Here is a 72089-nt window from a genome sequence, read left to right on the forward strand (position 1 = left end):
TTCCCCCCCTCCTTTATCCTAATTTGGTTCCCTCAGTCGGGGTGCCGAGACTGAATGAAGCCTGTTTAAAGGCGCTGAATGTTAGTGAACCATAGCTATGCAGAGGGAACAGAGGTGTTGGGCCAGAGCTCTGCTTCCTCTTGGGGTTACTACTTCCCAAGCACAAGCCAACTTGTACGCCTGGCTGCCTTACAGCTCGAGCACTACTGTAGTGAATGGTCCACAGATTGCTCCATTATTTCAGGACAGCAGCAATGCAAGATGGACTAAAGAGCCATTATCTGAGTGAGTGAGACCATCGGAACTTATTACATGTGTGACCTTTAAAAGCCTTTCCCCATTACAGATCTCAGGTGAGATTTTACTGGAATCAATTTTTTATACTCAGCCAGATGGAGGCCCCCGCACAAAAAAAAGGAAATGAAGGAACAAATGAGTGAGTGAGAGAGTGAATGAATGTGAAAGAATAGCCCGGTTCTTTGTGAAAAATGCTCTCATAAAAGGAATCCACCAGAGCCGATGGAGATGGGCAGGATTTTAAAGCACCTCTAATGCCTCTGCGCCCTTTCTTCGCAAATTAAAGAGACTTTGAACTGGCTGAGGAAGATGCTGAAGTATTGTGCTTAATCAAGGTAGAAACACAAAGCCGGCACAGGTCCCCCAAAGGATCACATCAAAAGGTGCATCCCACTTTGTGCACTATTTAATCAGTTAAAAAACAGATGGCAGCCTGCCTCGATTAATTAATCATATATGAAGCATCCAGTACCTGTGAGCGGAAAGTATGTCAATGCTACCGAGATCTAATTTGGATCCTGACGTACCTCGGTATTTGTCTACAGAAAAAAGACCCACAGTTAAAAAAGCTTCTTTCATTTGTGCAAAAAGTGCCAAGCGTAGTTAGTGCTTGGTAAACTGTATTGTAAAAGTTGCAGTAGCGTGCAGCCTTTGAACCTCCTTATCCCCCTCTGACTGACAGCTTCTCATTTGTCTTGGCTCTCATTGAAGAACACTGCTGCTGCTTACCCTAGATGTATGGTTTGAATTTCATTTAAGGCCCGTTAGTCGTGTACCTGAGGGATATAAAAACAGAAGATATGCACATTATGTGTGCGTCTCTCTGTAAGAAAAAAAATGAAAGGCATATCTGCTTCAAAGCAAAAATTATTTTATAATTAGCCTGTAAAATTCACTGACGGCGAGAATATCAATGCAAAAACGCCTGTCAACAGACTTTTCCGTCTCTGGTTTGTTGAGCTTTTTTGATAAACCACATTTTTGAGGGAAAATAGGAAAATGTCAACTCCTTTAAAGATCTCACAAACCCTCCATATTAACCTTTTTTTAAATCTGGAGACTTCTGAGTAATAAGACGGAGAGGTGAATCAACACTTTTCTTCAGAAAATGCTTCACATTTTTTGAAACGCAATCCATCTCTGTGAGTCTGTATAATGCAAGTGGACATATCTGTAAAAGCTGACGCTTCAAAAACCATGCAAAACAAACGGCTGCGTTCATTGTCTTCTGAAGCAAAGTGATAGGTTTGTGTGTGAGGAAAAATACTAATATTTTAAACTTTTTAAACTATAAGCCATTGCTTTCAACCAACTGTTAAGGTCATTGCACACTGAGTCCGAAATTTTACGGTAAAAAATCAATAAGACCTCACGTTGTGTCAATTACGTTTACACACTGCCTCCGAAACTTTAGTCCGTCATAAAAAAAATTTGGATCAGGTTCGATTTTCTGCGTTTTCGCATCTGTAGCAAACATTTTGATAGGAAAGGATGACAAAAAAAAAAAAAAATATTAAAAATAAACGCATATGAAAATTTCGGACTCAGTGTGCAAGGACCATTGAACCTGCATCTATATGAGCATTATATAGACTCACAGAGTTTGATTATTTTTCTAAAAAACTATTCCACAGAAGAAAGCCAAATACATCTGGGATAGGGTGAGTAAATGGTACAATTTGTATTTTTGTGTGGAGTATCCCTTTTAAGAGTACATGTCTTATTGTTTTGTATGTTTGGTTCATGGTTGACTGACCTGATTGGGAGCTGATGTGGAGGTATATGTGGACAATGTTTCTACCATATTTTTGTCATCCTGCAACTCCAGTATATTGCTGTCCAGGTAATTAAACTACTTTGGAAAGTCTTGTCACCTTGTAAAAGTAATTAAATTTCCACGAAAGCACCATGAAGTATGTTTAAAGGATTATAAAAGTGAGGGTAATGAATGTGGACATGAGGCCTGGAGCAGGGAGAGAGATGGATATGTTGTAAAACAGCAGCTGTGTGGGCCTTTGAGTCTGGACCCGTTGCCCTATGCTAACATCAGGGTGGCCCTGTCATTCTGAGCGAGGACTCCCCTGTTGACGAAAACATCTTAAACCAGCCTAAGCTGGTCTTCTGGTTTTAGTTGATTGCCCAGCCTGGTCAAGTTGGCTTATTGGCTGGTTTTGGAGGGGTTTTGTGTACTTTTCAGCTGGGAGACCAGCTAGCCGCCTAGCTAACACCAGTTTGGCCAAGGCTGAAAGACCAGATTAAATTATATTTATATTAAATTATATTTCCAACCAATTAAAGGCCCATTCACACTAAAATGATTACAATAACGTTTTAAAAATCATTCTAAATGTAAAAGAATAACATCAATGCCACATCTACAACAGCGCAGAGGAATGATGTAGCTGGTTGAAAATTTTGAAAAAAAACATTAAAACATTAATAGCCAATCAGAATCAAAAGCGGGAGCATTTAAAGTGGCAGTGTGCTGTACACCTTACAATAAACAATGTTATTGCGCACTGAATAGACACTAATATAGTTATTGTAATAAAGTTGCTGTGACTGGCCCGTTAGTCTGGTTTGAGTTTTTTTTTTTTTTTTTAATTATTCAAGCGTCAATTGTCAAAAACTGTACATGTTGTTATGCGTGACATGCTGATATACACACAAATGCTTGCAGTCTCGTATTTCTCTTGTTTATTTTTAATTTTTTCTCACTCACGCACAGATGTAGCCTAACCACAATTTCTCTTTATTCAGAATGCCGATGAACGCCTCATACCCACAATTCCAGCAAAGCTCAATAAAGTAGATTTATAGTTCAGGGCTGCCTGAGCTCAACTATATGGAAATGACACATATACAACAGTAATGTATCTGATCCCTCGTCATCTCCTGTGATCTATAGAGCCTTATACCTCGGTCTCCCCTCCTGGAGGCAGCGTGTACCCTGCAGATGGTGCTGTTTTAAAAAGGATGGCGCTGAGAAATGCAGTTCCTGTGCTCACTTCTGCACTCTCTTACTGTTAGCACTTCTTAATAAGCTCTGTCTACTGTATGTCTGGCTGATACGGTTAGTCAGACGGCTACTCCATTAGTTTGTGCTGCACCAACAGGAGTGGTTTACAGCTTTGCAGTCATTTTCTACTTTACATCTTGAATGTGTCCTCTTAAAGGTGCAGCTGTAACGTGTTCACAAAGTCTGAACATCAAAGGGAGCTTTCAGAATGCATCGTGGCTATTCTTTTTCATAGAAACAGATATTGACGAAAACATCAACAAACTAAAGACCCCAGAGGGTGGGAGAGAGCAGAAGTGCTTGTGTTATTAAGGAGCTGCAGGACTGCAGTGATTGAGTACGCTGTTTGTGCATTAGCAAAGTACAGCTGTGGTTAAATGAATGTTGCATCAAAGCTCACTCAATCAGCAGCAACACATGCAATTATAGCCGGCTCAGGAGCGAGGCACGCCATGACCCCAGTGCTGAGAACTAATTTACAAACAATTTACAGTAAAAAACACTTGGCTGAAAATACCACACCTGGGATCAGTTTCACGAATGACGGTTTATTGATAAACTAAGTTGAACTGGCCACACAACAGAAAGTTCATTCAGAATGACAGGCATCTAATTGTCTGTCTGTCTGTCTGTCTGTCTGTCTGTCTCTGATTCAGTCTATCTATCATTCTATTTCCATTGTTCTATCTATATCTCGTTTCATTTTATATTTATCGCTCAGTCTATATCAATAATTCTATGTAGCATTCATTTTATCTACATCTATCATTCTATCAATATACAGTATATCGTTCAATCTATATCTGTCATTCTACCTATTGTTCTGTCATTCTATCTATAATTCTCTGTCTGTATGGCCTATAGTAAACCTTTAAGATCAAGTAAAACATTTTTTACACATTATTTCAAACAAAGCTTTGTCAAGCCAACATTCAAGTTTGTCTTGAAAAACAATAAAGTTATATGTACAGTTATTTGAAATTCACTTCATTTTAATTTGAATTGCAATTGCCATCTTGTTTGCCACACTAGTGGCAAATTCAAGATTTGAATTGAAATGCCAGTTCAGTTCGGTTCTGACACACAATCCTGGCACGGACGTTAGGTGAAGAGTCTTTCGCTGGATTAACGGATGAAATATCTGACTGTAACTGCCCGAGCTCACATTGCACTCTGGCTCGTATCAGTACTTAGAGCAATAGAGGACCACGTCAGCCCGGAGAGAAACTTTATCAACAGTAATATATACAGTGCGCCCCGAATCCATTCTCTATATCCAACAAGGTGATTTTCTCTCTCTCTCTTCCTTTCTTTACGAGAAAGAGAAAATTGCACATCTAATGAAATCCAATTTTATATTTCGTTCTGAGGAGCACAATAAACAGAGAACAAGCAGTAAATAAGCTTTTCAAAAAGCTGATTACCAAAGCAATTTATTGCCAAGTCCAAAACCATAGCAGAGCAGGGATGTGTTGGGGGTGAACAGGGGGGGCTTTTTTTCTCTCTTTTACCTTTTTGCCTGCTGCGTTGTTATTGGCCAGGTGTGCGTGCGTGTGCGTAGGTCCCCGTGTGTGAGTATATTTATTTATCCGTATGCGCTCAACTTTTCAGCGAATCCGTTGTCTACTGATGAAAATAAAAGAGGAGTTTGTGATTGGGGTCAGCCCTGCATCCATTAGAGCAGCAAATGAAGTGGAATTCAAGGCTCCTCCATTACCGAGGCCTTCTCTCATTGTTCCCGACTGCTTTCCATACAGCAGAGTCCCTCTCTAACCCAAGGCTGATTACAATAATGACATTTTCCCGCCACAACAGTCCCGACGTTTCCCTGATTGGAATACATAGCCAGCGTGCTCCAATAAATAGGCCTCACCTGTCCCCTGCCCCCTCTGAACAAAGGGTCCTAGCCTGTGCTTTGAGACAAATTGTCTCCCAGTTACAGCTGTATCATATTATTCTGTTGAGCTCATTTACTGGAATAGAAAAATTATAATTTCATTGTATTGTTTGTGTAGTGGGTCCACTGATACGGCCCTGCTATTCATGAGCTTTTCATTATTGGATTTGGATTGGAGACGTCTGGTTGAGCAGATCTTTGTCCTACAGGATTAAAAATGTATTGTCTCTGTATAGCCTCATCAAAGCGACTACGTGCCGTCTACGACTTGACTTTAGATGCGCGTTCGCTTTTCGCCATGCGTTTTGCCCAAATGTGTCATCAGCATTCAAAATAGCACCCATCTAGCTCAAATAGGAGATGGACTGAGGACGGCTAAAAGGAGGAGGGTGGCTAATGTTAGAAGAAATAAATTGAGCCGGCATACGGTGCGGGAAAAGTGCACAGCGCAGATTCAGTTATATAATGTACTGGGAGAGAAACAGGCACTTCTCATTTTGGTCACTTATCCCTCATTGTAGAGGGGCTGTATATTTCATTGCTGCTGCAGCAGCTTAGAGGATACATTTCAAAGCAGCAAATAAAAATTGGCTAAACTTCCAAAATTAGCACTTCAAAGTCAAACATGATTTGCAGCGAGGCAGAGGGGGGAGAGAGAGGAGGGAATGTGACTGAAATTTCTTCTGCGTGCGTGTGTGTGTGTGTGTGCAGGGGCTAGAGTACAAAACACTCTGTGTAGACCCTAAAACCAATTTGGTTTAATTTAAGAATGAGATCATAGAATAAACAAAATGCTGTGGGGGCAAGTTTATGTATTTCTGCATTTATTTTGCCTCTCCTGCAGTGTCCATTTGGAAGGGTGTAACAGGAATAATTTCACCCAGGGGTGCACAAGCAGGTCAGCTTCATATACAGCGTATGTTATACATATTGGAGTGCACAGTCTCAGTCCGACCACTTTTAATAACTTGTGTCTTTGATGTTGAACGCCTTCCTCTGTTTTGATCACTTTGCTTAAAACTTGTCATAACTGGGCATATCGGGAACTAATGTGTAGTTGAGGGAGAAAAAAATTATTTTATATATATAATGTTGATGAAGAGACAACATAGTGTGAATAGCAAATCATCTGCTATCATGTCAGTCCAAACAAGGCCATAATCGTAACAGAATCTGTTCTCTGCTGTGTTTATTTTAATGGCAAATTCATGCCAGAAATCCACACAAAAAAATTATAAATACAAATATAAATAATGTATTTATTTATATAGGAATTGTATTTATTTATTCTGGCAAACACAGTTGACTGTTTTTATTTTTTTTACTTGGTATACTTAGAAAAAATTAACAATAAATGGTAATGTGTACAAATAAATGCTTTCTGCCAGCATTCATTACTGTGTGGAAATATATTTGCTTTAAGGACCCAGTTGGACCAGCATGATTTCTCCTCCTGGTTTGTACTAGTTAATGCTGGTTTGGGCCACCATTCAAAATACAACATATTGCTGCTTTTATCTGCCCAGGGAAATGCACTGTAGCACAGACAAGGCACCTGTAGTTTTAATTACACACATTTCACCTTTAAATCACCAGTAAGTACATGTGCTCACATTGGTGTGTGTGTGTGCCTGTGCGTGTGAGGTAATGCTGCAGCTGGGGATGATACGTGTGTGTGTATGTGGTCTTTTCCCTCATTATTTTTCTAGAAAATGAGCAATCAGGCATCTTGCACAGAGCCCGATTGTCTCCCTCTGTAAATCAATCCAGGAGCTGCAATTAAAAGGTACTCTTATGTGGTGTAATTGCTGTCTCGCTAATCCTTTATTTGCACACCTGCCGGTGAGTCTGAATTTTTAATGAATTTCTAATTAATGCACATTGTACACTTGATTTATTTGTTAGTAAATGATGTCGCTGGTCTGCTTCCCTGCTGGAGCAGTGTTTCCAGAAAGCCTTCCGTCATCCACAATATACATGCGCCACAGTTTGGGTGCAAATGTGCTCATGTATGTCTGGCCTAAAGGTCAAAACCCATATGCTGTCCATGTGTGGTTGTAAACGTCTCACTGATGCAGGTGGGGAGAAACATTAAAAGTTTATGGTGATTTGGCAATTGTTTGGGTGCCTTTATTCCTTGACTTGATGGCCTGTTATATTCACATTTGCTCAGTTTTAGTGCACACCTGTGAAAATGAGCACTTGCTCTGATTACAGAAATTGGGCTCTTTTCGTTTAGTTTTATGTTAGTGTGGGTTTGTATGTTTTTTTTATTTATTTTATATATATATATATATATATATATATATATATATATATATATATATATATATATATATATATATATATATATATATATATATATATATATATATATATATATATATATATATATATATATATATATATATATATATATATATATATATATATATATATAGCAGCATGAAATAAATGAGAATTTATATTATAAAGTCTTGAGGTATTAAGTTCATGTTTGTTATTTTTTAATTACCTTGTGTTCTTTTAAGTCCGAAGTTTTCAAAGCACTCTGGGAAACAAGAAGTTTTCCGCATGAATAGAATTAAAGGCTCCATTTAGCAAAACTATACCGGAGAGTCTGCTTTAAGTATTGGACATCTGTAAATGAAATTTCAATATGCTGTACGACCCCAACTGATACCCTTCCCATTTCTTACCCACAATGAATGAAACTAATTGCTTTAAATGGCAGATCCTCCGTGAAGCAGCTCTCCTGTGGCTCAGAGCTCAAAGAAACAAGAATTACCACCAACAGATGAAAATCAAAAGTAATGGGACAGAAGATTGTCTCACCTCAGTCGCAATCGTTTAATTGCACTTCTTTTGTTCATGAAAGCCATTCGGAAAATGCAGCACTTTTGAGAGAGCAGTTTAACTCTCACAATGCCTCTATGCCACAAAAAGACTGAAAACCCCAAGGTGGTACGACAAATTGCTCTGTATGTTTTTCGTACAAATACCATGCTGTTATTTTTCTCCAGACAACATGAACTCAGGAATTGAATCATCAAAAGTAAGGATAAGAAGTCATTAAGTGAGTGTTTGAATAAACAGGAAAACTGTTGAAGACAAAACTCAGAAGCAGACACTCAGCATGAGCAGACCTCACAGATCTGTTGTGGTACTCAAGTGTTATGACAACAACAACAACTTTGAGTTTTTGAATTCATTTGCTTTATTCGAAATAAGACCGTATTTAATTAATCTGAAAACAACTCGTCTTAGTCCATCAGTAATTAAAATATGCTGTTTCATTATGTCATTCTGTATATAAAATTGTCATTTATTATTTCTTTGTAGTTGTCTGATAAATGTTTTTGAAGCTTTAGCCATTTTAAGAGAGTTCAGTTGCATTTGTTGATACATGGGCCAGCCTCTTCAAACTTTGGCTTTGGGATCAGAAAACAAACTCAACTATGAACATTTAAGAATCTTTTTAATTCACACTGGTAATAAAATTGCATTACAGTTTCATAAAATAAATGTTCCAGTTTATATACAGAAAACAGACTGTACATACCCTCAGAGAAGCATTAGAAGAACAAGAGAAAGAGAAATAGAGCAAGTGTGTGTGAGAGAGAGAAAGAAAGAGTTAGAGACCAAAACAGAAAAACATCACAAAAACCATACAGGCAATACAGTGCTCAGCTAAGCAGGCACAACTGTACATCAAAACGTGTAACTGCTCAGTGTTGGGGACAGGAAGGGCCAAAAAGTTGTACATTTACAATAGAGTCCTCAGGGACCAATAGGGCTTTTACTGTAAAAAGTATTGCAGGCAAGCAGACAGATGCTTTTCTCTCTGAGTGCAGCAGAACATCCATCGCACATAAGCGTGTGTTTGTGTGTGTGGACCGAGAGCTGCCGCTGCTGTCGTTTGATTGGCTATTGAACTTGTGTCTCAAAGCTCCCGTTGAGCTGCCCCTCCTCATAGTCCATCTGACACAGAATCATGTTGTTTTTTAGGAAAAACTTGTCGCCCACACAAAACCTGCAGAAAAAAAAACAAAAAACAAACAGATTAACATACACATTGTATTTAGCCTATTCCCACCAAGTCCACAACAGAGGCAACAACAGCTTCTAAAACAAACTCCTTCACACAGTCTGCATTATTGTACTTCGAGTTATTTTATTTTTTTAATTCTGTATTCTGTGGCTAGGTTGTCTTTTCATTTATAATCTGTATAACAAATTATCATTCCGGTATTTCAGGAAATATTGACAACTTGGCATCAGATTCAATAGTTTTGGTGAATATTTGCTTTTTGTCAGGCTTGAACAGACCTTTACGCTGAAACAGTATGGATAGTTAGACGAAATTCAGAATTGATTTTGATTTAATTGATTTTGAATTGGCTGAACTTCACAAAAAAAGCTAAAGTACAGGAAGAGGAATTTACTGACTTGTCATTCAGATTTTATAATAATAATTTAAGGCGTTTTATTTTAAATATGCTGTTTTTTGCTTTAAAATACAGAAATTCAAAATTGCATGATGGCCTACAGCCCTGATATACACTACACTTTCACATTATGAAAGTGTAAGATATTTTAACAATGCCAAAAGACATAAAAATACATAATAGTAATAATAATGGTGTTTTATATTATATATAATGAAATGCACACAAATCAATTGAAGTTTTTTGCTTTAGGAAATATCATCGTATCAGTGTAAATGAACATGCAGTGTACAGTCTTCATCATCACAGGCATCAGGAATGCTACTGTTTCTATGACGTCTCAAAGTCTCTTGTGATGTGGCAACAAGGTACAGCTTTAACTAAATGTTTTCAAAACCAACAGCATTTTTCAAAGCAGGACAGGATTGGCACCTAATGAAAGCATGCCACCATTTCTTTTCATTGGTAAAAAAACAAAACAAAAAAACTCTGCACCAGTTTCCAAGGAAACCCCACCACTGAGCTTTTTTCCCCCTATGTTGGGGCTCCTTGCCAAAGTATAAATTGTTAGCCTCTAAAAACTTCCCATGAAATTTCACGGCAATTAACATTCCATGTGTGCACTGCATTTGTACATTGACAAGTTTGCATATGAAAGCCTTGACTGTCATATGGACAATAGTGCGCCCATGATGAAAGCATTGCCAATGATGTTTTCTCTTATCAATCATTGCCACGCCAATGTGCTGTGTTGGCAAAGGAATAGAGCGGAGCACTGGAGAACCAGGCTTGTGTACCATCCGTCAGCAGCGAAGTTTCACTCACCAAACTTTATTACACACCTGGTGCTCACCAAATATGCCACTTGACTATTTATTCCTGTTTCTTACCAGATGCTTTATTTTGTTTGATTGCTGCATTTAGACTCTTTAGAGGAGGCCGTAGTCAGTTCTGAAAAACACTTTTTTTTTCCGGCATCAGTTCTAAATTGGAGTTTGAGCTTGTTTGTATTTACTGTAGTATTCAATGGGTTCAGCGTGTGCATGTGGTGGCTTTCGAGAATGACACAAAAGTCTTTTTTAGAAGTGGGTCACACACTAGGGCATTTAAGACACTGTCACACTCCTTTGCTCCCCAGGAATGTTTGGAAGGATGATCCTTGAAATGTTCATTCGTCCGGCTGCTTAATTCCCTCGGCGAGACACATAGCGGTGACATGCTTGGCTTGGTTGTGTTTTGAGTAGGAGCTTTCTGGCTGACTGTGTTCAATAATGCGTTCACATTTTGATCAGGCTTGGTATTGGTCTGCCAACGGTATTGCCACTGAATGCGCTGGCTAATTTCGCTCAACTCAAGCTTATAATCCCACTTCTGGTCACAAATACAAACCAGGACAAAACTCGTAGGTTTGAGATGAAAACGCTGAGTAGAATGGAGGGATGTACTGAATGTTCGACAACTGAAATTATTCGGCCGAAAATAGCAAAAAAAGCTCTTTCGGGTGTTCGGGAATAAGCAAAAAGACAGAATAAATTGTATAGAATAATAAGCGTATTCTGACAGCGCTGCATGAGCTTGTGGCTGCTTGTTAGCCAGGGTTCAAAGTCCAAAGCGGATCTGTAATATTTTCTAAAGTTTCACATAACGTCTGTTCTGCTCAGCAAGGTTGCATTTATTTGTACAGTAAAATACAAACACAGTAATATTGTGACATATTACAATTTTAAGTAACTGTTTTGTAAGTGAATGTATAGTAAAATGTAATTTGTTCCTGTGATCAAAGCTGAATTTTCAGCAGCATTACTCCAGACTTTCACAAATCATTCTAATATGTTGATTTGCTGCTCAAAGTGTTCAGTTTTCTTTTTGTCTTTAGCCAATCACATGCCTGATTCAAGAAGGGGGTCTCAACTTTTATGATGACCCATACTCGGAATTTGTGCTCTGCATTTAACACATCCAAGTGCACACACACAGCAGTGAACACACAGCAGTGAACACACACACACACACCCGGAGCCAAGGAATAAGGAGAGAAATGGCCAAAATATTGTTATTTTACTAACTTTTTAATTTCAAGTTAAATTGTGCTCTGTTGGTATAATGTCTGCTAGAATGTTAAAAAATGTTCAGTGTTAAATATTTATAAATTGTTGTTTTGTAATTGATTTTTTTCTTTGAAAAGCGAAACAGTAAAAAAAAACAACACATTTTACCCATTTAATTTATGCAATGGTGAAACTAATTAGCAAAATACATGGGGGAAAATAAAAACGGTACTCGGCCTTTGGCACAGTGTTTCATTTTGTTTTGGCCAATAATTTGTTTCGTTGCATCCCTAGCAGAAAAGGCTATGGGCCAATTGGAGTGTGTAAAGTCACAATGCTAGAAGTCACTGAGTGATTTTTGTGTGTGCTAATAGGTTCTTCTGCATTTCTATATAGAAAGAAGGACAATCTTGCAGGCTTGTTGCAATCTCTTTCTCTCCTTACCTCTGGTTACAAAGCTGACAGGCAAAACAGTCCAAATGGTAAACATTATCTCTGGCCCTCATCACCATTTCAAAGGCTGGGATCAGTTTACTGCAGGCTGCACAGTTCCCCGTTGTACCAAAGAGCCTGTGAGAGAAAACACAAAAAGCAGATTTACGCACTTATACCTTTCTTAGCCTTTATGAAATCACACAACCAACTGAAAAAAGGAAAGAAAACAATCGAAGAAGTGGGAGGGGGAAAAAAACACATTGGACATCTAATACGATACGTGAATCCAGCTTGGCACACATTAGGTATTTTTTGTTAATGAGGGTACAAACCTAGATGTTAATTCTTAGCTAATGATCTAATTAAAATGATCACATGGTTCTAATCCCCTTCTTCAAAGAGTTTTTGCCTAGCACACTGCAAAAGCAATGAAAACAGGTCTGAGGCGAGCAATTGAACTGCTCAAAGTTTTTTTTTCCCCCTTTCTCTTTTAAATCCGGAGTAACTAATGAGACTTTGCTCAAACCAAAGCCAGTTGGATTTTACACAAGAGGCTAAATACTATAATGTAGTCAAAAGTTCAAAAGATTCCCCTTGCAAAGAATACTGCCTCTATCCTCCGTACCTCTCCTCTCATTCTCCTTATTTCTCTGTGACCTGCTAAAAGCAGAGTGAGATGTAGAGGGAGTGTTGTGAGGTACATAACCTTGGAGAGGTAAGTAGATGCTCGTTGGAGCACGGAAAGGGACACACAACTCACATTTCTGTGCTGTTTGTTTAAGCTTATTAGATGGGACGCAAACCACCAAGGTCACAAACAGAACAAGGCATCGAGGCAGATCGCTTTCCTCCACTACATCCACCGTTGGATTTACATTTTCATTTTCAAAGCCCTTGTTTGTCCTAATTTGGAGATTCAGAGTCGGAGATATAGATATACGTTTGGCAGAACAGGGATGCTATGCACACAGGAAGAGCAAAATGGAGAACAGGAGGACGAAAAGGGGAAAAATAAAGGCAGGATCAGGATGCGGTGGTATGCTAAACACCCCTCTAATGTTGAGGACTCGGTTGGAGAGAAAGGGAAACTGAAAGTTGCGGCGAGTCCATATTAGTCTCTCGACTGCTCACCCTGCGTCACCGCCAGCATCTATCCAGCAGACCCTGCTGTTAATTAGAGCAACAGACCCAAGCGGAGAGGAGTCTTATGGTGGGAGAGGGCATGTTGTTATATCAGATAGGCGAGGTGTTAAAAAGAGCCATTGTTAGATCAGGTTACTGCTCCAGTAAAATGTGTTTATGTGGAACTCTGACACTCTGAGGAGGCCGTGCAACCCCAGCGAGGTGTTGCCTCACAAAAGAGTTCAGCTTATTAAAATAATGGTTCAAGTGTAGCTTTGTTCCAAGGTCAGCGCAGAATCTGTGTGAAACTAACTCATAATTGCACATTCGATTTATACTTTACATTTTGCAGTTAAACTTTAAATTAATGTCTGTTACACATCACACATAGAATTGGATTGGTAATCATAGTAAGTGCATTTACAAACTGCTCAGCTGTCCAGTATGTTGTCAGTATTTATAGTGTATTATATAAAGAACACTATTGTTTTCCTTTTTTTTTTTAAATGTAAGGCTGGGTATTAATGCACATTTCTTCAGTTTTGATTCACAAGCGCTTGAATTTTAATTTGATTCATTTTGGTATATTTTAGTTATACATACAGCAGAAATTCTCACTTGGCTAATGTTATTCAGAGCATTATTTAAACCGCTAACTTGCATTTTTGAACTGTTCGTTTAAAGAACCAGCTTATAAGAATCAAGTTGTTGAATTGGACTACACGAGTCAAGCTGTATGCTTTTGATTCAGTAAAAAGAACTGACTCAGAGTCATGAATTGGACTACACTGATTGAATAGAATTCAATAGACTTTCTTTGCCATTATTTTGCTGTATTTATTGCATCACATTAAATTCAGACTGTGAACAAGATATTTATTTTGCTGTGGTGCTGAATATGACTCATTAAATGATTTGGTTAATTAAAAAATCTATATTTTTACACAGCCCTATCTATTGGTATTTCAGGCTTAGTAAAAATAAATAAATAAATAAATAAAAATCAGCATTTTAACAAAGATCGATCCGTCCAAGAATTATTATTATTTTTTTTCACGAGGGCCTTTGGCAGCATATTAAAGAGACGATGCCAAATCATTTGCCACAGCATTTGACAGGACAACCATTAACAGTAAGAATGCCGGTTTACAGTAGTTGGCTGAGATGCAGCTACCAGTCATTCTTCGATCTGGGAAAGTTCTCAGATGGCGGGCCACATAATCCTAACGTTCGCACACACACGGTCAGAGGCAGAAGGAAGGATTAAAGTGTCTGTCTGAAGGAGCATGTTCTCTAAAAAGGAATCGCGCACAGATTGTGGTTGAACACATTTCAAATGTCATGCCTTAATGCTGGAGCAAGCAACTGGAGTTGGGAGTTCAATGTTGTGTTATCCTGGCTCGCTTCTCAAAAGGTGGTCGGAGTCCCTGGGGATCCTGAACAATTTCTTATGGCTCACGTCCATCATGTTGCACAGAAGAGGGTGTTACAGATCACACCACAAGACCCATTTTCCCTTCTTTTCTAAATCAGGTCACAGAAAGCACAGTGATGGCAGTTTGAGAGGGTTGTTACTGACTTCAGGGACCTCTTGATGGTTTAACAGCAGAGGAGTCTTCTTAAAAGAGAAGGTACTCCTCATACACACACACGCACGCACACACACACACACAGAGAGTGACAGATAACTGGGATTCTGCAAAGAAATCTGCGGTGGTTTAATTGTAGGTTTTTGCGGCACTATGATGGCCCGGCTCAAAATGGAGACTTTACTGGAGGTTAATTTAAGTGGATTAGGAGGTTACAGAAACTCATTTGGAAGGTCACCAGCCAACTTTGAAATACAATGGCTTGGATTTTCAGGCAATATAATTCAAGATAAAGTGAAACCAACCATTTTATCAGCAAGGCAATTTAATGTGTTATTCCAAGAAAAAATGTGCTCAAGAACATCCAGGCATAAAATGTCTATTGTGCAACATTTTTGCTATACCCGTTGTCATTACAAGCTTAACTTTTTAATTGTTTTCTTGATAACAAAGCAGTCTATTCAATAACAGATAATGTGATAAGATTAATGAGCTCTCAACTCAATGTAGCATTCCTTTAATGTTATCATAGCCTCAGCAAACTAAAAGTCCCCTGCGTGCTGATTCCACCGAACAGGAGGGAAAAAATTTACAAGACATTAAAGGAAAAGAGAACAGAGCTTTTCCCTTCATAATCTTGTTTGTGTTTAACTAAACTTTAGTATTAAAGCTGAAAGCCTTTGCTCATTGTTTTCTATGATTCCCTATGGCTCTGTGTAGACAGGTGTTTCTCTTCTGGTGTTTCTTCATAACTCCTCTGAAGGCGACATCAGCTTCCTTCCCTTCAATATCTCTCTGTGATTAGACTTCAGCTGTTCTAGTCCTTTACTTGCGTTCAAAGGGAATTTGGTTCAATACTGTATGTGTCCGTTTGCAAAGTTCTAAATACAGTGGGGTTCAAAAGTGTGAGACTACAATGAAGATCTGGGATGCCACATACACATACATCCACACATATACACACACACACATATATATATTATTATTTATTCTTTTACTATTATTATTTTATTTACTATATATCTAATGTTCTGTCTGTTCTATAAATTATTATAATAATTATGATCATTATTATTATTATTTTGTATTATATTACAAATTGAATATAAACATGAGCCGCGTCAGACTGGTCGTGGCAGCGGTGTTGCAACAATATATAGTGATATTCTCAATGTTACTCAGAAAACAGGATATAGGAGGTTTAACGATTTCAAAATACTTCTGCTTAATGTTACACTGTTAGATATGCAAAAGAAATCTCTCCTATCTCTTGCTCTGGCTACTGTGTATAGACCGCCAGGGCCATATACAGATTTCCTAAAAGAATTTGCAGATTTCCTCTCAGATCTATTGGTTAATGTTGATAAAGTGCTAATTGTCGGAGATTTTAACATTCACGTTGATAATACAAATGATGCATTAGGACTTGCGTTTACTGACCTAATAAACTCTTTTGGAGTCAAGCAAAACGTCACCGGGCCCACTCATCGTTTTAGTCATACGCTAGATTTAATTATATCGTATGGAATTGATCTTGACGATATAGATATCGTACCTCAAAGTGATGATGTTACTGATCATTTCCTTGTATCGTGCATGCTGCGTATTACTGATATTAATTATATGGCTCCGCGTTATCGTCCGGGCAGAACTATTGTTCCAGCCACCAAAGACAGATTCACGAATAACCTGCCTGATTTATCTCAACTGCTCTGTGTACCCATAAATACGCATGAACTAGATGAAATGACTAGCAACATGGGCACCATCTTCTCTAATACATTAGAAGCTGTTGCTCCCCTCAAATTGAAAAAGGTTAGAGAAAAACTTACTTCGCCATGGTACAACAGTTATACCCATTCTCTCAAGAAATAAACTCGTAATCTTGAGCGCAAATGGAGAAAAACTAACTTGTAAGTTTTTAGAATTGCGTGGAAAAACAGTATGTCCATCTATAGACAGGCTCTAAAAGCTGCCAGGGCAGAGCATATCCGCAAACTCATAGATAACCAAAACAATCCAAGGTTCTTATTTAGCACAGTGGCTAGATTAACAAATAAACAGACGCCACCCGATCTAAATATTCCCTCACAGTTTAATAGTAATGACTTTAAAGTAACTTCTTTACTGATAAAATAGATAACATCAGAAATACAATAACAAATGTATATTCTACTGTTTAGTATTTCAGCTTCATTCATCGCTGTCAGACCTCTGTTGTGTGTCTTGTTTCCACGTGCTCCCTGTGTTTTCATGCCCATATTTGGTTTGTTTCCTGTCCTCGTTTCTGTCATTAGTAGTTTATCCTTGTCCAGCCGTGTTCGTTAATTTACCTGTGTATTTATAGTCCTGTCTGTGCAGTGTTATTTCGTCTGGTCTACTCGTTACTCCCCGGTGTTTGATGGCTGCCTTGCCTTGTCCTGCCCTGTCTTCATCAGTAATGTTATTTGAGTTTACCTCCTCGTATGCGTGTTCCTTGTTCCTCCCTCGTGTGTACACCGTGACAGAAGACCAGACCAATACAGTAAACGTCGTCCCTTCACTTCATTTTGTCCAGTTTTCTAGTGTTTTTTTTGTTCCTGTGTTTTGCCCGCCGTTCGCGGGACTCACGCTGCAGTCTGTGGGGAAAGCACACCCACCGTCCGCGGCTCACCCTAGCCCGCTGGAGCGCCGCTGACTCAATGCCCGCCGGAGCGCCGCTGACTCAATGCCCGCCGTTCGCGGGAGATCACGCCGCCGTTCGCGGCTCTCCGAACCCCCGCCGTTCACAGGAGATCACGCCGCTGTCCGCGGCCCCTCTAGTTCGCTGTTTCGCGGGGAAGGCCAACCCGCCGTCTGCGGTCACTCGGCCCGTCAGTCCGGCTGCTGCCGTTATTTTCATGCCAGCCGGCTGCAGCTGTAATTGACCAGACAGTGACCGAGGTCTTTTTAACTTTTTTTCCCAGTATATTTGGTCCCGGACACCCTGATACCCCCGAGCTGCCCCAGGGGATTTTTTTTTGGGGGGGGGTAGAAGGGTTCCGGCTGGAGTGGCCGGGCCGAGGAACGAGGCCACGGCCATGAAGACCACCTGCCATGGCCTCCTGAGCTCCCTGCTCCACCTCGGCCTTTGGCTGTCTGTCAGAGCGCCCACCCCCCCTCCCTGATGGAACTGTTTAGGCTCGGGACGAGCCTTTCGGGAGGGGGGAGTTATGTCAGACCTCTGTTGTGTGGGTCTTGTGTTTCCACGTGCTCCCTGTGTTTTCATGCCCATATTTGGTTTGTTTCCTGTCCTCGTTTCATGTCATTAGTAGTTTATCCTTGTCCAGCGGTGTTCGTTAATTTACCTGTGTATTTATAGTCCTGTCTGTGCAGTGTTATTTCGTCTGGTCTACTCGTTACTCCCCGGTGTCTGTTGTCTGACCAATAATTTCCTCCTATTAAATTCAGATAAGACAGAGATATTACTTATTGGACCAAAAAACAGTACACAATCTCTTGGATTACAATTTGCAACTAGACGGATGCACTGTTACGTCCTCTAAAGTCAAAAATCTGGGTGTTATATTAGACAGCAACTTGTCCTTTGAAAATCATATTTCCCATGTTACAAAAACAGCATTCTTCCATCTTAGAAACATTGCCAAGCTTCAAAACATGCTACCTGTTTCTGATGCAGAAAAGCTAGTTCATGCATTCATGACCTCTAGACTGGACAATTGTAATGCACTTGCTAGGTGGTTGTCCTGCATCTTCAATAAACAAGCTACAGATAGTCCAAAATGCAGCGGCTAGAGTTCTTACCAGGTCAAGAAAATATGATCATATTACCCCAATTTTACAGTCTCTGCACTATTAAGTTCTGTGTCATTTACAAAATATTATTACTTGCCTATAAAGGCCCTAAATTGTTTAGCTCCTGCGTACCTAATTTGTCTTCTACCACGCTACAATCCAACCCGCTCCCTAAGGTCGCAAAACTCTGGACTTTTGGTAGTACCTAGGATAGCAAAGTCCACTAAAGGAGGTAGAGCTTTTTCACATTTGGCTCCCAAAATCTGGAATAGCCTTCCTGATAACGTTCGGTCTTCAGATACACTTTCTCTGTTTAAATCTAGATTAAAGACATCTCTTTAGCAAAGCATTCACATAGTGCATTTTATAATCTTGTACTGCAGTTATATCCGATCAAATGTACATTATTATTATTCTTTAGCTTGGGTTGAACAAATCATTTTTGCTTAGTTGGAACAGCAGCTACGCTAATTATGTCTCTATTTGTTTCTCTGTTTCTGCCACGGGATTAACATCCCATGGGTAACTAGGAATTACAGAAGCATCAGTCTGTATCCAACCCTTAAATGATCTGAGATGACCGAACACCTGAGAAAAGATGATGCCAACCCCTCAGAGGACCTCCGAGGATGCCTGTCAAGTTCTGCGTGTTTTCTGACTGACCACAGCTCTGCCTAAACTTGAAAACGGCTTAATCTCTGATGGACGCAAAGGACAACTCAAATCTGTTCACTTTTCTATGTTTTATTTTCTTAAAGATGGTTTGATAGATTGGGATGGAACAGAATAGGTTGATAACCTTTAAGATACACAAACAAAAGACATGAATTAGTTACAAATAAATCTCAATAACACTTTCTCAAAGTAATAAATAAATGTTACTGAATCCTCAAAACAAACAAAGTCATGTAGATTAACGTAGGATCTCTAATAGTTCATTAAAATACCAATCCCACAATCCTTATATAATAATTAACAATACACATGCTTAGAGTAACGTTACTTCCAAGTTTGACGTTTACGTAATAAAGTCTTAAACTATTTAACTTAAATTAAACATTACAGCCAAGCAAAAGTCATATAGAAGCATGACCTCAACACATTCAATCACATTCTGTCCTACCAGTTGCGTCTTTGGATGATCAGGAGCTGTGGTCATAGTATTTCTTCAGGAACGGGTGAGAGGGCCAACTGAGCTCTTACCAAACATTTCAATGCCATGCACTCCCTGTGGGTGTGCAGGTAAATATGGTCCCAAGAGCACTTCCTGAGAAGTTGGTTCCACCAACTCCGTTGGTTGCCCCCTGCAGGTTGGGAGTGCTCTGAGTGTTCTGGGTGAATCTAGGCTGGAGTGCTCAGTACAACTTATAACCATGAATTGACACAACAATGTCAAAGCTCAGACAACATACAGAATTACCAAATTTTGCCATAAATTAAATATATTAAAAGGTCCCATGGCATGAAAATTTCACTGAGTTTTTTTAACATTAATATGAGTTCCCTTAGCCTGACTATGGTCCCCCAGTGGCTAGAAATGGCGATGGGTGTAAACCGAGCCCTGGGTATCCTGCTTCGCCTTTGAGAAAATGAAAGCTCAGATGGCCCAATCTGGAATCTTCCCTTTATGTCGTCATACGGGGAAAGGTTACCTCCCCTTTCTCTGCTTTGCCCGCCCATGAGAAAATGAGCTACAACCGTGCGAGGAGAGCGCAATACAAACGAGCGAAGCATTGTTTTTTGGTACTTCAGATCGGTTCTACTCTATGAACGGTCACATACTGTAATACAACTGAATGCCCAATAAAGCGGTTCACATTTACATATTTTCTGTTGTCATACAAGTATAATTAGTAAACACGACCAATTAATAATACATGTTAACCCTGAATCACTCACACTTTACTCCTTAAATCCTGATTTATAAATCGCAACATCGTCTGATAAAATCAATATACATCTAACTTACACTAAAAAGCGACTATATGCAGTGGTTTTGGCTACATTACTGTTTTGCGTCTGAGTAATAAACTATGCGCATATTAACAGACAAATTATGTTGATATTTAAAAGTCCAAACAGTCAGTAAGCGACAAGTGCTTGTAAATGTTGTTTTGTAAATGATTTATTGATGAGTCTGCTGCTTTAAGGCAAACTGAAAGCGCTGCTTCTCTGCCGCTCGCTGCTCAGAACAGACGCCGAGAGAGGCGACTGCGCTGGGAGAGTCAGACCTCGCGCTCGTGGGGCAGTACTGGAGACATCTTCCAACTGAATCATAGCTAAGGTTTTTTATTGGTTTTTTTTAAAGTCGCTAGGTTTGTTAGTATGTACCCGTTATGGGAAAAAAGCCACCAAAAGGGTCTGAAGGGAACAAGACTTCAGATACAGTACTAGGGACCACTTAGGCCTATATAAAAGCATCCAAAAATCAGCATGTCATGGTACCTTTAAGGTTCTGCAATATATAAATATATTGTGGAAACTTAATTTCGTGAAGAGCTGCTTTGCAACGATTTGTATCGTAAAAAGCGCTATACAAATAAACTTTAACTTGATCTTGAAATAAACTTGAACTTGAATATGTATAAAATGTAATAATAACAATTATAATTGCCGTTTACTATGCATCTGTTTTTTTCCATTTATCTGTTTTATATAATAATAATAATAATTTTACTTTATTATTAAACATCTAGGGGGGAAAGGGGGAAGTGGTGTGTGACCAAGTATGGTGACCCATACTCGGAATTTGTGCTCTGCATTTATCCCATCCAAGTGTACACACAGTAGTGAACATACACCCGGAGCAGTGGGCAGCCAATGTTGCGGTGCCCGGGGAGCAGTTGGGGTGATCAAGGGTCTTGATCAAGGGTCTGCCCCATGACCAGAGAGTGAATCTAATATCAGAATCAGAATGAGATTTATTGGCCAAGTATGTTTACACATACAAGGAATTTGTTGTAGTGACAGAAGCTCCACAGTGCAACAGAAAGACAGTAACAGGACAGGACACAGGTAATAAAACAAAATAACAAGAAATAACCAATAACCAATGTACAAAGCAGCAAAAAAAAAAAAAAATATATATATATATATATAATATATAATATAGGCGACTATGTATGTACAGGTCAAGTATGTGCAAATTAGAAATGAGAAAAATAAAAATAAAATAAGTGAGTGTGGTGAATGGATAATGAATTAGTTGTGTTCTCCACGTTTATTTATTGAGTGTTCATGAGATGTATTGACTGAGGGAAGAAACTGTTCCTGTGTCTGGTCGTTCTGGTGCTCAGAGCTCTGTAGCGTCGACCAGACGGTAACAGTTCAAAGAGGTTGTGTGCTGGATGTGAGGGGTCCAGAGTGATTTTGCCAGCCCTTTTGCTCACTCTGGATAAGTACAGTTCTTGGAGAGTGGGGAGGGTTGTACCAATGATTCGCTCAGCAGTTCGGACTACCCTCCGTAGTCTTCTGAGGTCAGATTTGGTAGCTGAGCTGAACCAGACAGTTATTGAGGTGCAGAGGATGGATTCAATGATGGCAGAGTAGAACTGTTTCAGTAAGTCCTGTGGCAGGTTGAACTTCCTCAGCTGGCGAAGAAAGTACAACCTCTGCTGGGCCTTCCTGACAATGGAGTCAATGCGACTATCCCACTTCAGGTCCTGAGAGATGGTGGTGCCCAGGAATCTGAATGACTCCACTGCAGTCACAGTGCTGTTCAAGATGGTGAGTGGGGGGAGAGCAGGGGGGTTTCTCCTGAAGTCCACGATCATCTCCACAGTTTTGAGCGTGTTAAGCTCCAGGTTGTTGAGACTGCACCAGACAGCCAGCTCCTTAACCTCCTGTCTGTAAGCAGACTCGTCACCGTCCTGGATGAGGCCGATCAGTGTGGTGTTGTCTGCGAACTTCAGGAGCTTGACAGAGGGGTCTTTAGATGTGCAGTCGTTGGTGTAGAGGGAGAAGAGCAGTGGGGAGAGAACGCAGCCCTGAGGAGCTCCAGTGCTGATGGTTCGAGTGCTGGATGTGAATTTGCCAAGCTTTACTAACTGCTGTCTGTCTGTCAGGAAGCTGTTGATCCACTGGCAGACGGAGGTGGGGACGGAGAGTTTATTTTGAAGGGTTTCCGGGATAATGGTGTTAAAAGCAGAGCTGAAGTCCACAAACAGGATCCTCACATAAGTCCCTGGTCTGTCCAGATGCTGCAGGATGAAGTGCAGTCCCATGTTGACTGCATCATCCACAGACCTGTTTGCTCTGTAGGCAAACTGCAGGGGGTCCAGTAAGGGTCCAGTGATGTCCTTCAGATGAGCCAGAACCAGTCTTTCGAATGATTTCATGGCTACAGACGTTAGGGCCACAGGTCTGTAATCATTAAGTCCAGTAATTTTGTGTTTCTTTGGGACGGGGATGATGGTGGAGCGTTTGAAGCATGAGGGGACTTCACACAGCTCCAGTGATCTATTGAAGATCTGTGTGAAGATGGGGGCCAGCTGATCAGCACAGATTTTTAGGCAGGCTGGTGACACACCATCTGGATCAGGTGCTTTCCTTCTTTTGTTCTTCCTGAAGACCTGGCACACATCATCTTCGCTGATTTGAATTGTAGGTGTGGGGGAGAGAGGGGTTGCTGGAGGTGTGAATGGTTGTGTGGAGGGGTGTTCTGGGCGGGTGTGGGGTGATCGTTCAAAACGACAAAATAACTCGTTTAAGTCGTCTGCCAGGTGTTGATTCTCCAGAGTGCTGGGGGGTGGTGTTTTGTAGCTGGTGATGTCCTTCAATCCTAACCACACTGAAGCAGGATCACTGGAAGAGAATGTGTTCCTGAGCTTGTCAGAATAATTCCTCTCTGCCACTCTGATCTCCTTTTCCAGTGTGTATTTGGCCTGTTTGTACAAGACTTTATCCCCCTTTCTGTGAGCATCTTCTTTGGCCTGACGGAGCTGTCTGAGTTTGGCAGTGAACCATGGTTTGTCATTGTTGTGGAATAGATGAGTCCTGGTAGGAATGCACATGTCCTCACAGAAACTGATATAAGATGTTACAGTCTCTGTGAGCTCGTCCAGATCATTTGCAGCAGCTTCAAAAACAGTCCAATCAGTCAGGTCGAAACAGGCTTGTAAATCCCGCTCTGTTTCGTTAGTCCATCTTTTAACAGATCTTAATACAGGCTTTGCAGACTTAAGTTTCTGCCTGTAGGATGGAATAAGATGAACCAAACAGTGATCAGAGAGTCCTAAAGCTGCTCGTGGAACAGAGTGATATGCGTCCTTTATTGTTGTGTAACAGTGATCCAATATATTACTGTCTCTGGTGGGACATGTGATGTGCTGTCTGTATTTTGGCAGTTCACGGGAGAGATTTGCTTTATTAAAGTCCCCGAGAATGATTAAAACAGAGTCCGGGTGTTGTTGCTCACTCTCTGTGATCAGATCAGCGAGTTTCTGTAAAGCTGTGCTCACGTGCGCTTGCGGTGGAATGTAGACACTCACGAGAATGAACGAGCAGAACTCCCGCGGCGAATAGAACGGCTTGTAGTTAATGAAGAGCGTTTCTAGATCTGAGCAGCACATCTTCTTTAACACAGTTGCATCTGTACACCACCTCTCATTGATGTAAAAGCATGTCCCGCCTCCGCGCGATTTCCCCGTTGATTCTGTGTCCCGATCTGCTCTGATCAGCTGGTAATTAGGCAGATGAATCGCGCTGTCCGGTATGTCGCCATTCAATCAGGTTTCCGTGAAACACAGAGCAGCAGAGTTAGAAAAGTCCTTGTTTGTCCGGGAGAGCAGAAGGAGTTCGTCCGTTTTGTTGGGTAGAGAGCGGAGATTCGACAAATGGATGCTAGGTAACGCCGTTCTAAATCCGCGCTGACAAAGTTTCACGAGCGCACCGGCTCACTTTCCCCGTCTGCGCCTCCTGTAGCGTTTGACCAGAGCTACGGCTCCACCAACTACAATATCCAGCAAAACGTCTGAAAAATCAAAAACCGGTAGAAGATTTTGTGGTGTGTTCTGCCGAATGTTCAGCAGATCATCCCTGGTAAAACTGATCTTATTTGAAAAACAAAAAACAGGAAAAACAATACGAACACTGAGGAGCAACGCACAATAGCTGCCATCAGCGGCGCCATTTTGTCTCGTTGTCTCGTAATATGTATAGAATACAAATAAACACACAGAATACACAAATATATCAGACTTTTTTGGAGCCCACGGTCATGTTTTATAGACAGGGTTCACTGTATTGTGTGTGCAGACATAGTAGCTGACATTGGGATTGTGTTTCCACTTAAATTATATGATTGATGTCTTTTCTTCCTCATAGGGATAGCTGTGCTTGCTCAGTAGACTATTTTAACATCAAAATGCACCGAATGATTGCTGAGACTTATCTCTGCCCTTTAATCATACTCACATGCTGGCTAGTAATGGATGTGCCATCATTAGAAGGAGGTGTAATCTACTTTATATTTCAATTAAAAGCACCCTTCTTTGATTAGTAAATGACTGATGTGTCCCCCCGTAATATAATGCAATGGTTCAGATAAAAAATTCAGGTCAGGGGTGAATGCAGTCAAAAACAGAGGCACTCTCACTCTCTGGTCATGAGGTCAAAGGATTCTTGACCCCAGCAAAAAAGATTAATCCTTTTTTGTGTGCAGTAATGAAAGTGTATTGCCTGAATGGAGCTTATAAATCCTGCTAAACTTATCTATTAAGGAAACGGTCAACTGTAATAACTCAAGCTAGTTTGTGCAGTGGTGGGGCTGTGCGTGTTTTCGTAGGGTGGGGGTTCATTATGGCTCTACGTTACTCCTGAAGGACAAAACGCAGAAGGAGCGCAGCTCATAATTAATGTGCGCATGGCAGGGCTCCAAAAACCCAGTCGAAAATAAAAGAAATGCGTTTGATCTGCCCGCCTGTCTTTAATGAAGTGCCTCCCTGTATGGGAGGCTAATTCTGGGTGAGATTTCAGCTTCATTACTGAAGGCAAGCGGGCTGATTCTCCAGCGGTGCGCTGGAGGTGAAGTTTAGGTGGGACGCCCTGCGTGGAGTCTCAATCACTCGCGTTTAAAGCAAACGCACTGATGCTTCCTCGCTCTGTCTGCATGGAGAGGGATACTTCTTAATTTGTTCCTTAATAGAATTCATATCCAGCATCTCCAGGCATTAAGCAGCACACATTTGTCACAGGCTGAAGAGCAGATGAGTGGGCTAGATTTCATTAGGACATCAGAGCCAGTACAGCGGCAACAGGAAGCTCGTTTTTGTGCCGTTTCTCCCTCCGCCTTTCTCCGCTTTCATTCTCTAGCAAACAAAAAACTTAATTGCCAAGCATTTGGGGCTTATTTATTTATTTTTTCCTCATTAATTTGATCATTACCACACATGCCTCGGTGTACCTAGGGACCTTGTGAGGTCGATTGGATGTGCAAATTGAGTAGTGGCCAGTGTTATTTTTACTTTTTTTTTATTAATTGTTTTGTGACAAAAATATCAGATAAATTTAAGCAATATTTTATCTTGTCATGTTCATTACATGACAAAAACATTACATTTTATTTCCAGTATATTAATTTATTTCAAACTGTAATTTGCGAGAAAATCTGAGTTCCTGAAATAACGTTATATTTCCTTCAGTATTCCTACATTGTTTAGAATTTTTACAAAATATGAGTTACATGCTAGCTAGAGTTTCTAAGTTAGGTCAAGTTAATTTGTATATTTGTGCCATTTTGTGCATATCTGATTAATCTCATATGTATATTATGTGTTTTGGGCAAGTTAATTAACTTAAAACAAAGCGCTTCAGTTTGCTCTGTTCATCTTCAGCTCAAGTAGCTCAATCCACAACATTATTCCTTCTAGATTTTGTTTCAAAAAATATTGTTAGTGAATTGTTTATCTATGTTTGTTGTTTTTCATATCTCTTAACTGAAACCCATTTTATTTTCATGATGCACATATTAACAAACAGTAATAACTCAAGTGTCACATCGTTCCAAACCTGTATGACTTTCATATTGTCCATACAGTGAAAGTCAGTGTGGTCAAATGCTGTTTTGACCCTGTTGACCTTCAAATTGCAATTTTTTTGTGTTCCACAAAAGAAAATCAGTCAAACCTGTTTGTGAACTACGTGAGGATAAGTAACGATGACAGGATTTTTACTTTTGGGTGAACTGTTCCTTTAACACGGTTAATGTCGACAATGCTGAACTGCATGTCTTACTGAGAAGGGCCCTACCAGTGGGGGCTCTTTGGGGAGAGCAGCTTGGGGATAAATGACTGGATCTGGTTGGGAGACCCCAGGGACTGGGATTTAACGCCCAGGAAATAATCATGTTTAATTTAGAAAGCAGATGGCTCAGAGATAGGAGGCAAACAGATCCTTAGACCTGCAGTTCTGCCACTCAGCTGCCTGGGGTGAGCTGAAAGCCCATAGACGCACTCATACACAACAGTTTATCGCTCAACTTAGAAAATGGGCGACACGTCACATTCATGTAAACATACAAAACCTTACCCAGCTAAACATAAACAATCGCTACAAGATGCCACTCCAAGCTGTTTGCTCACTTTCACAACTGGGACTTAATTGGAACGCTCAGAGTCTGGGTTGGTTCACTGCGATGAGGAAAGAACAAGCACTTAATCTTCTGTAACAGCCTCAAAGAAAACATCATTTACAAGCTTAAAAAAAAATAAAAATCTTCTAACCCCACAAATTAGCAGATAAACGCAACAGGAGAGAGAGAGGACAGGGCGAGGAATGAGACAGGCAAGGTGGCAATCGTCGGCTGTTAGATGAGGGTGTACTTTTCTGAATGTCATGCAGCCTGAGGTGTAACAAGCCCTTTCTGCTTTGGCAGCACTTTGACTGCAGCGTGTTCTTACCTCAGGTAGTCCCTGCGACAGAGGATGAGATTGGCTTTGGTGTAGAGGGTGGAGCCCACCTCCCCCAAGCGGCAGTCGCAGCAGGCACATTTCAGGCAGTCTTCGTGCCAGTATTTGTCCAGGGCCTTGAGCAGGTAGCGGTCTTTAATCTTACGATTGCAGCCGGCGCATCCCTTCTGTTTTCCTTTGGGCTGGACGGAGAGCATCGGCACACCTGTGGCGATAGAGAGACAAACACAGAGAGCGTTGTGATTTACTGCCTGGCTAAACCGGTGACTTTTCATGTTCCACGCTCTTTGATAAGGGTGGCGACACAGCCGAAGCTCAGGCCGCTGTTTCATATGCATTAGCCACAGACGCTCTTCTGCACAGATAGGTGTGCAGGTCACTTTGGACTCCTTTCATCCGTTGCTGCCCCCCCTCAAAAGAACAGATGTGATTTTTGGTGAGTGACACCCGTTTAATGGAGGCTTGAATGCATCTCTATGTTGGGATGCCCCAGGACCATCTCGGTTTAGATAGCTGACAGAGGTATTTATGTTGTTTGGAAGATTAGCCATGGCCCTATTTCATCAGTATGAGAACTGTTGGCCATGCTAAAAGCCTCCCGTGGGCTTTGTTTGGTACAGATCAACATTAACCTTTTAGAACACTGTTGACCGCAAGAAGGCTGCTCTCAGCTTCCAGTGAGATACGGTATGGCCTAAGTGCCTTCCAAACACGCACACACACACACACACACACTAAAGCTTGATCTCCTTTTACACTCGCGCTCGCTGCATCGCGACCAGAGAAGAGTAACCAAACCGGCTAAATCGCTGCGTTGTCATGTAGCCTCCCCCCTTTAAGCATGCCTTTTAGCCTCCTAAAGGACAAATAAAGTCCATTTAATAACTGCACTAAACACTAATAGTCTATCTGCGGTCTGACATTTGTGTGTGGACTAAAAGCCGCCCCCGGGCCAGAGCTGGTAACACTGGCACTCGGCACCCCTCTGCCAGCACTAACAGGTCTGCCACAGCTGAAAGCGCAGGACAACAGCTCTTAAGACACTCTCCCACACTGAGCTATTGATCCGTCTAATAGAACGCGCAGCTAAACCGGCACTCTCCCTCTCTCTATGCCTCTCTTTTGCTCTCTGCTTTCAAAACACATTTCTCTCAGAAAGCCTTGTGTGATGCCCCCTTTGACCCCCCCCGCCCCGCCAATCGGCAGCGTATAGGGCTCCGGATGGACAAACCATTAAAAGCCCCCCAGTCCTGGATGGAGACAGACCCATCTGGACAGAGGGCTTTTTATTTAAGCATTAGCCTTTTTACAGTTTTACAGTATGGAGAGAAAAAAAAAAAAAAAATTGTGTAAAAACATTCTCTGTAGAGATCTAAAGAATTGGTGTTATTCAAAAAAAAAGGTACTGATTTTAGGTATTTGAGAGGAATTAAATGTGATAGTCAGCACAAAATTTAAAATCTGTCATCGTTTACTGGCTTGGCTTTCATGTCATTCCAAGCCTGTATGATTATGTTCCTCTTCAGGAACTCAAGTTGCGTCGAAGCGCTATGGGAACGACTTCAGCGTGACCGCGCTCTGAATCACATGTGTAATCTGTCCAATGGATGGGCGAGACGTCACGGGCGGGTGACCTAATTGGCCAGGAAGCATAAAAGCACGTCCGGTGGAACCGGCGTCAGCTTTTTGTCATTCAGCAACCGCTACTCTGTCTGTCGATCTGTGTTGTGGGTCTTATTTAGTGTTGTTTGTCCCTACACAATCACTTGAAATAAGCTCCACAATGTCTAAAAGTGCAGAAAAAACTAAGCACTTGGGCGAGAGCAGATCGCATTACAGGCTGTATGTTCCTCCCTACAAACGTCACGTCACTTCTGGGGATACACAGTCCGTGTGAGGTCTGCTTGAGAGTAGAGCACGCAGAGTCAGCTCTCGAGGGTGCTTTGTAAAAATGTTTGTCACTGCGTATGCTTGCTCTCAGAAGGCTCTCTTTGAGGAGTGAGCTTTCACTAGCGTTCCTCGTGGTGCCGGCCCCTCTTCCGCCAAGGCGGAGCGGCAGCTGCGCTCGTGGTAAACGCAGTTGGATCAGGTGGAAGGAATGAAGACAGGCGAGCCCTTATCTTCTTCCTTTCCCATCAGATCTAGTGCCCGCTCTCTGGGATCGGAAGCCCGCCCTGCGTTTTCTTCCCCCCCAGAGAGAGGGCTCGACGCTCCGCCTGTCTTCCGAGGAGGAGGTAGATGTAAAGAACGTCGACGAGAAAGTTGCAGTGTTTGCACAAGCATATTATGCATGCCGACATTATAGCAGTGTAAAAAATGCATAGAAACGGAGTTCGTGCTGTCACCTCTAAAGAAAAGGGGCTGATTGTGCGAGTGAGATCGTGGGGATCGCAACATGGATCTAGCGGACGGGTTTGAGACGAGTTCGCCCTATCTCCACCTGCATTCCCCAGTGCTCTCGCTCGGTGTTGGAAGCCCGCAGTGCGGTTCTTGCCCCTTTGAGTGAGAGCTGCTGTTGTAGCGTCAACGTGTGCATTACATCATTCTCATTCACTCTATGAATCCTTTTCATATCAGACTGTTTACTTGTCTGATTGTTTTTCTGCATTTAATTTTGAGGAATTAAATGATCCATTTCATCTAACTGGGAGAAGTTATGTGTATGTATGTATGTGTATATATATATGTATATGTATATATATGTATATTACACATTTACAGTGTGGATCTGCAGACCGTCATTCTCGCTGGAAAGTCTTCAGCTAAAACGTCCTGCTGCCTATGGCCCAGGACTTCTGAGGGCCGGCCCCTCTGGGGAAGAGCGGCGTACACCGCATTACACACTGCCGTCTTTCCTCAGTGCCCTCAGGAGATTGGTCTGCTAACCCTGCCAGTGTTCCAGGGCTCAGTTGTCTCCAGTGAGCGTTTCAATCAAATTACTTTCACCCGGAAACGTAGTGGAATTGAGAGGCTTGCCGTCCTTCGGGGGTCTTTAGAGCAGCTACAGCGGCCATCCCCTGCCGGTCTTCCGCTTCAGGGCACAGAGCTAGCAGCTCTAAGCACACCAGAGGCCAGTCTCGAGAGCCTGGTTCCCTTAGTAGACTATTTGGCAGCGTGGAAACTACTGCCAAATGTGTCTCAATGGGTCCTGCGCACTGTAGAGAAAGGTTATCGCATTCAGTTCGGTGCCCCGCTGCCGCCATTCAACAGGGTGATTCCCACACTCGTGGGTCTCGATCAGGCTCTGGTCATGGAACGGGAACACTCTCTTGGGGAAGGAGGCCATCGAGGTGGTCCCTCCTCACGAAAGAGAGTCCGGGTTCTATAGCCAGTACTTCCTTGTACTTCCTTGCATGACTGAGCGGTTCAGCTGACGCAGATCTAAAATGGGACGCAACCCTCCATCCTTCTTTAGAACTGCGTCAGCTGAACCGCTCAGTCATGCAACTGAAGTTCAAGATGCTGACACTCAAACAGGTCATGTCTCAGATCAGGTCCGAGGACTGGTTTGTCACGATCGATCTAAAGGATGCATACTTCAAGGTCTCCATCCTTCCCACTCACAGGAAGTTCCTGAGGTTTGCTGTCGGCGGCAAAGCATACCAATATCGGGTTCTTCCCTTCGGCCTTGCACTCTCACCCCGCACTTTTAAGAAGTGTGTGAATGCTGCTCTGGCTCCTCTGCGACTCCAGGGCATTCGCATACTTGCATGAGACCTCAGTGGTGTACTGTGGTGGCTCAGAACCAAGGGGTTCTCCCCAAGGGGAAACCCACTTCGCATGATCAAGGTCACGCGGTGATGCCTATGTGCCTTAGACATGTGGAGACGTTCTTGTCTCAGGGCCCGGTGCTGGGAGCTCCTTGTCGCCACGTAATGTTAGCGACAGACGCATCCCTCACCGGTTGGGGAGTGGTCATCCTGGCCACCCTGTCTACATTCACCCCGAGATGGTGAAGCAGATATGGAGAGTTTTGGAGGCTCAGGTGGACCTCTTTGCGACTCAGGAGACATCTCAATGTCCCCTCTGGTTCTCTCTGACTCCTCCAGCTCCTCTGGTACAGATTTGGCCGAGGCTTCGTCTGTACGCTTTTTCCCCTGATCGCTCTGCTCCTGGGAGTTCTGGCGAGAGTGCGCCGGGATGGGGTCCGTCTGCTACTAGTAGCCCCTTTCTGGCCGGGACGAGTATGGTTCTCAGACCTGATTTCTCTCCTCGACGGCGCTCCATGGGAGATTCCCGTCAGGAGGGATCTCCTCTCACAGGCGGGGGGGCACTATCATTCACCCTCGCCCAGAGCTGTGGGTGTGGCCTCTGAAGGGGCACAGCTCATAGCTTCCGGTCTCTCAACTGAGGTTGTTGAGACCATCCTCCAATCCAGAGCTCCATCAACGAGGAAACTGTACGCCCTGAAGTGGAAGCTCTTCACTTCATGGTGCAGAGGTTGCCACCCCGACACAGCTAACTTCCCAATTGGTACAGTTCTGGAGTTCGTGAAAGCCTGTTCCTCCGCAGGGTTAACCCACTCAACCTGAGGGTCTACGTGGCGGCTATACCGGCCTACCGTGCCCTTCTCGGTGGCCTTTCGGTGGGTAGACACCCCCTAGTACATGTTTCCTCCAGAGGCTGAGGCCTCCGGCCAGAGAGCTTCTGCTATGTGGTGGATCAGAATGCTATTCCATAGCCTCGAGTCCTCTGCTCTCCCCCTTCTTGGGGATCAAGACTCACTTCTCAGAACTCACTTCTTTGGGACGCAGGCCCCGCCCACTTTAGCCACTAGTGGCCCTTTTTCTCTTGCCCTGGCTGTGCTTCATCCACATTGGGCAGGGATTTGGAAGTCCGGCGGCGTGGGCATCTCGTTCCCATAGCGCTTCGACGCAGCTCAAGTTCCTGAAGAGGAACGTCTCTAGGTTATGTATGCAATCCTATTTCCTCGAGGGAACGAGACGCTGCGTCTCGGGGCCATACTTCCGGCATCCCTGCGAGCGGTTGCTTCATTTCCTGAAGCTGATGCTGGTTCCACCGCACATGCTTTTATGCTTCCTGGCCGATTACGTCACCCGCCCGTGACGTCTCGCCCCCTCCATTGGACAGATTACATATGTAATTCAGAGCACGGACACGCTGAAAACGTTCCCATAGCGCTTTGACGCAGCGTCTTGTTCCCTCGAGGAACTAGGGTTACATACATAACCTAGAGACGTTTCTTCTGCACTGTAAAAAAAAAAAAAAATCAAATAAATAAAACCATTTCCTTCAGTGGGGTCCTTTGCTGTTTGGACCCTTCTGACTTTCATTGTATAGGTAGAAAAAAGAAAGTCATGCAGGTTTGGAAGGACAGAGAAAGAGAACCGATTTATCGTTGTGGTGGACTTTACCTTTAAATTCATATTCTCCTGGTATTGTCATGTTTATTTAATGCTTATGCTTAGCTGATTGTTAGTGCATTTGTGTATGAGACGAGATATCTGTTAAGAGTATCCTGATGGCAGAGGTCACAGGCTGCAGCTCTTGTTCAGCTCCGGCTTTAATGTCCGGTAATGGCTCTACTGTACATGATCAACAAATGTACGCCAGTGGGCATGAACTCCATTATCCGGTACCCCGCATGCAACTATCAGCATATTAATGTTTTTTTTTTTGTGTGTGTGTGTGTGTGTATATATCCTCCTCTAACTGGACTAACCTTGCACTGTAGTTCCAAGAGAGGTTTAGTACACGCTTGGGTTTAAAAAAAAATCAGAATTAAAACTTTCAAACATGTAAATGGTCTTGACATTTTACTTTAAATTAATTCTTATAACTGTAAAGTAAATGAATAAACTGTACTTCCTTACATTACAATTTGAATTGAAATTCTGCATCCTGTTTACTACCCTTGATTCAAATTTGGCAACTGAATTGGAATTTAAAAGGCATTCTCAATTCAGATCTGAATGGTGCACAGCCCTGGTATGTGCTCGTTCTCACACTTTCCCTCTGATTAATTTATTGGATTCAGATTTGTTCAGTGATTCTGGACCGTCCACACATCAGCGGCGCTATGAATATAATATAATTAGCATTTCCTCGGTTATAAAATGAGGTAAAAATGTGAGAGTACTCAGGAAAGACTGAAAGAGAGAGGGCAGGAGAGCGAGGGCTTGTTAGTTAAATTTATGACTTGGATGTGAGTAAGAGCTCTGGTGGTATTAAACCATCTTATTTCTTTATCAGAACTGGAAAAAGAGGGAAGCTAATTGGTCTAGCGCCACTGATGGGAGCCATCAATTAGCGGTGTGCTTCCCCCTGCAGCTTCCTCCCCCGTCCCCCCTCCAGCCCCAATACGGGCCCCTTGAAGCCGCCGCATTAGGATCACAAAACTCGCTATAAATACCAATGTTCAGTATAAAATGAAGGTAAAAAGCCTTTAAATTGAAGCCACACTAGCTGAGGGCGGTCGTTTTCTACCTGCATTTCATGGCTTGTTAGAGGTGCACTCTGCAGGTATGCCAACAGTGCTCTCCTGTCAGCCTTCTACAGAACTAGAAACAGTCTTAATGAGGAGAGAGAGCGCTCGTCTGCGAGGAAAAAGTGTGTCTGTGTTTGTATGAGAGTGTGCGTACGAGACGGAAACGAGCTTGGGAATCAGGCTCCTTCAGTTCCCCAAGGGATGGCACAAAAATCTTTAATTTGCCTTTTATGACAGCTAATTAGTTATTCTATTCAAAATCTTTCCTTTAAATAAGAGAACTAATTATACACAAAGGTCGTTTCCCCCACCTCAGGAGAACCACATATAATTGGTTTAGGCCACCACCCCCCACTCTCCTCCCACCTTTTAACAACGTGCACATTGGCTGAAGAAAAAGTTTACCGTGGAGAGCTTAACCCTTTCTTTTGTAAAGCACTCCAGGCTCATAAACAAGAAACCTTTGAGCAGTCCCGTACTGTAATTACCTGGATGAATTCAGGTTTGTGGGTAACTGAATGACACCATCCCACCGTGACAGGTTTCCTAAGCCAGATTCAAGGCAGTTAGCGCTTCTTGTCTGACCAGGCTAGAGCAACTTCCAGGAAGAGTTAGTTGATGTGAGGAGCGCTGTATTCTGTCTGAGCTAATCATCTTGTTTCTGCCATTTCAGAGAAACCTCTTGTTGTTTTCCAAAAAAAGAGGCAGCTGAGATATGCTTTTAGAAGCCCTATATAGCCTCAGCACATTTTAAACCTGAAACGACAGAGTAAATGACTGAATAAAAGTGCATAATGTTGACTCTGACATCAGCAAACTGGTATTTTGGGGTTTATACAGAAGAGTGCACCTGTCATCATTCTTTGCACAGCCTGGAATCTCGATAGTAGACCCTTCCCCCATTTCTGCCCTGCAGAACAAAAAAAGGGGAACATTATAAACAGAGACGCAAACTGAAGAGGCAGCTCCCACTTAATCCAATCCATTTAACAGATACAAGTGCTGCTGACCTTCCTGTGTCATTCCATGTCACAAAAAAGCATATCCTGCTATCCGCCACTTGATTCATATCCGAACAGTAGATGTGTTTTTTTTTCCTTCTAGAGATTTGCCTTGTCAAACATTTCTCCCAAACAAATAAAAGGGAGGGAAGAAAATCATTTGCTATTAGTAATTGGTGTGCACCTTGTCATCCGCCTCTTTTCCGGCCATCCACCCTTTAAAGACCTTATCTCAGTCGAATATGTACGGATGCGTTTTTGCATTTGAAACTGTCAGACCATGTACTTTCCATTATAAAGATAGGATCCAGTTTCTATGTAGGCCTTCATTTCAAGTTCCATTTTTGTGGATATCAAAAAAATCAAATCAATGTGGTACCCTTTTGATGTACTTAAGGTTTAGAGCAAGGGGAAAAAGAGTCAAGGAATCGTTTTAAAGCATTACAGCACAATTACCATATCTTTGGGGGGAAAATGTGAGGAAAAAAGGATTTGTCTGTCTTTGTAGTCTGATTCTTTTTCCTCTGTTCCATCTTCTAGTAAGCACACAGTGGAAGCCAATGATGATGCAGAATTTACTGTATACAGGGTTACTGTTTTTAGATCTACCAATTAGCTGGACACCTCAGTGTGAGGACTCTCCATGGGGGCAGGTGAAGGGGACCGCTGGGGTATTAGGGTAGCTGATTTTGCCATTCTAAAATGGCATGCTCTAATATGCTCTTAAAAAGATTGTTCACCCGAAAATGAATTCTGTCATCATTTAGTCACCCTTGTATGATGTTTTTCTTTTGCAGAATACGAAAGACATTTTTTTCATGCAATTACAGTGGATGGGGACTGAAGCTTTGGAGAGCCAAATAGGACAGACAGTAGCCGTAAGTATCATAAAAGTGGTCCATGTGACGTATGAAGGCATGCTTTAAGTAAGGAACAGACTAAAATATAAAGTTTTAAAATGTTAACATTTAAGTCGCTTTTTAAATTAGATTTTAGAGATTCTGATTCTGCCTGTCTGATTTGTGAATGAATCATTCTTTTGTGTAAGGTCTTTTCAATGAATTTCCAGTTGATTTGGTTCACAAAATAGATTTGAATGAATCAGAATCAGATTTCAATCTGACTGATCCTCAAGCTCACTCAATAATCTGGCAAGAGCAGATAACAGCCCACTGGAGGTTATCGTTGAATAACTTGCACTGAATTATTTAAATTTTTTAACTAAAAAAAGGAATTGAATCAGCTAAAATTTATATTGTATGACTTACAATACAGTGCAATATATTTATGTTTTCAAGTTTGAAAGTTTAGTCCTCACTCATTATAATGGTGTGTACAATGGAAAAAAAAAATATTCATACAGCTTTGGAATAACATCAGTAAATAATTTCTTAAATTTATTTTTGGGGAGATGTTCATTGCCACATTATCTAATTCAGGCCCACGACTGATTATAATATTTATTAATTTTAGACAATTCACTCTTACCAAAGAATCAACGTGGCTTTGTGTTTTTATGAGGGTCTCATAAAATCCCACAATGCCTTTAAACCTCAACGGCATAAACCATATGCATGACCTCAAAACATCTAAGAAAGGGACCAATTTAGAGGGACAAAGTGCTGGGACTTGAACTACAGATGTATGAGGGATTACAGGCAGTCATCTGTCGCAAAGCTGTTGGCATGATTTTTCATGTATGACAGTCTTTGTTTCTGACAGCAGCAATGCATGCATGGAGCAGAAGAGTTCTCCAAAATATTAAACACCAGCAGTGAATGAAAAGTCTCTGAACGGTTTTCAATGGCAGGCGAGTTTGCGTGTATAGTACAAAGATGCAACAAATCCTTTAGTTTAAATACGGGTCCGATTCCAAAAGCAATGTAAGATTAGAGACGCTCATCGGTTAAAGGTAGCACTCTGAAAAGAGGCAGGAGAACGTGTTGGAGATGAGTGTACAGTGGTCGAGACAGATTGGACCAGAAGGCCACAGTGTGACAAATGAAAGCTGATCAAGCCATGGGAGGTTGTACTCTTTGATTGAGCTGAACCATTTGCCAGAAGGGAGTCTTGGTGGTGACAGGGATGGGAGAGGTCTGTGATGATATTAACTGCAGGTCTCCAGGGCATGTGATGAAGATGATCTCTGTGGACTTGATAAGCACTTGCAGCTTGCCCCGACAGTGGGCAGATGCAGTCCTGAATCACACATTTACTTGTTTAATGGAAAGAGTTGTAATTGAGGTGTTTGGAATTAAGGGGTACCAGAGAATGTGGATTTAAATATTAGTCTTGAAGCCCAATAGAATTAAGATTTTGGGTTCACCTGACCTTTTTTTAGAGTGCAATTTACATATGAACTATCCCATTAATGAAAGCTGGTTAATTATATTGTAAATATTAACTATTTATTTTAAGTGGGATGAATTTTAAAGTGCCACTTTTCTGAGAGGGTTTTGTCAAAGGCACACAGCAAAATATTAAACACCAGCAGTGAATGAAAAGTGAATAATGAAGTAAATGAAACAAGTGCCAGATCATTGTCAAATATGCATGACAACTACTTGAAATTAAGACTACTGCGTTGAACTATCTTAAAATCAAAGCTTTATGTTAGCTCCAGCTGTGTATAGGATAGGAGCATGTAAGCTGCGACCATGGCAATCTGGACAAGAATTTGTCAGCCAGCCACCGTGGAGGTTAATGGGGAACTAAGGCAGATGCCCTGCTATTTGTCTGTGTGAATCAGTTCCTTTCAATCAGTCCACATCATTACTGTTATTGAGCCTGTAGACACTCATTCTCCTTTACTGCCAAGACAAAACACATCTGGTAACAATGTCAGGTAGAATATGCCAGCTGAACCACAGACAAATGAATAAAGAGCTTGATCCTAGTTGATAAGCCCAAAGCAGAACAGTCTGAAACGTATTGATTCATGTGTTTGGTGGACATCATGTAGCACATAATGGGAGAATAGAATAGGTTCAGCTGTAGCTTGTGGGTAAATTAAGTTAAAGCAGTTGTGGATGCAATTACATCTTTTCCAAGACTGCTCTGCGTATGAATTCAGGCCTGTCTTTGCTTGCTATGATGATATGATTAATACCCCAGAAAAGTTTGGACGAGGACTACATTTGGCTAAAAAAAAAAAAAAAAAAGTGAGAGAGATCAGGGCTCGTATGACCAGTGCTGATGGAATGAGGATGCTGATCATTATTATGATGCACTTTCACAAACTTTAGCAGCCTGCTGCCGCTAATAAGGCCTGGTGAAACAGTGCAGCGCTGCTCCCTCGCAGTGACCCTGGCACTGCCCGGGATAAGGGAGGGTTTTGTCTCTGGGAATAATTGCTCTTTTCACATGTTACAAGTGTCCTGACCCCTGCGGTCGGCAGCCACTTTCCCCGAGCATAATTACTTCTGATCCGGCCCAAATAAGAAAGCCACATTAGGCCTGCAATAACACTGGCCCGGCTTCAAGCACAGCAGCGTGGGGAGACTGTGTAGAGCAGGGCCTGGAAACAGGGGGTTTCTTTTCTCCAAACCCTGGCGGTCATTTCCATCTCGTCAGAGGTGTATTTCTTACACTCGCAGTCACTTCTAGGACCCAAGGCCTTTTCTCGCTCTCTTTTTCTCTAGGATGAGGAGATTGAGAGGCTTCCTAAACACATTGTTAGCTCCTGGTGCCCTGATAAAGCTTTGGCTAACAGATGCGATTCCAATTAACGGATCACTTCATTAGCTTGTGTGCGTGCGCGTTATTTATTTTTTGCTCTACACTTTTCTTTCTCCTATTAATTTAAATTTATTCACATGGGGTTAATTAAAAGAAATGTATCAGAGAGATATGCAACAGCTATCTAATTAAATTCATTACTGCTTATTTTGGAGACGTGCGAAAACTGGCAGTGTTATTGCAAGAGGCAAGTTGTTCCAACACTTTGGCGCTCGCTCGCATGGTGAGAAAACAGCTCTGGAAGGCGAGTTGTTGACGGACCAGAATCAGAAAAGCTTGTGCGACCAAAGAGGGAGAACACACCCAACTCAGGCGTTACAAGAGTTTCAGAGGAACAATCAGTCGCTCGATAGAGAAAGAATAGGGAGGTGTGTGACCTCACATCCAGCCAATCAAGCGTCACCCATCTGGAAGTTGTTCTCTACAGTAGACTCGTAATCCAAAGGCATCATTCATATATATATATATATATATATATATATATATATATATTGAACTCAATTCATTTTTTCCCCTCTTTTCCCACAGATTGCATTTGCATCGGAATAAAGGAATAAATCCATCTATTCTCCCTCCAGATCTTTTCGGACTTTGAGAGAAAAAAAAAAGGGAGGACAATCTTATCTGCTACTTCATGACTCCTGGCAAGAATGTAACCATTAGCACCGTCAGAGCCTCTTTCCACCATCCGTTGCACAAGGATGCCCCAACACTTTTTAGCCAACATTAAAAATGCATTTGGCTAGGCATAAATGTAGGCCTTCTAAAGTTTGTGTCACTCCCAAGGTTAGGGAGTGATGTATGAAATTCCCCTCTCCCTGGCAATTACTACACATTACTAGACAGGTGTGCCATTCAGAACCATGCTGCAAGGTTGAAAATGGAGGAAACGCCATGCAGCACAACTCCATTTGGGCCCCGTTTAAAGCTGAATAATGCAAATCCACCACGGGGAGTATTTGTTTGGTGTGTGGGGCCTCTGTGACACTCAACTACTCTCTTGGATGCCTATCTCCTTATGGGGTGAATAATGAAGCAGGGTTTAGGTTGCAACAGTTAACTTTCATTTTCCCAAGCTTTCTGGTTTACTGTAACCAGGCTTAATCAGGTGAACATTCTGTGGCGTTACCATTAAGGGAAGTACGTTAGCAGTCATTTAACAAGCTGTAATGGTTACAGTTTCCCAGACATCAGAGAATGATAACTTCAGGGCTTGTTTCAAGCATCAATCTATCTTCAGAGGAGGCTTTTTTATTCTTATTCTTAGTATTTAAAGCCTGTGAGTTTGTGTGTGTAATTGGTAATATGTTAGCTATACTTATCACATTAATTAAACATGAAAAGACCTTCTTTTGGGAACGTTCCCACTATGGGGAAGTTGAGTTGGACTCGTAATCCAAAGGTTTGTGGGTTCAAGTCTCGGGCCGGCAGGGATTGTAGGTGGGGGGAGTGGATGTACAGCGCTCTCTCTCCACCCTCAATACCACGACTGAGGTGCCCTTGAGGAAGGCACCGAATCCCCAACTGCTCCCCGGGCACCGCAGCATAAATGGCTGCCCACTGTTCCAAGTGTGTGTTCACGGGGTGTGTGTGTGTGTGTGCACGTTGGATGGGTTAAATGCAGAGCACGAATTCCGAGTATGGGTCACCATACTTGGCCACATGTCACTTCACTTTCTTTCTTAAATTATGGAAAAGCATTGAGTCGTGGCCTAATGGTTAGAGAGTCGGACTCGTAATCCAAAGGTTGCGGGTTTGAGTCTCGGGCCGGCAGGGATTATATGGTAGGAGTGAATGTCCAGCGCTCTCTCCACCCTCAATACCACGACTGAGGTGCCCTTGAGCAAGGCACCAAACCCCCAACTGCTCCCCGGGCGCCGCAGCATAAATGGCTGCCCACTGCTCCGGGTGTGTGTTCACGGTGTGTGTGTGTGTGTTCACTGCTGTGTGTGTGCACATTGGATGGCTTCACTATAATGCTTATCAGTGCACAATAATGGCAAATAATTACAAAATTGTAACATTAATCAGCATAGAACAATATTTTATTTATCTTTCAAAATCTTTGCATATTTTAAGATATAGATTACTTTTCCATCATCCAGCTCTATAAATAAGCAATACTGATAGATTATGCATTATATTTTTCCATTTAAGTATTCTCTTGAATTACACTTTCTATTTAAGAGCACATAAGAGTTTATGTAATAACAGGGTTATTGTTATGTGTAAAAATGTTTTTTAAATTAAGAATATTAAGAAATGTCTTCCATTATGTATACTATAATATTATTAGTGATGCATACATTCACTTATAGCATATAAATTATTTAGTGTTTGTGTTTTAATTTTCTTTTTTAAATTGTATAATATAAGCCATTTATTAGTTATTGGCCATAAAATGAAAATAATTATTAGATTGCTGTTATGGACCAGAAAGGTCTGGGTTAGTTTCTAGTCATTGTAATTAGCTTTAAATAACATCAATGTCCTCATTTAAATGACAAGTAAACTTGAGTCTATTCTAATCTTCTCCATAGCAGCATTGAGAGCGCTATGACTGAATGACCACACCATCCATGGATATTGATGTTACTGGAGAATTCAAGAGTTAAATCGAATGGCCGCTCCATTATAAGCTCCAACCGTGCACGGGAGACTGTCACGTTTAAACGTGTCAAGAAAGGGTAAAATCATCGGCTGGCAGATAGGGGGCTGGACAGCATTATTCAGCTTGCGCTCAGTTTCCAATTTCAATTAAAGCCGAGCAGAGTGGCCAAGCGTTTGGACCACAGATGCCACTCTAATGGATCAGAACCCTCACGCTGAGCATTGATTAAATCAGCCTCACCAATACCGTGTCCTTCCCCTTTAAGAAACAATACAAACTAACCGGCAATCACTGCCTTTAATTAGGTATTCAAGATTTGATTTATCGAAGGTCGGCCAATGAGTTGTGGAAGTTAGCATCTCATTAAGTGGACTGAGTTTCCATTTGCCAGACCCCCTCCAGTGCTTTCTCTAACAGCATCCTCTCTTATATGTTGTGGCTTTTTTATTAAAAAAGGAATAGATTTTAATATCCATGTAATATTTGAATGGAATGTGTTTACACAGGCTATATTGGATTTCTCTCTCCCAACTATTTTCTTAAGTACTTTACGTGAGGTTTGTTATTATCGGTTTGTGGCGCATATATATATATATATATATATATGGAAAGTTTATTGAGCTGGGGGGAGTTTTCATTATGTTGTCCCAACAGAAAAGAAAAACCCTCTGGCCTACATGTTTCCTATATTCATAACCGTGACCTTGTCAGCATTGCAAAAATTGATGAATAGAATCTCTAGATTTAAAAAGAAAAAAAGGCATTATAATAACAAATGGTTTGGTTTACCCCTGAACAGCATAAATAATATAAAGATCAACAGATGAGCATGAAGGTATAAAAATGGAAATTAACAATTTACTTGGCTACCTAAAATACATACAATATACTACCTTTCAAAAGTTGAGTAAAGTAAAGTTTTTTTTTTTTTTAAATGCTTTTATTCAGCATGATTACAACTGTTTTAATAAAAATATATATATAAATTGAGCATTAAATCTGCGTATTAGAATGATTTAAATGTGACCGTAATGGCTGCTTTATATTCAGCCTTGCCATCACAGGAATACATTTTAAAATATATTAAAATGGAAACCTTTTTATACTGTTATATATATATATATATATATATATATATATATATATAAAACGTATATATGTACACAGAAAGTGATCACATACAATACAGAACTATAGTGTATACAGTAGTTTCTTTCAGAATATTATTATATTAGTCTTTAATTACAATACTATAATGTCATATCCAAAAAAAGAGTGTGTGTGTTGTGAGATGAGTCAAGAGGCTACAATCTCCCAAAAAATTAAAAGCACTAGTTTTGAGTATCTTCCTCGCTCCAGGAATGACACATTGAATAATATATTGAACAGTGCATCATTACTCATTTCAGAATTCATCTCGCTTCACTCCGCTATTCAGTAATCTTCAACGGTTCCATTACAAAACAGATGCACATCAGCTATAATGAGGACTACAACTTCAACAGCTCTCTGTGACATGCTGCGTGCGTGCATTCTAACATGTTATAAACATACACGGTAAATATATTCTGCACATGCAAACCAATTGCACACAGACTTATACATGCACGCTCATGCACACGGTAAACATGTACCCGCACAGGTGTGCACACATGCCCACATACCCACCTACCTACAAAACACACCATCCAAAAACACCACAACGGTTATCAGCGTGTGCCTGCAGTTCTCCGGTAAACACTCTTGGGAATATGTATCTAGGGAGCATTTTAGGAGGGATTAAAAAAGGCCTTCCAACTAATAGGCATAATGGAAGATCAATGTATAACAAGATGGAAACTTGCATGCATAAACAGACCCTGTTACAATTATACCACAAGATTCTATTTCTACATTAATCATTCATAACTGCATAACACTGCCTCATAAACATTCACAATACAACAAGGCTTTTCCTTTGTGTCTAAATACCTTTCACAACCCATGTCTGGCATTTTTTTTTTTTTCATAGTTTCATCATCGGGTGATATTTACAGTATAAACATCAAGGCGAGGTGTGTGATATTAGCTTTATTTTTTATAAAGGTAACACTAATGAATGGATATGATACCTCGAGTTGCACTTTCTAACTTCATTAGAGCCAAATGTGGATATCAGTGTAGGTATCATTAGGAAAGCTTTTTATCAAGTTACAGAATGTGATAAGGTTAATGAGGAGTTTATAAAAGTGTCTCTGGTGACCGGAAAGAGCTGGCAGGGAGGACGAGACCTTAAGCAAAGTATGCTAGTCATTTATTTCATTAGCATGGCCACCTGTACTTTTTTTTGAAAGGCTGAACCTTTTAAAACAAGAAGGTCATGCCAAAGAGTAACATTCCAAAGTACAGCAGCAGAACTTGGTCGTGAAATTGCGTGCATGTATAGAGCTGTAGGTCATCGCTCCATTCTTTACCTGGCGCTATAGGTCGCAGTCAGTGGTAAAGTAAAATTCCTCAAGCTTCACAGGACAACCGGCACACAAGACGAAAGATGAAGGGAGGAGGGGGGAAAATAAACAAATAAATAAATACAGGAATGGAAGAGGGAATGATGAAATGGAGCCAAGTGTGACGACCTGCTGCAAGAGAAGCAGAGTGTGTGTGTGTGTGTGAGGGAAAGAGAAAGTGATCGCACACAAATGCAATAGACGAAGCAACTCACCCTTGCATCGAGACATGCTAGCGAGAGGTGCTGCGACAAGGTGACACGAGGGAATAACATGTGGTCTAAGGACCAAAGGGAAGTAAATTAAAAACCACCTAGTGTAAAATCATCAATATGTAGCTGTATATCCCTCTTTCAGCAGAGCATATGTACTATTACTTGGAGCATGTCCACTGGGAGAAGCTACCATTGTAGGGAATTCCAGAGCAGAAACTAATTTGAAATGAAAAAGACTTTGTAGCAAAAGTGGAATATTATAGCCTATATATACTTTTCCTTTTTAAGATGAAGCTAAATTTGGCTGGACCTGATTTGAGTAAACATGATACTATATACACACTACACTTGGATATTGTTTTCTGCGCCTCTCTCGCTCATGCTCCTTTTTTTACTGAACGCTGCACCTGTCTGCATTCGTCTCAGGACTCAAGGTGAAAGATAAGGTTGCTCCGAGACATTTTAAAAGGTAGCCTAAAAATTACGATTCATCTCGCTGGCAGCATGTCTGAGGATGTTATAAAAGGTTTTCTGTGTTCCTGCTTCAATGATGGACTGTATGTCCTTGGAGCTTTTGAAAAATCCCATGTTTATTGGAATTATTTAAAAACTTGCCAATAACTACATCTTTACACAGAGAAATGGGAAGGATTCACAGAAACACGCTGTCATGACAGACCAAATGGATGCAACATGAGCCTTAGCCAGCTCCCATGATGTTTGACAGTGTTTAGACATCATATGCATCTTACCTTTAACTCTCACTCTCTCTAGAACCTTCGGCTTTATTCAGGTCCCCTTTGAGTTGCGGTAAAATGATGGGAAATGATATACATCTGCAGTCACTGATGTGCGAAAGCACAAGTTTGATAGTGATCAAGTGCCTTGGGATAGAGACAGAAATGGGTTTGGTAAACCGTACATTAGGTCGATCGCATAAGATCTACCGTAATGTGACTCTTCTGCTCCGTTTGATTATCCTCATCATCCTGTGTCCTCAGGATGTAAGCGACAACCCCACATGCAATTAGGAAGTCATTGGGGGCAGTCATGGCCTAATGGATAGAGAGTCGGACTTGTAACCCAAAGTCTCAGGTTCAAGTCTCAGGTCTGGCAGGGTTTGTGGTGGGGGAAGTGAATGTCCAGCGCTCTCTCCAACCTCAATACCACGACTGAGGCGAGACCCTTGAGCAAGGCACCGAACACCCAACTGCTCCCCGGGCTGCCCACTGCTCCGGGTGTGTGTGTGTGTGTGTGTGTGTGTATTTGTTCACTACTCACTGCTGCGTGTGCACTTGGATGGGTTAAATGCAGAGCACAAATTCAACGTATGGGTCACCATACTTGGCCGCACGCCACATCCTAAAAAAAACACAATTATGGTAAAATTGTACGGCCAGCTCTCCGAGTTTTGAAAGGGATGCGTCACCTTGTAATGTTTAACATTTCAACCTCATCAGAATGTGTCAGACCATCATGCATTCAAAGCCATCATCCTACAAAGACTACAAAGCAATGACTATGTTGAGGATACATCAGTTGGAGATATATTGAACTGTAATTGCATCAGGAGGAAATGTTTATAAAGTAGGAATTTCTTCAGGCTGAAGCAATATAAGTGGCAGGAACACAAGCATTAGGCCCCGAATCCAGGCGCAATATTGCGAGAGACCCAGGGCGAGAGAAACATTGATATAATTTCAATATTTGAAATTGGCAAGTTTAATTTAGAGTAAGAACAAGCCAATAAGCTGAGAAAATAGCAAATACGAGAGAGAAAATTACCTTGCAGGAGGAAAAAAAAGTGAGAAGACTTAAGGAATGTATAAAAGTAATCTCCAAGTGGAAATTAGAAATCAACCCACAGAAAGGGGAATAACAGAAAATAAATTACTGTCCACTCTCTAAATCAATATAAAATTGCTACAAGACCGAATTACCATGGTAACTCAAGTAAAGAATGAAGCAGTTCTTATTATTTCAAAATAAAAACTGGTGCCTGAAGCCCTGGGTTTTATTACAGCAGCAGACAGATCAGGGGTCTAGCATTAATGTGAAACACTGCATTTCAAATCCATGCGTTTGGAACGAACACATTTCATTGGTCAGTCGGCACGCAGTTCTCGTAAATTAAACGAGGAACGGTAACTAAGAATTTATCATCAGGATGAAGAATAGAAGGGTGTTCTTTTCTCCAGGTTCTTAGGGAGCCCAGCGATGCGAATGATCAATCCTGAACAAGTCCACAATGAGGACCCAATTATTCCTACAAATCCAGATAGTTTTAAATACCTTGAAGGGAAAGAAAATGGCTGAATAGCGCATTTCTCCAGAGAGAATTAAGTCAACCGAGAGCTTCTTTTATTTAAAGGTAGTCATGAAAAGGAGTTGTGCTTGTTCTGTACTGTAACACATTTCCACACTCTCTCAAAATTGTAAGGAAGTACAAGAGCAAGGTATTGTCAATTCCTGAAAGCAGTACAGCAAGGATCAAATACAGTGCTAGGACTGCTGAGGACAAAGCCTGCGAAGCTGAAATGTGAAAGGGCTAATAATTTGGGAAGGCTGTGTAATAGTACAATAGCGATGGCGTGCAAAACTACGACACAAGCATCCACATCGCTCTACTTTCAATCTCCAGCGCTTAGTACATCAAATCGCATAATACAGAGAACAGAGATATGAATGACCCAATATTTCACATAGAAAAACGTACATATTTTAAGACTTCCTAATAGAGCTTCCTAACAGCTCAGGGTGAGTTTTAGGTCAGAAAACTCAAGCAAGCTTAGTGTGTAGTAAAAATAGTGAAAACTACTTTGTATCCTACTTTCCTGTTAGGGAGAAGGTAACAGGATAATTCTTCTATTGCAGGATGCCGTTATTTCAGAGTTACACTTAGACCATTTGAAAGTTCAGTTATGGAAACCAAATACAGCACTGACACCGGCGTCTATAATTTTCAGAATCGCTACAAAACTGCATTATAAAATGATTTACTTGAAGGCCATTTTTCTGAATCAAAATGTATCAGCAAGTTTATAAGAACCGACAATCCACTCATGTTTGCTTACACAAGAGGCGTATGGATGATGCGAGCAAACATGAGGGATATACTGAACTATGAGGATACTTACCTCAACTGATATATTTAGAGTCAGACTATAGCCTTTTATTAGAATCAGACTTATCTGAACATAGCCTGTGCTCAGAGAGAGAGAGAGAGAGAGAGAGAGAGAGAGAGAGAGAAGAGAAGAGAGAGAGAAGAGAGAGAGAGAGAAGAGAGAGAGAGAGAGATCCAAGCTGCCTTCCCATCCCTGCCAAAATGCCAGCGTAGTTGGTCGGCACCAGCAAGCAAAGGGTGAAGCTTTTAGGCAATGAGCAGCAGGTGATCTAAGCTTTTCTGTAAGTCCTAATGCTCCTAAAAGCCACTCTCCCTGCTTCTGTAATTGGGCATCAGTAGTTAATGTAGTATTGACTGCATTACATGCTCCTGTGCATCCTCTCCTACTAATGCCATTTGCATCACCTTGTACATTTACCATATTGCTTAGCCAATAGCTGTTAAAAGCAATCTGAATCATGAATCATATGGGGAACTTTTAGCAAGACAGACATCCAAAGGAGAAAATTTACAGTTGAGTTAATCTGGGTACATTAGTGCAACATGGATTGAGCAAGACAGACCAATTTATGTTTCTATGGCAATCCCTTTATTGGTTTTTAGATGGGTTAGTGAAAGGATGGTTGGCTCAAAGAGATATGAAATCCATTTTCAAACATAAATATGGGACTGAAATGCAAGCCATTAACGTTACTTTAGAGGGGAAAGGGCCCCTGGCTAAAACTAAACGTGTGTGTGCTGAAAATGTTCCCTGAAAGATGACAAGAAAGGCATTTCTAGGTCAAAGACACTTTGTAGGGATTTTCTTCTCTCAACGGCGTTAAAGAAACATAGCAAAGTATAAAAACGGGATTGAGCTTCACCAAAAAAAACTTGCCAGCACCGCAAGCTCCGAAAGAAAAGTTTATAAACATAGGAACCAGCGTAAATACAGAGGCATCGCACATACGTCTATAAAAACAGACATATTTACAAACTAAACACGTTGATATCAAACTGGTGATCTAGATGTGCTCGTTTTGCCCTATCAGTAAAGGTTCAGGTTCAAATGCTCTCACCTGTGAGCGAGGGCAGCCGCTGCTGATAAAACATCTCCCTGTAACTTCACAGATTTGACCGAGCGCTAACTGATACTGCGGTGAATAGCGACGCTGGTTCAGCTCTCTCTGCGTCTTTTGAACAGATAATATCAGATTTCATACGCGGGGACAGTCCGAGAAGTACACCGTATTCTGCACGTCTGAAGTCTTTTAGAGTAGCGTTCGCGCTTTCCTCCTCATGTAAACCTGACGAACGAACGCGTCCGTCTGAAATGACAAACGAGCTGGAGCATGAAAGTGCCGTTCGCGGGGAAAATGGACGCTAAATGCTGCGTTTCCTCACTGTCCCGCGTTCTTCATAGTCGTAAGGAGCAAATGAATGCACTAACAATCATCCGTACACTTACCCTCTTCCTTGTCTAACACCATCGTCCTGAGGAGCGAGGAGTCCGGCTCCAGGCGATCCGCTCTCGGCTCCAGCACACTTCTGCGCGCGCCGCTCGCGTCTCTGAGAAGAAATTGCTTTGCAACAACAAAAGTAATAATCGTCCGCGTTGCTGCAGCAAGCTTTAATTACACAGGCAGGCTCGTCGGTGTGGTTTTTCGCTGTTCAGAGACGGAAAGCCATGTAGAGAAACATGTGTGTGTCCGTATTCTATTGTTTAATGTATCTCGGAGATTATATGCAGCGATGTCCCAGTTGTATTCGCGTACGCAGCAGCGCGTCAGTAATATCCACGCTTGCAATTAACGATGTCTAAAACTAAAGTGAGACGCCACGGTGCATTCCATGCAAAAATGAAACGACTACACTAACTCAAATCTAATTTAAACACCCGTTTAAATTGAGCTGCCGCGAAGAAGCTATTCTCGGAGTAGAAACGTGTTCGTCCCAGTTCTCATTTGCTCCGAAACTGTAACTATATTCAAGAAATCCAATTCTGAGGCTGACAACTCCTAACAGCATGCTCACTCTGCCTTTCTCACCCAATTTATGCGCTCCGCGCGCTCCTGCTACTGAATAAATGCGCGCGCTTCCCAGAGAGCCACGGATTCCCCTGTTAATTAAATCAATTCATTATGCTCAGATCTGATTAGCAGCCCTCCCCCCCTCTTTGAATCAATTATTCAATACACAAACATAATTGCTTGTGCCAGAGGTGTCTAAGTATTAGCTTATTTAACTCCAAGGACACTAATTACCCCTAGGGCAAGGGAACTTTTCTCATTAATTCTGACAAAACACAAAAGCACAGCTAAGGGAAAGTGTGTGTGTGTCTCCCAGAGTGTGTGTGAGTGTTTATGTGAAGTGCTCGCATGGGGATGTGTGTGTAGCTACGTGTGTTCTTGTGTGATTGTGATGTGTGTTATAAATAGAGAAAATAGGGTTTGAGCTTTTGAAAGCATTGTGAACAGTTTTCATGATCTAATTTCTTCACATTCTTCATTCTCGCCATTTATAATATTTCCACTGGATATGTGTGATAGGCTAGAAGACTCACTTTCCATATTCAGATAAACAGTCATTTTGAGAGCAACAACACAACAGATGGGCTGTGTTTTGATTAGCGGTGAGATAGGAGACTGTGTTTGGCTCTGGTAATATAATTGTTAGCTGCTACTTCGCTGATAAAAGTGTTATTGTTTCATGGTGGGCAATTGGTGGGGTTTCACCTGCCCTGCAGAGACTCTTAACCAATCAAGTCAGAGATCCACCCGAGATTAACAATTAGGGGAGATGCAGAGGTTACAAGTGCTCTGTTTAGCTTGCAAGTGATCTGATGTACTGGTTTTTACTTTTATTGCACATCCCTGTTGAGGTAGAGATGAAAATGTGCCTTGTTTAATGTCTTTGAGATCTGGATCTCCTTGAAGGTGATGAATAGACATAAATTATGAAATCGTAATTCATATCTGCTCATAAGACATTAGGGTGCAAATCTTCTATGCCCCTAGACATTCATTCTTCGTGTAATTCAAACTATAGGCTGTAGCAACTTTAGCAGATTAGGACATTGCGCTGCCCCTAAAATCCATTGTTTGAGCCTTTGCTCTCTGTCTCTCTTGCCTGACATGTCTGACTTTTCATTTCTGCAGTGTGATAGATGGATGACTTTTGACCACAAATGTATGTCTGCTGACCTCTTGCAGAAGTGAATGACACCCAATTAATCCAATCACAACAAACTGAGGGAACAAGGAAAGCGTGGCCCTTGTTGTTGAATGCTGAGATACAAAAGGCCTCTTGACAGTTAAATGGTGAAATAATAACATTGCCGATCTAAAAGTGTTTTAAAAAGAGAACCCATATACTGTTAAGACACCTCTTACAAAAAAACCTGAGAAGGATTAATCTGAATAAATAAATCTGAACATAAATTGTTAAAATATTTTAAGTGTCATTTTTGACCGACAGGTAAGCCTTATACAGTGGTTTGTTAGTAGAAAACATCAGGCTGTGATATTCTGGCTTGTTGGCTTGGCTAGGAATTGCTTTCACCAGTGCGGTGACACGCATCATGCTTCTCTTCTGTACTGATGGTCATTGATGGAGCGATCCGTTGTTTCTTTATTATTAGGAGGCCTAGAGTGCCTCCCTGTTCTGTGGCACGCTGCATACGGGGTCAGTTGCAACTGGAAACCATCCTGGAGTGTGGGCCTTGTGTTGCAGAGTTAATTAAAATTCATTTCTGATTGGGAATTAAGCAGGCCCATCTATTTACTGCTAGGGCTCACATACAGCCAGTTCAAAAACACAGCACAGTAATTAACCCTACCTAATCAGATAGCATAGAGCGGAGTTGGGTTCCCATTTATCCTGGGGCAAACAATCAGTGGATGGTGGAGTCAGGGAGAGGTTGAACACGAGCCTCTCCTATATTTCATAATGGTTAAGCTGATTATAAACCAATATCAGACATGGTACTTTTCTCTAACTGTGTTCAATGGAAAGTCCTGCTAGGAGGAAAGACTCTGAGAGGCCTGTTGTGATGATATCTGGATAAATGAGATAAATGATGCACATGATAGATGGTGTTTGCTTACATTGTCTTAAATGAATTCAAATACCAGTTGAAAGTTGTCCTCCATTTGATGGGCAGTACTCAAGATGTTTTCTTTCATGTGTGAGACTGATGCTTCATCGCAGATAATTATCTTAGACTTTTAATTAGTTTCCCAGGATGTTTTTTTTTTTACTTTCTGAGCACATCCTCTGTGTTCTTTCAGCGAGTTCAGTTCAGATCTTAATTGCCGTATAATGGATGCAGTAACTTTTTTAATATTAGAGTGCAGTATTTTAATGGTCCACAGGACCATATTAGGTTTAAGCAGTGGACAATAGTTGTTTGTTTACTGTTCTGACATCAGTTTATGTAGCTCCTCCTAGTGGCTGCATAATGCATGTTCACTTTTAAGTGATCCAGAAAGAGCCTTTTTCAGCTCTCCTTCCTGTTACAAGAGCATATTCCATATAATCCAAGAAACTGCCTATGACCTTAGAGAGCCTTACCACTTGAATATGCTCCTCTACGTCTGATTGCGCGAAACAGCAATTTGCAGTCCACCTACTCATTCCAAATGGGACTAGTCAAAAATAGCTTAGGTGTCATTTGGGGGCAAAGAATCCTTTTCCCAAACATTTAATCCAACTTTAATCCTAGTCATTAAGAATTAGACATGCAGAGCTGTCCGGTCGTGCCTCTAAATTACAATCAAACGGTTACCAATTACACAAATTATTGATGGTAGGTTCTCTTTTCAACTGCAAATTAAGGCTATTAAGAAAGGCTCCTTTTTAATGCAAAAGTGACTAATTAACCAACGGATGGGAAATCTGCAGCCCAGATATCAAAAAAAGTGCTCGGCGCACATTGCAGAAACACAAGGGAACCAATTAGTTTAATTATCAAAACAGCTAATTAAAATTGCACAGTTCCTAATTAGTTCTTTGCTTTTGCCTCTAATTGACAGTATGGAGATAAATGGGCTGCCGATGAAAAAGAGGGAGAGAGAGAGAGAGAGAGAGAGAGCGAGAGAAAAGGGGAGAGGAGAAAAACAGGAGAAACTTCTGCGGAATATTTATGCTGACTTTATCTCCGTCTGTGTGGCAACCCTTGAAAGTGGAAAATTAATGACCTTAATTCCCAAACTGTTTTCCCTCTAACGGCGCTCCCCTCCATGCTCCCGGTACACTCGCCTTTGTATGGGGTTTGCCACCCTGCCAACTACTGGAATGGGGGAAAAAGGAGGACTTGGAGGTGGGAAAGAGCCACCAATTCTCCTCCTAATGTGACAGCTCGCACCTAACAATAGAGCAAGATGAAAGAGTGGAGCAGATGTAACCACTGGGAGCGTTGCATCATGGGACTGCAACTTTGTCGTACTTTTTTTAAAGGGCTTCTGCCATCTTTTCCGAGCGCTAATTTGTCCCATAAAAAGAGAAGTCTGCTGGGACGCAGATAAAAGACGTTTGATGGAGGAAAATGTGCTTTTATTGAACGTTCAAATGCTAGATGAATAATTGCTCTCCAAACTTTATTTATTTTCAGATTCATTTTCCCATGGAGTGACCCATGTGAGCGGTGTGCCTGCGTTTCTGTGCTTAACAGGAAAGGCTTCCTGTCATTGCTAGCATCTCTTAAAAGGTAGTTGAAGCTAAAAAGCAATGATGGATCCCGCTGCCACATGAAATTGTTTCCCGGGCAATCTTGAATGACATCCATTTGATTTTGAAGACAGTGTTTTGACTCTGCCAGACACACCGGCCCCATGCTCGAGTAAGGCCCGGACCTGGCTGGCTGTAATCCTGCCTATATCCCCTCACGTCACTGTCGCAACAACCCCCTTCACATTAGGAGATAAGCATCTACTAATCAGTTTACTCAGGGGCCTGTGTTAAAATGTAAATTACATTAATGCTCAAATTATGCATTATGGTAGTCAGTGATGCCTGGCCCATAGCCTGCATAATGTTCCCATCATTTGGATACAATCTTTTTAGGTTTGTTGTTAATGCACACTGATTCGCCCTGGTCTGGTCAGCATCAAGTGCGATACATCAGTCGGCTAGCGTGTGGGACATCATAAGAGAGTCGCCATTTCTGAATTAGCAAGAGAGGAGCTTTTTAGCGGAGCTACTCTAAAAGGTTATGATAATAACATGTTGGTTTCTTTTGCCTAGCACTCGCCCATGGAGAAAGACATTTCTGCTCTTCGCATTAATATTTCGGTGCTGGCGGTTGGAAAATTGCATAGGTATTAATTTACTTGTAATCCCAGTGAGTCAAAGTGGATTGCCTGAAGAGCTTTTAGGAACAACATTCGAAATGTGATTTATCTGTCCTCTTCCTGGCCATTTCGAAATTGCACCCTGAAGAGACCCTCGTGTTGCAGAAGCTCTTTCTGCCCAGAGGAACCTGCTGCCCATGACTAACAAAGACGCATGTTCTCGGCTAATTGATTGTCTTCTGTTTTATTTATGGAAGGGCGGTAATTAGTGGCCAGCATAATGTACGCCCTTCATTAGCACACGGGTACCACTATGGATTTCGCTGCTTTGTTTTAAATGCGCACACCATTAGGAGCAAACAAAAGACGAGAATTTATTAGTACGGGCTCTTGTAAATATCCCTGAAAAGTCGGTGTGCCTTTTAAGGGAGAGCGCAAGGCCTGTAAAACTTCTGTGAACGCTTGCTCAGTGATTCCATTCGCGAGACGGAATACGTTAAGGAAAAAGCAGTATAAATTTAATTTTAATTGTTTTGTATACACGCCAGTGAAAAGGAACTGATTGGACACAGTTCACAGACAGTATATTAATATGTTATTTTCATATGTTAATTGGTTTGCATAATCTTTCCCCGTGCCTGGTTTCAGAGTACCTGGCACCGAGAAGGGGCCTAGAGAGAGAAATAGGATGACTCCAATTTACATAAAATCAGAATCTCCGAACATTAAATAATAATGCGTCTGCAAGCCGAAGGTGTGTTCAGTTAGCAGAAAGCACATTTCTATAATTTATACGCCAGCTGTTTCGATGCTTTCGAGTCCATTTGCCTCCCTGCCTGCATTTAATGAAATCTTGTTACTGGAGAATTGACTGGAGCTGAATTGAGATTTGAGAAATGCACACTGGTGGGAACTTTTAATGGAGGATCTTGTAATCAGAAGACACTTGTATTCAGCTCCCTTACAATAATGAATCTCATCAAATGCTCCAGGCCAGGCCGTGCGCGAGGGGCTCAAATTTCAAGGTTTTTGACCATCCTCATTTGAGACATTCCTTGGGGAGAGTGTGATTACTCAAGTTTAACAGTTTATTGCCTCATCTTTCAATAGCCACTGAAGCACAAAATTCTCATCTAGGTTACTCCTTTTTTTCTTCCTTTACTTGAAGAGCAGGCCAATATAGACTGCAGAACAGCTGGTGACATCTAAGAGAAGCACCATGTGGATTGCTATTGCAATGAACGCTTTTGTTGTCCAAATTATATTCGCATTATCATCATCAGTCTCTGTGGATATATTCTACATATTTATTACACGGCCTTCCAAATTACTCAATTCTGATTAGTCAGTTGCAGCATTGAGTGGTCAGATGTTCTTAATGCAACACTTTATATCAGAAGAGTGGTCTGATATAGATTGCTGCCATTGATAACAACGAATATTAGAATATATCTGATTGCTGCAATTGACCAATGAGATTTCAAAGAGCGATGTAATATATGTATACTTTCATGTCTTTCATTTAACACCGCAAACTCGCTCTATGTTGTTTCATATTGCATACTGTAACATTGTTTCATTGTTTATCTTATTACTACTGTAGGTCAGTTGTTTTAACCCTTTGGGGTCGGCTGTATCGCCGGCGATACGAACTCGGTTTTTTTAAGATAAGTGCAAAAGACACTAAAAATGCTCTGTTGATTTTGGTCACACAAATAAGTGTTATACATCAATCGAAACTGTTAAGTGTCTACTTTTTTTTTTGAGTACACTCACGATTACAACTAATTTTTTTGCTAATTTACACTGCATCAACAGACTCAAATCTTGTTGTAAATCTTGTGATTGTCACTGTAAATTAGCTTTTATGTTGTGGATAACAATGGACTATTTATGAACTATTTGACGAGATATTTGATGAGTAGCCATGTACATAATATGCTGGATAATGAACAATCATTATTGTAAAATAAACCCCTTCTGGGTGAGACTAATTTGTTTTCGCAATAATGACCAGTTGATAGCATTCTCCCTTACACAGTGGTTTGCCTCAAATAATCACAAACACTGCGTCATTCAGCAGTGCATTGCATAGCTGTTCGTTCCACCGTGGTTCAATGGATATCACGGGAATTTCTTTTGAGGGCGGTCCCAACTGCCTTACGTTGCTTTTTTAGAAGATGACGCAGGGACACCAGGGTTGTAGTAGGGGCCGGATTTGTCCATGTTCCTCCTGGAGGTCTACTGCAGATCAATCACTGTAGAGCTGCTCCCACTGGGACTCTCGGTAACATCCACTGATTGCTTTCTGTGGTGGAGGCTGTTAAGTGGGAGCCGCATGATGGGCTCATGGACAACACTTAACAATCAATCAGCAAGGTCCAGACCTATTTCCAACTGCATACAGAGGCCGTCCTACACACCACATGCATTCAGCTGGAGAACCATTCAGGTGGTCAGAAGTGTTTAAGAATCACCAGGGAGAGAGCCCCTATCAGCTGTGGAGTGGAAAGTGAGGGAGGGCTGTAGTGGACAAGGATGTGGAGAATCCATGCTATTCGTATTCAGTTTGGTGAATGTTTGGTCATTATTTATAATAGGGGAGATTTGAAAGTTGATATTTTGTTTTGAATGGTGTTTGAGAGCATGACCTTCAAAGAGTCAGTGTACATTTCAGCTGGCACTTGATGAGAAGAGCTTGTCTTTGGGATTGGCAGGCATTCTGTTGTTTCCCTACCAATTTAAATACACCAGACAAACAAAGCTCGGCAAAACAACAAAATACATTTACCCGAGCAGAAATACTTCATACGCAGCTTGTGCAAGAGACCACCAAATGTAATGAACCATAACACTCCAAGACTTTAAGAACGTTGTTGCATTGTGCAGTAGTTCCGCATTTGCTGAGAGCAGTCAAATGCAATAGTCCAATCTGTACCACAGGCCTTACTTTAAATGTATCTTAAGTGCATCCATAGGGCAGATGAAGCTCTAATGATGAGAAAGCTACTTGAAGTTTTCCCATTGATTAAAGATTCCATTGACTTAATGAACCTTGTGCCTTCTATCAGACAAGCAGCCAATAAATTCTAATCTCCCAAACAGATGTCAGGCACAGACTAGCTATAAATGAATTGATCCGCTCATCTTCCACAAATTGGAAAATGGCTAGGTATTGATATGACTCCCAGCATGGTGATGGATCAAGTCACGATGGTGTTAAAACATAATCCATTGACCAGGAAGTGATCGCAGGAATCAGACGCCAGTGCTAATCTCAATTTGCTTGAAGCCTTCAAAGAGATGTGAGATGAAGAGATGGCAAGATTTGTTCAATTATAAAGTGATTTTTTTTTTTTTTTTTTTACTGCAAATATAGTTTTATTCCGTAGGGAATGTTACCAGTGTGGGGAAGCGAGAGATGTTTTGTATTCCCCTGATTGTAATCTGTTTCGGAAAGAGTGTCTGTTATATGGTGAAACCTAATAAGCAGTATCAGCGAAAATATGTCAAACAGTTGCCAGAGAAGTAAAGAGTGAATATTTTTAAACTTGACTTCTGTGTTGCTGAAGGAAAATCTATGAGTCTGTCCTTTCAGGTATTTCTGTGCCCCGAAAAGCAGCTACATTTTCGAGTTATAAAGACTATAGTTATTAGACTTGGCTTGCTTGGATTCCTATGAAATCTTGGGAAGATTTATACAACCTCCTTCTGTATTTTCACTCATTGCAAGAAGATCAAGTTTTGAATAAGAACAACTGCTTATTTAATAGAAACTGAAACAATCTCTTCTCCCGCTAATCTTTCACGATTTGGTTGTCAGAAATGTTAATCTTTCCTCTGACCTGCAATAATGAGCCTGCTTTATTGGTCAAAGGCCATAATCATTTGAGCTCTTTCTTTATAAACTCATTTCTGCAGACTGACATTGTGATAGAGGCACGAATAATAAATCATAAACCGGTCCTTCTAGAAGATTGCATTGTAAATGTCAAACCACACAGGAAATTGTAATTAAAGAAAGGAAATTGCCTCAAAGAACCACCTGATTTTGAAACGAGCTAAGCATGGAATTTTGTAAGCATTTAATTATGGTTCAATTTGCCAAGACTGTTAGTTTTTTCTCTTTGTTCATCTTTCTCTCTTGGACTTATTATTCTTTCTTCTTCTTCAGTCACTCCGCGTGAGTTGGTGAAAAGAGGATCAGGAAAAGAGCTTAATTCTCCATGCTTTCATTCACAACCAGAGTGATTATTTCGTAAAATATTTTGTTCTGTCATTATCCAGTGTTTTAGGACTAAAGGGAGCACATTTAGTTGCACACCTTCAATGTTTCTGAAAGGTATCTGAAATATACAGAAATCATCTATTTTTGATTGAAACAGAATGAGAAGCAGCAATAAAACTAAACATTATTTTTCCCAGAGTACTTTATTATTGATGATAATAAAGACAGCAGCAGGTAAAAATTCCTCCACTATATAATTGATCAGTTTTTGTACTGACAGTGATATGGTTTCCAATGATCAACATAGGTTACACATTTAGCAATTATTATTACATTTCACTTTTACATTATTACATCTATCATTAATCTCGCTAGAATACTTGATTCTGACTGCTCAGTCACCATCCAGCGGTCAGATAATTCTTGATATTCACTTAAAATAGTTAACCCCGTGTAAATGGAATCCGGGGTTATCTTGTTTCACGTTTGGTACTGTTAATACTTTATTAAATACTTAATTTTATTAACTGTTAATTCTGGATATTCATACGTTGACGTTTCACATCTTACATTCCATATTTGCAGTTTCAGTGTCACTGATTGGACGAACGCAGTATACGAGTTTACGCCGTAAAGGCTCTAGCATTGCGCTTCACCTTTCGATATTTTTTGCATATGTAGTCTTGTTTTGTAAACCTGAAGTAATACTATTAATATAATATTGTTGTTGGCTTTCTAAGCTTATTTTTTTGTACATGGTAAATAATGGACAGGTAAAATAATAAAATAATAGCCTATACAGTATCACAAAATTTACATTTATAATAAATCAATATTACATTTTTAGTGCCACATATTAATCCATTTGGTGAATAGTTATGTAATAAGTTTGATAGTATAGGCAACATTATGATAACATTGTTTGGTTTCTAAGAGGTGGGACTTTCAGTTTGGCTGACCAAGAGAGACAAGAAAAAGTTATTTGAAACCAGTCATTACTTTTGCAATTCGATTTAGCACCTCTAGTGGCTCAGACACTGAACGCTTCACCAGCTACAGACTTCAGTCGTCTGACATATCAGAAGACCTCATTGGCACATGTTATGGTGGAGGGGTGTGACAGATAGCAGTGAGTGTGTCTGAGAGAGAAAGATCTGGTCTTGAAGTGGGTATCTACCCACACTCCTTAGCCCTGTGCAGCGATGTCAACCTGCCCCTCTGCGAGTCAGGCTGAGTGAGAGGAACAACAGAAATTTCAACTGAGAAGATCAATTATAGATAGAAGGAAATGAATGGGAAAAGTCATTTAATAAATTATTGAGTTGATGTCTTATATCATCTACAAAAGCAAATGAAAAATTAGATGTGTATTTGGATGTAACTGGATTTTTAAAAGGGCTCAGAAAACATATTTAATTAGAAAAAGAAAAAAAGATGGTGATTGGTATAGCCGGTTACACAAGGAGGAAAATGAATAGGTGGAAGGGAGATAGTGAGACATGTGCCCGAGAGAGAAAGAGAGAGACATCTCATGGACAGGAACACCAGAAAGTGAGACTGCAGTTTAGGCAAAACTTTCTCACTTCTAAGAGCCAAGCAGGGCAAAATATCTTGTTAGAGTCTCGAGGCAGGACATTGCAAATTAATTAGCATTTGCAATACAATCTTAGATCACCATGTATCCAGTTTCAAATCTCACAGATCCAGAACATGCAGTGGCTGTAAACTTATAAACACCAGCCATAGCAGAAATAGAAATAGCCCCAGTTAATGTCAACGTGACTTCATTTTTTGTTTTCAACGTGCTGTCCCCAACCCAAACACATGCATCTAAACATAAAAGAGGACACTCTGATTTACCCATCAGCCTCAGGAAAAAGTAAACAGCAAAAGTAATTAGAAGGGAGTAACTTGAAAGTTGAATGTGGATTTCTCCTCTGTTTGAACCGGAGCATGAGCATGAGTTATAGTGCAGATGAGGGAGGAGAGGGGAAGTAAGGAAGACTAATTATGCGTTCCTCTGAGTGGCTTCTTTGGGATGAGGCGGTGTGGTGCTGAGACACAAGGAATGCAAATTGCGAAGGTTTCTGGGTGAGGTCTGCCACAGTCACAGTTTGTGTTGGGACCCACAGCATGCTCAACAAGGCCTTTGTGTTGCCATTCCCAAGAGACTAGCTCAATGAACGGTATTATCAGCATTGCCATGTTGTTTAAGCAGAAAAATTTGTACTATTTATAAAATGAAAGGCTATCTTCTGGGAATTAAGAATTATTTAATTTTTTTCAGTTAATTGGATTGTGTATTTACTCAATTGCACTTCATTTCTGCATCATTACAACTCAAGGTGATGTATTTGTCAGTGTTTTTACCTCACGGTTGATGCAGTAACTACTGTACAAATACAAACTTCAAGTTTCCTACTCGGGCAGAGTTTCAACTACGGAGCATATAGATTTCACATATAAGTTCCTTTTCTTGCTGTACTTGCTATAGTGAAAATGACTGATGCTGCAGGACATTTTTGTTATTTCAACCCTTTGATCCAGGCAATCAGGTTATTTCCTTTAGAACTCCATGAGTTCCTAGAATACAATAATCAGAGGGTACGTTGAAATGAAAGACCAGACCGCTTCTTGGACATGAAAACAATATTGTAATTGTGAAATGCTTCTCAAGCATCAATCAATGATTTAAGAAAAAAAACATGATGAATAAAAACAACACAAAGAGCCTAATCAAACAAAGAAGTTGAGCTGAATTCCAAATAGCACTTCAAAGTGAAGCGGCATTTAGAGATAGATTTGCACAAGAACAATCTATAGCGTCGCTTTGTTGTTTTTCTTTTCGTCAGACTCGAAAGGGGAAGAAAATCTATTAACTCCTGATTAAAATGTACTCAGTTGCGTCAAGAATACTTGTGATTCAAGTGTAAATAGATTGTCGCTGCCATTAGATATGAGTTTATGCAGGTGTTGGCCACAGTCGGTGCTTGTGTGGGTGTCTTCAGTCGGGCCCAGAGCTGAAATGGTGATAATATAAAAATGCGTGAATCCGCTAATGAGACCCTCTTAATATTCTGCAAATCTAAGCATCATATTATCATAAACGTGCTCACAATTTAGTCAACTCCAACGAGCGGCTGTGCTAGGAAATAAATTGTCCCGTTCTTTAACGCTAAGTATTTGAGAGCACATGGAACCCTGCCACTGCCGTTACCTTTTAAAAGCTCTGTGATTGGCATATGAATAGAAAGTGCCTCTTTTGAGCGTACATACAAGTTCTGCCAGTGCTATGAATGGAGCTCTATATTTTACCGTATACCAACAAGATCTCTAATTGCGTTCCCGATCAGGCTAATTGAGTTGGATTCCAGTGCAAAGTCACAGTTATAAAGGTCTACTGAAAAAAAAACAGATGCCTGTATGGATGTACTTCAGATGGGTGAGTGAGTGGATTGATGCCAACGGCCTTTGTTCTGACATCTGTCAGTGACATCTGATGATTGGTTGGAATGTGGCGTCACTGGATATATTTTTCCGTAGCCTGAGCTAAAATTGAGCTGTGTTTCAGGGTCAGCAAAACCATTGTGTCTGTCCATTAGAGGTCACATCTTTTGTCATCTGATTGTGTGTGCGAGTGAATAAGAATCATTACATTAGATCGTAAGTTGCTGAAATACAGCCGCCCTAGAGTAGCTCTCACTCCTTGCACAGCTGTAATTGAATAACTTACCCACACAAAAAAAAACTCCGCTCATCCTTTTCGCCTTCTCTGCAGCAAAAAAAAAAAAGTCTGCTCTGTAACTACCTGGGAAAGCAACCCATCAACAGCTGTTAGAGCTGACTTGAAGGTTAAATATTAGGAAGGAATCCAATTTCTCTTGTCTATTCAGCTCAGCGGTGTGTTAGATTGCAGCTGGAGTGTGCTTAGCGAGTATGGGGATATGAAGTGGGCTAATCAATCCCCTCTGCCTCATTCTCAAATTCCTCTCATATCAGGTCCCTGCCCCCCAGGCAGGCCTTCTGCTTTCCGAAAGCCAATTCCACACGAAATAAGAACTGTGACCTGCAGCTAGAGGGTGAAGTTGAGTTTTCCCTTCATGATTAATCTCTTCTTGGGTGGCTTTCAGAAAAAATAAAAAACAAGGGAGAGAGAGAGGGTGGAAGTTGAGGGGTGGGGGGTGGGGGGTGGGGGGTATAGTGTAAGAATAAGACAAACATGCAAGTTGCTGCTTTGCAACAATACTTTTTTTTTCTTCAAAGAACTTTGTATGGCCGAGCAGGCTTATCTAGTTGTGGGCTACTTGTTTTGATAGGGCTTCATATTGACATTGACGAAATGAAGTAACAGATGCCACGATTAGACCTGCCACTATCGTAATTGTCACCTGAACAAGGTAACACTAATGTGTTTTTTAACAGCTCCTATTTTTTTTTTCTTCCCAAGGTCTTCACATGGCTTGGTGTGATATACGTGTTATCAACTAGCAGGACCGTAGCAATCGTGTACAGATGTTACTTAGCAACTCTTTATTTTATTCTCATGGATTTGAACAATTGGGTCAGTGAATTCAGTTTCAAACTACATATTTTAGATTGATTTTTTAGAATTAGTGTATGGATTATGATGGCTCACAATTAGATAAAAGGCGTTATAAAATCACAAAAAGACATCAAGACAAGCAGAGTGCAGAGTCTTCAGCGTAAGGCAGTGTAACCTTAAAGTGCCAATGTAGCATTTTATAGCATATAATGACATATTTCACTGAAATTGGACCTGTCAAGCACTCATCCATCCAGTTGAATTCTACCTAATGGCTGTTGGTTAGAGTTCAGATATATGGTTAAAGTGCCACATACCAGCCTCGAGTGTCTAGAAAGGCTTCAGATATGATGGCTTTTGTTTAGCGATGAAACTCAGAAGGATGAAGCAGTTCAATTATAAAATGGTACAAGCCAAATTGCGGCTACAAATTCAAACCAGGCTCGGGAATACGTTCTGGAAACATCTTGTGGTGCATAAACATTTTTTAAGCATCTCTAAACCCCAGGGCCCTCAGATAGACCCCAAAAATGTGCTCACCGGGACGCTAAATGGCCTCTGGAATGGTGTGCATTTTTAATGTCTTAATGATAATCCCATGCTCAATGTACAAGTGTTACACATACATCTAGTAAATTTTTTAGCATCTAAAACGCTCACTTTGAAAAACAGCCCATTTGCTCGCTACCCCCCACTAAACAAATGGGTGGAGAACAACAAAGTTCAATCTATGCTTGAATATTTCTGTGTTCTCATCTGCAGCAGGCACTTACGGGAGTGTGTTTTTGCAAACTGGATAAGGTAGAGGTTCGCGAGGGATGAGAGGAAAGTGAATTTCAACCAGATGGGGGAATCGCTGTATACAGCTCTGAGCGCCTCTGAGTCAGGCTAAACAGTGGGCACAGTTATCCTCACATTGGGCCAAATGGAAGAGTGAAGTCACAAACACCATGGAGCTACTTAGAGGACTGCAGTGCTGTAAACATGTTCCTGTCATTGGTGTGTGGTCTTAGACACTCATTAAAGATGGAATGGGTGGACTTGTTGGGGAGCCTTTTGTACATCTGCTCTCGTGTAAGAGATTTGTTTATAATATACCACATTATGGAGTTATCGTGTTAGGTGGCCTGGGCCGACTTTATGTCGTTTGTGGTCTCTGGAATTTATACAGTTATTACCATAATAAGTGCAAGATGTACAGAAGCCCTGAAGGATAAAGTGCCTTCCTTTAGTCTATTATCTACATTACTTATTATTTTTCTGATGTGAATAACTATTTTTATGTATAATTCTCAATTGCATTTTTTTTTCAGTCAACTTTTTATATATATATATAGCAGAGGTGCCCAACTTAAGAAACAAAATGTATTTCAGTTTCAACTTGGAACCACTAGGGGCACAATGTTTATTTTCCTTAAGTCTTTAAATCTATATTCTAAATATATGTTATTGATCTTTTTGTGAACGATTCATCCATGTATATGTTAAATTTTTACATTACATTTTTGACCATCATTTTGTAATTAAATTGACACTCTAAGAGGTCCTCTTAAATTACTATTGCACCATATTATTGTAAGAAAGAAATACTTTTCTATTTCTATTTCTTTTTTTAACAATTTCTTTAATACAGCACAACATATTGTAATAATGTATGCTGTTATTTATTTATTTTAGTTTTTTATTGATTGATTGATTTTTGGAGCAGTTACCTAGTGGTGTTCTGACTCATGAGTTATGCTGTTCATGCAGTTTGACATTTTCAGATCTTGTACCTCCTCTTCTGCCCATCATTTGTGGATCTCTCCTCTCAACATTCCTACAATTAAAATATCAAAAAGCCCCCAAAAAACATGTCAAAAAGGCAGCCTAATCTGAGCAGGTTTATTTAGATTTGAAGCATGATGTTGTACGATTGACAGGGTCATCTAACATCGGACGTCCATGTATGTGCAAGCATACAGGAAGTGTCGGGCCTGCAAGCACACTGCAGCACTCACACAGACCTTATCTCTGACAGCTAGGCCCCTGGAGCTCCACCATATTGATGAATAAAATAGTACCTTTTTCCAATTAGATTTCCCAGTGTTGGCACGGAAATGTACTGGCTAGAGAGGGGGAGTTAAAAGTGGCCTGGATGTTTGACGGTCTGCAAAGACAGCATAAAAGTTCTTCTGGCTCTTAATGACGGGGCTGGGGATGATGATGATGTTGAAGACTGACACTTTGTCAGAGGCTTTTATGGGCACAGGGTGAAAGTGCACAGAGACGGTTCCACCATCACTTCTCACCTCATTGTCCTCTGTGAGTAATGTACAGAGGAAGAGGAGGAGGAGTGGGATGAAGAGGAAGGGTGGCGAGGGGTAGCACAGATGCTTCCGCACGCAGTGGCGGTCGTCTCAGTGCGAGAGCTGAACTGCACTTAGGCCCCATTTGCTTTTAAGGATGTCTGACAGGACTGCAGCCACGTATGATCAAACTCCCCCCACCCCCAACATTCAGTTGTGACAGTTCGCTGAGAGAAGGCCTTAATGCACTGTCACCAGCGCTCTCCACTCAGCTGCCTTGATTTACCTTCCCCATCTGTCCCAGTCAGGCAAGCCAGGACAGAGAGCAGGACTAACGCTCTGGTCCGGTTCAGTATGGGTCACTATTTAGTTTAGTACACATCAAACACATTAGCATTCAGCATTAACACTGGTCAGACTTTTAATATTTCTGCCATTTTAATTAAAGGGAATAGTGTCATTATTTACTCAAACTCATGTTGTGCCAAAACTGCATGACTACATGACATTGTTCTGTGAGCAATAAAGATTTTTTTCATTTTTATTCATTTCCATACAATTAAAGTTTAATAACCCACAAGATAACACTTTACTAAAGGTTTTTATTTATAATGCATTATAAATGTAGTTTTAATGTATTAATTATGCCTTATAATGAGCCTTATAATGCATTATATTATCTCATGAATAACTGCAACCACAGTTATAATACATTATAATAATTATCTATTGATTGTTACACCTTTAGAAAGTTTAATGCGTTTAAACACATGACAAACAGACCTTCAAATATTAAATGCATTTTATCTTTGGTTATAATCACTTATGAAAACATATAATGCATTACAACATGCATTATGAATACCTTTATAATGCATTATACATAACGGTTTTAAGTGTTACCAGAGACAATTATAATATTACAAAAGACTATTTTAAATAAATTATGTTCTTGTAAACTTTCCTTTCATCAAAAAATCTCAAAAAAATTATCCTTGTTTCCACAAAACGTTTAAGGAGCACAACTGTTTTCAACATTGATAATAATATACAATATTCCTCGAGCATCAAATCAGTATTTTAGAATAATTTCCAAAAGATCGTGTGACACTGAAAGCTGGAGTAATGCTAAAAATTCAGCTTTGCCATCACAGGAATAAAAAAGAAAAACATTTTAATATATATTAAAATAGAAAGCATGTTATTTTGAATTATAATAATATTTCACAATATTATTGTATTGACTGTATTTTTGATCAAATAAATGCAGCTTTGATATGAGAGACTTATTTCAAAAACATTTTAAAAACTGTTACCAGCTTTTGAATGGTAGTGTGGAGCTGTAAAGGCCTTATAAGGATTTATGAGTTATTGCAGTTTGAAGCTGCTTCACTGTCATTGAGAATGTTTCAGCTTCTTAAATGATCATAGCATGTGGCGAAATTACGTTCATGCTTTTACATTTCACCTCACAATGAAAGCCACCTTTGGCTTCTCACCGCTTAAAACACATCATTTCAAAGAAGCAGGCCTGTGACACAACCTTGGGATTTAATAATAATTTTATGAATCAGAAGCTGCTCTCACATGAGATGGACAGGAAGTGGGAGGGGGGGGTAGTTGAGAGGTTTGGTAGAAGTGGCATCATGGGTAATCTGGAGGCTTGAAGGCTCTCTCAGCCATTATCTTAGGAAAGCGTACGTCCGCTTTGCCACATTATTCCAAGGTCTCAATTACGCTGTGTTCTCTATGATTTAAACAGCACTGTTTTCATACTGGCTACACGGCGCACAACAAGCCTCTTAAAGTCCCTAATAAATGTGAAATTGCATGTGATGTGTTTTCCCCCTCTCTCTTCACTCTGTGTGCTTTGATCATGCGGTCCCATGACAGATCCATCAGCCCTCTCTTCATCTCCTGTAGGAATTGGCTGAGCTTAATTGGTGCTACCAGGAATATATCAAAGCAGGAAACTGGATGCTCTCCGAACAGCATCCACAAAGCAACCTCTAAATCTGTATGGCCCAATGGCCACTTAGCAGCATTCTGCTTTTCGATGTACACAAACATTTTCACAATGTTATAATGACAGGTGCACAAGGAGACTATGACTTTACTACATTGTGACAGAAATCCCCCTCTCTCTAGTACTGGGGGTTGCTCCGACGGCCCGTTGTTCTAATCTTATTTAACAGTCTATGCCTAGCACTCAATGCAGGGCCTCTCAGATTGGAGAGTTTCCAAACAATGCTGGGCTCACCCAAGCTTGGAATTGGTTTTCCGTGGAACGTCTCCCTCCTCCCTTTGGGCACTTTACCAATTTGACCAAATTTGTTCCATCACTGGCTCTAAGTAGCAGGAGTGTTTTTCGGCTTCGTACTGCAGACTGGCACTTGCAATTTGCACATTCTTTGCAGAACATTAACAGCTTTGTTGAGGGCTGAAACCGGCCTTGCTACAGAACTGTACAAGGACTAGGTTTATTTCTTTGGCAGTTCCTCAAGCTAAACTCAAATTAAGCTTTAAAGTTCTTCAAGTTAAGCTCAAAATCCATCTTGACTCAATCAGTGGATCCGGTTTTGAAGGAGCTGAATCATTCAGGGTTATGCATATGATTTTTTTTCTCCCGTATGTATCTATATATTCATATACACTCGACCTAATCATGTTTAAACGGAAGAAACCTTCAGCATTATTTAAAGAAAATGGAACGTCTTTGTCCTTCCTTACTGTGACATACTGTATTACAACAGACATGCTCTATTGCTCCTTATGCCACTCTATTAAAATCGTAATGTGCCTTCCTTATTATCACCCACGGGTAGGACATTACATCTCTGTGAACTGTGTTTTTTTTTTTTTCGTCTAATGCAAGACAAATACTCTGTAGCCGAGGCACCTGTCTACATGATGTATTACAGGCATACAATAGGCTGCTAAAAGTTGATATACTGTAATTGTGCATGATGATTAGAGTTATAAACCCACCTGTAAATGCCCCATTGGGATCTGAGATATTAGCTTGTTCACTGAAACGCACGCCCACTGCTTTTTTTAATTTTAAGGATGAGTGTTAGTGGAAATATCATTTAAGGGCCATGATTGCATTGGAGGTGTACATATAGATAAAGACCAGAATGCTTCATAAACCATTACTTTACAATTGGAAGATAAGTGCATGAATTAGGCTAACGCTAATGGAAGAGTGTGTAAACTCAGCAGTAAGTTTAACAGCAGCGAGACTCGAGCTGCAGCCAAGAACAGCTTCAGGCAGCAAAAGCAATTAAGAAAACTTAAAATAATTTGAACTAATTCTTTTCTCGTTATCTGTGGAAAATAATGCATTATGTGTTGATTATGAGCGGGGAGGAAGTCTTTTATCTGGAGTGGGAATACCTTATGCTGAGGCTGCTTCTTTCAGGAGGCTGCTTAAGGGGATTGCAGCGCCGGATTTCTATTTGGTCTGACTCTCTTGCTTCCATTTGCAGGCTTTGCTCTTTTTCCTCTCTGTAGTTTGTCCTCTCTCTTCTCCCTCAACCGCCTCACATTCAGAGTTCAAATTCATTAAACACGGTGTCATCACGCGTTAGTCTTCACTTATCCGCAGCGGCCATTTCCTCCATCACGTTGCTTTTAGAAACAATTTGCTTGTGAATAGCAAGGGCATAACAAAGTGGAATGAATCAGAGTGAACGCAGAGTGTTTCCTGGAGATGCGTGTTGGCACATCATGAAGTTCCGTGCCTCCGTAATATATCTAAACTCACTGTAGCCCTCAAAAGCTTGTGTGTGGGGGTGTCTGGTTGCAGGGATTGCCAGTAATCTTTGGTGGCTTGCTTATACACACATCGCCCTGTCTGCTTGTGAAGTTGTGAATGCTGGTGTCGATCCAGAAAATCCAGTTGCCTTTGGATGCTCAAACCACATCAAGACCTTTTGATGAGGGCCAGAAATCCTTTTTCAAATGTCATACTTTGGTGATGTTTACCTTTAATAACCCAGATCTAAATATTTCTTTTTAATTTCGAGCGAATCATTTGTTCATGCTTCGAGACGCTTTGTTGATATTTCATTCAGGCGGGCGTACACAATGAAACAGGCCTCTTTGGTAGCAGTTTATTTATTTGATTCTCCCTCGAAGCCGCTGCCATCAGCTCGGCTTCGTCTGAACCCGGCGCGGTAATCTCGCCTCAGTCACGTCACTTCGAGGGCTCTGCTCAATTTCAGAGACTCTAGTGAGCAGTCATGAGAGGATCCAAACCCCATTTAATGTCCTCTGATGGCTTTTGCCTGTTCGCTATCTCTCGGTGTATCAGAGTGAACTTAATAGGATAATGGAGTAATCCGGTTAGTTTACCTTCACTCTTAGACCATTTATTCAGCCTCTTTGATGCATTTGTTTCAGAGAACACCAGTGGAGATGTTTAACCCGCAGATGCTAGACTGTGGAATGGTTGCGTAACGCATTCAATTTCGGCAGAGCAGCAGGCATGAGCACGGTGTGTCATGAGTACCAGAGTTCGTGTAACCTAATGGAGTGCAAATAGAGTCATTATGCACTGTAATAGGAAGCACTCTCTGCAATATAAGCCGAGCATGTTTTCACCACTTTTCTCAGTTTTTGCTTGCCCTTCCCTTCACTTCCCCCATTATGCAAAATGGAGTTGTAAAAAACAGGCCAACTAATCTTTTTGTCCCTGTGTCTTTTATTCTCTTCAAGCATATTCTGTGCGTTATGGTGTTGTGTTGTTTGTCCAGGAGGGCGAATCCAGAATTTACAGCGGCTGCGTGCCACCTTGCTTCACGTGTTTGGGTTTAATTACTTAGAAATAATCAATGGACTAATGATGGGATAATTTAGAGCTCACATTAATCTAGTGTCTGGAGGTGTTAATCAGAGCAGAGCCCAGGCTGGATGTGGGAAATGTAACCAGGGAGAAAGTTATTCATGGAAGACCAGGTCACAGACCATGATGGAAGAGCAAGGCCAGTGATTGATTCTGAACGTTATGGTTCAGCCCATTGGCAGATTTTTCACATAGATTTTATTGCAGGAAGGGAGTCATTAAATAAAAGTTAAATTTGTTGCATATCCACAAATGTTTATGTTACACGACAGAAATATACCAAGTCAATCGGAAATCATTATAATATGCTGATTTGGTGATCAAGAAATATTATATGTCTTGAGTGTCATTTGTAATCAGTTTAATGCATCCTTACTGAATAAAAGTATTATTTTCCTTCAAAAAAATAAAAAAAATCTTATTGACCTCAAATTTTTTAAAAGTAGTGTACATACGACAGGGAGAATGGTTTAAGATTGACCGATTTACTAAAATGAATCAGACTTCCCAGTGCTACAACCAAGAGAGAGAAAGAGTGTGTTTGATTATTTCCTCAACTCAGATGTACAGTAATCACTGGTTTACATAATTTTAATTTATTGACTGCAGAGACCAGTGTATTATTTCCAAACTTTTTCTTTGTTTTACTATATTTGTAAGATGCTGAGTGAGGTAAACAAACCAAAACTCAACCTTAGTTCCTTTAAATCATGGGCAGGATCCCTGTAGGATGAAATTTAATATCGGAAGACCTTGTCCATACAGGATTATTTTTTCGAGCCAAGCCTATGAGCTTTGCACTTTCAGTGGGACAAATGGGGAAATTGCGGTACACAGATTTTCAATAACTTGTGCAACGTCTCGCAATGGCTCATGGGAAGGCACACATTGCTCTTCCTTCCTTTTCAGCAGGAAGCCCATGGGGGACCCAGCATCCACCATGCATGTGTTTACAGGTACCAAGCAAGTAAACAAGTGCCCTCGACCCCCCCCCCCCCCCCCCCCCCACACACACACATCCCAAACATACACACACAAACAGCAAATGAATTCTGCCCCAGTAGTCCTTTACTGGAAATATCTAGAGGAAAGCGACGCTTAACAGCCAAACATTACTTAAAAAATGTCATATATTCAGGACAGTGGAAGATAACTGCATTGCACAAGAGACCTGCACTAATGTCAGCTGAAGGGCATTGGAATAAACAGCAGCTTGTCTTTTCTTGGTTGGGGAACTAGGGATTGGATGGGGAAACTGGGGATGGAGATAGCCAGCCTCTTCTAGCAGTCTCAGAGCTTCAGAAGACTTTCTCAATCCTTCTATCACTCTCTATTTCTCACTTTTTGTGGTCTTTTTTTTTTTTTTTTTTTGGACTCTCTTCATTGTGTACCAGAGTCTGGCCCACACACCCTTCCTCACACTTTGTATGAAGGCCAACATATGTTTACTTATTAATTTTCCATTTTAGCTCTGTTACGAGACTCAGTGGTAAGTTTGCCATGGCTTTCATTAAGGCCGAGGTAGGATGAAATATGGATGTGTAGGGAGTGGATTAGTGTGATGGAATGGCTTGAATATTGCTTTCCTGGCGCCTGGGCAATATAGTCTTGGGGGTGTAAGACACTTAGGCTCATAGAAACCTGAGCCATTTTCAAAACACCATCGCACTCATCGGCAGGGCAGAAAAGAAGTTTGAGTCATCCGCAACTGATAAATATCATCTTGAAACTGTGCAGACTTCAATGTGTAAGAGAAGCTCCATCATGATGATGCATATAGTGCTGGGTTGAGAGAGGGGCTGACTTGAAGAAAACGTTTTGGAGAACTTTCAAACAACTTGAACAAATCCATTCTGACCATGACACTCGACGAATAGACAGTTATGTGCTTTTAACCCCTAAAACAGGCAAGAGTGGAAAATTATCAGCAAAAAATCATTTCATGTCACTTTTTATATCATCTGGTCTTAAGTAAAATATATTCAAAATAATTTTGGTAATATTTGATATATTTAGGATTTTATGAGTTGTATCTCCCAGGTCACGTTGCCTGTTTAGGGTATAAAAAAGCAGCCCAAGTCATCAATAATTCTATGATTTATTTAATGCAAACAAATATGGATTATTCAAAATATGCTGTGTGTATGACATGTCTAAGTGTCCTAAAATTGAGGCATAGACCTCAATTTTTTTTAACTGTCTCATCTTTATCCTCAGGGGTGGACAATTCCAACCCTTTGAGGTCCACTGTCCTGTACAGTTTAGTGCCATCCATAAACAATCATATAATGTAATTTTTCTAACACAATATCATTTTTTATGTAATCCTGAAGAATTTTGTCAGATTTTTGTGTGTTTGATCAGGGTTGAAGCTAAACGCTGCAGGATGGTGGCCCTCTAGGAGCAGGGTTGGACACCCCTGTTCTACCATAAAATTAGCTGTGTGAAACCCTGCAAGAGAAAATCTAGTTAAAAATGCAAAGATGTAGTCAACTACATGTAATATCCGTTTTACATGCAAATATTAACATTTGCACAATTTTTAAACTCAAAATAAATAGAAAGGGGACTGTGTACAGGGGGCCTAGAGGCCAGGAAGGCCTATAAGGCTCTTCCCTAAGGGCCCTGGGCACTGGATCTGCTCTCCTTGATGTGATTTATAAACCCCATCCACCCCCCACCCCACTTCTCTGAGAGATGTTTTATCAAGGGGCTCCTCATTGTATTTTATGTGATTTCTGTGACTTCTGTGTATTT

At 40.9% G+C, this 72089-nt stretch overlaps 1 protein-coding gene across 3 annotated transcripts; it reads right to left on the reverse strand.

Annotated features, from left to right (window-relative positions):
* Positions 1 to 8409: 8409 nt before the first annotated feature.
* On the reverse strand, positions 8410 to 49194 carry LOC306872933 (rhombotin-1). 3 transcript variants are annotated; one of them, XM_079421870.1, is made up of 5 exons: positions 48606 to 49194; positions 34834 to 34893; positions 27527 to 27740; positions 12154 to 12279; positions 8675 to 9246 (listed from the first exon to the last, which is right to left on the reverse strand). In XM_079421870.1, the coding sequence occupies exons 1-5, from the start codon at positions 48625 to 48627 to the stop codon at positions 9141 to 9143; spliced, it is 528 nt and encodes a 175-aa protein (XP_079277996.1). In that variant the 5' UTR covers positions 48628 to 49194; the 3' UTR covers positions 8675 to 9140. The 3 variants fall into 3 exon arrangements, with proteins under 3 accessions (XP_079277995.1, XP_079277994.1, XP_079277996.1); XM_079421869.1 differs by lacking the exon at positions 34834 to 34893 and having other exon boundaries at positions 8410 to 9246; XM_079421868.1 differs by lacking the exons at positions 34834 to 34893; positions 48606 to 49194 and adding an exon at positions 48217 to 48467 and having other exon boundaries at positions 8418 to 9246.
* Between the last annotated feature and the right edge of the window lie 22895 nt (positions 49195 to 72089).

The sequence above is a fragment of the Barbus barbus genome (genome assembly GCF_936440315.1).
Source record: "Barbus barbus genome assembly, chromosome: 1".
NCBI classification, from domain to species: domain Eukaryota; kingdom Metazoa; phylum Chordata; class Actinopteri; order Cypriniformes; family Cyprinidae; genus Barbus; species Barbus barbus.

Excerpts from the sequence above, each read along its gene's own strand:
- LOC306872933 (XM_079421870.1), bottom strand. The coding sequence starts at position 48,627 with ATGGTGTTAGACAAGGAAGAGG. Across the intron at positions 34,894-48,605 it reads GGTGTTAGACAAGGAAGAGG|GGCAGAAATGGGGGAAGGGT; the intron begins GTAAGTGTACGG and ends TTTGTTCTGCAG. Across the intron at positions 9,247-12,153 it reads TGTCAGCTTTGTAACCAGAG|GTTTTGTGTGGGCGACAAGT; the intron begins GTAAGGAGAGAA and ends TTTTTTCTGCAG.